The 72,089-nt window shown below is 39.8% G+C and overlaps 4 protein-coding genes and 2 non-coding genes across 6 annotated transcripts; all 6 read right to left on the reverse strand.

The window, feature by feature from the left end:
- Nucleotides 1-2,999: 2,999 nt before the first annotated feature.
- LOC120107953 (salutaridine reductase-like) lies at nt 3,000-6,811 on the reverse strand. The gene is made up of 5 exons (XM_039121482.1): nt 6,725-6,811; nt 6,372-6,615; nt 4,300-4,374; nt 3,775-3,966; nt 3,000-3,557 (listed from the first exon to the last, which is right to left on the reverse strand). The coding sequence occupies exons 1-5, from the start codon at nt 6,757-6,759 to the stop codon at nt 3,180-3,182; spliced, it is 924 nt and encodes a 307-aa protein (XP_038977410.1). The 5' UTR covers nt 6,760-6,811; the 3' UTR covers nt 3,000-3,179.
- Nucleotides 6,812-19,763: 12,952 nt separating this feature from the next.
- LOC120107955 ((+)-neomenthol dehydrogenase-like) lies at nt 19,764-38,472 on the reverse strand. Its single transcript, XM_039121485.1, has 4 exons — nt 38,200-38,472; nt 33,153-33,344; nt 32,836-32,906; nt 19,764-20,124 (listed from the first exon to the last, which is right to left on the reverse strand). The coding sequence occupies exons 1-4, from the start codon at nt 38,470-38,472 to the stop codon at nt 19,764-19,766; spliced, it is 897 nt and encodes a 298-aa protein (XP_038977413.1).
- Nucleotides 25,385-25,491, reverse strand: LOC120107958. Its single transcript, XR_005509536.1, has one exon. It is a non-coding gene; the product is annotated as a small nucleolar RNA R71 (small nucleolar RNA).
- Nucleotides 38,473-42,944: 4,472 nt separating the features above from the next.
- Nucleotides 42,945-43,580, reverse strand: LOC120107956. Its single transcript, XM_039121486.1, has one exon. It carries the CDS (start codon nt 43,578-43,580, stop codon nt 42,945-42,947), a length of 636 nt encoding a protein of 211 aa, XP_038977414.1.
- Nucleotides 43,581-58,154: 14,574 nt separating this feature from the next.
- Nucleotides 58,155-59,946, reverse strand: LOC103698030 ((+)-neomenthol dehydrogenase-like). The gene is made up of 5 exons (XM_039121484.1): nt 59,828-59,946; nt 59,477-59,720; nt 59,324-59,398; nt 58,825-59,016; nt 58,155-58,669 (listed from the first exon to the last, which is right to left on the reverse strand). Exons 1-5 carry the CDS (start codon nt 59,860-59,862, stop codon nt 58,292-58,294), a joined length of 924 nt encoding a protein of 307 aa, XP_038977412.1. The 5' UTR covers nt 59,863-59,946; the 3' UTR covers nt 58,155-58,291.
- A 9,367-nt stretch (nt 59,947-69,313) lies between these two features.
- LOC120107959 lies at nt 69,314-69,419 on the reverse strand. The gene has a single exon (XR_005509537.1). It is a non-coding gene; the product is annotated as a small nucleolar RNA R71 (small nucleolar RNA).
- Nucleotides 69,420-72,089: the final 2,670 nt, after the last annotated feature.

Below are 72,089 nucleotides of genomic sequence, written 5' to 3' on the forward strand. Positions count from 1 at the left end.
AATAGTAGGACTATTCAAGAAGGATTTCAAATTAAACATTCTCATTTCTCTTTGCTTTTGCATTTCTTTTGAACTTTATCTTAAGGCTTTACTGACCCTTTAGTGAAACTAATGAACCTTTACTATTTTCTTTCACATTTTGCTTTCTTATATTTCTTTCTCCCTCCCTTTTTTTGGCATATTCCCTCTTTTTCTTTCTTTCCTTTTTCTTTCTCCCTCTTTTTGTCATTATCATTATCTATCTTATCAATTCACATGATAAGTTTGATAATCATTGAGAAATATTTAAATATTCAAATTGAAATAATCATTAAATAGAACAGCATGTCAGATAGATAAGCATGTATCATTTGAATAAGCACATATCATTTCAACTTCAAATTGCAAACATTCATTAAACACAATTCCCTTAAACCTAAACTGAAAATTTCATTAAGCAAAAGTGTTCAAGTATAAGATAAGATAAAGATAATTACAAATAAGAAGGAGCATAATAGAAAAACTTAAACATTGATCAAGAAAAGATGTCTAGTCTTCATTAGAAGAAGTTGGGACATTCAGATGAGTTGGTGCGTTCGAGGAAGCACCAACTTAGCGACCTCTAGTCCTAACGAGTCGAAAAGGTCTGGATGAGGAGGAAGGTTGACTGGGTTGAGCAAGGAGTCTGGCAGACGTGGAGGCTCTAAGAATAGAGGAAGTATTTTCAAGTTGCCCAATTGGTCCTCTATGGCCTAAAGAAGAGACATCACCCAGAAGAAATTGCAACTGAAGTGCCTTGAATCTCTTCTCCTAGTTGCTAGATGCCAAATTCAATTTTTTTTCTGAGTCTTCCAGCTACCAATGCTAGTTTTGAAATCTACATAGCATCTTTATTTGGAGCTTGACTCATTCTGCCTTGTTCAACCTTTTCTTCTAATGAATCCACCTTTTCATTTACACTAGTGACAAAGTTTTGAATCAGAGGCAATTTGAACTTTTATCTATCATCATTTGAACCAAATCAGATATAGCTGCCACCTGAGGATTTCTTGAGCATCAATCTCGTGAATCTTTTTGTTATGAGGGTCATTTCCTCCTCACCCTCTGTATCGTCAGATTCTTCACTCTCTTTTTCTTGTTGAGCAGTCGATTTGAGAGCGATGATTCTTTTTTTCTTTGATTCATTTTCTTTCAGGTTCTGCCTCATAGATAGCTCATGAATCATTAGCAAACCGAGTACTTTCTCTAAAGGAAGTGCATTAAGGTCCTTTGCTTCCTGCATAGTTGTGACTTTGGCCTCCCACATTCTTGGAAATGGCTTGAGAATCTTTCTGATTAAGTCAGAGTTAGTATAGGATTTACCAAGACTTTTAAGACCATTAATAATATTCGTAAGGCAAGTGAACATATCAGATATGAACTCATTGGACACCATTTTAAATAACTCATAATTATGTACAAGCAAGTTGATTTTAGACTCCTTAGCCTCGTTAGTGCCTTTATGAGTTACTTCCAACCTATCCTAGATTTCTTTAGCAGAGGAGTATGTAGATATTGGATTAAAGTCATTTGCATCTCATGAACAATATAGAATATTCATAGCCTTAACATTCAGTTGGGCCATTTTCTTATCAAATTTATTCCATTCTCTTTCAGGTTTGGAAAGAGACATACTATCAATAATCTTTGTAGGTGTATGAGATCTATTAACTATGACACTCCACATGTCTTAGTCTAGTGCTTGAATAAAAATGCGTATGCAAGTTTTCCAAAAGATGTAATTGGTGCCATTAAACATAGGAGGCTTGCTCGTAGACTGACTCTCGAGAAGAGAGATACAAACAGAGACTGCCATAAATCTTTGACTCTTGATGATTAAATCAATGAGTGGCTTGAGTGCTAATGCTCTTATATCACTTATTGCCTAGCTATGCAGCCCAAGAGGAGGAAAGAATTGGATTTTTCAAAAACTTTAGCTAACAATGCAATAAAATTAAATGCTTAATAGATGAATATTGATTTTAATAAATAAATACTAAGTAAATATGCAAAAAATTAAAGAAAAAAACAAGCAAGAAAAATACAAGAGATTTATAGTGGTTCGGTGCTGACCCTACACCTATGTTTCACCGCTCTCTCTTTTTCCACTCTAGCAATTTTAGGGTCAACTCTAGTTTGACTGGAGTCGACTCGTGAATTCCATGGGTCGACTCGCCGATAATTTTTTTGGCTCTTGTCTTTTCTCAGTGGCTATTTAGGGATTGACTCGCTTTTGAGGGTTGACTCGCCCTAAGTTAGGGTCGGGTCGAGTACTTTATGGGTCGACACTTCAATGTGATAATTTTTTTGGCTTTTTATCTATCCTCTGAGGCTGTTTTGGGGTTAACTCGCGATCTACTAGAGTCAACTCGTAAGGGTGTATCAGTCAGTGACAGTATATCGAGATCGAGTCATTGCAAGCTTGGGGTCGACTCTTGAGGTAACTCAGAATGAAATTTTTGTCTTGTATATGAGCTTCCAAGAAATGTTTTCATCACCTTTATAAAGTTAGTTTCTTAGTGTGGAGCTTTAGATGGATGATATTCTTTTGAGAGTAGCTGAAGACTTTTTTATTTACTTTTTGAAATTCATTATTTAAACTCAAAGCAAAAAGATTAGTCAACTTTTGACTCAATTATTTTGCATCATCAAAATCTACACATTCATGGTCTTTAGCATCTATTATCTTCTCATGTGCAACCTTGGTTGGTGAACTTGTTGGTGTAGATAAATGGCAGAGGGGATTTGGTCACCCTACTTTTCATATTGCTTGTAAGATCATCTCCATCAATAATTTGTCTTCTCTCCATAATAAAACTTTACAAGATTGTGATGCATGTCAAAGAACAAAAAATAATCATTACTTTTTGTTCAGTCTGCTATTTCGAATAAGCATTAATGCAACCTGTCCTATTAGCTCAGTTAGTGAGTGCATTATGCTAATAACACAAAGGTCTCATGTTCAAGATATACACAAGAAGAAAAAGGAAAAACATCAACGAATACATGTTATTGGATCTCTTCATGTCAATATATTGAGCTTGGTGGGGAGAGCTCATGCAATGTTCATACATACAGGATGACGTTCACATACACGAGTGAAATTGTGAATGACACTACTTTTCCTCCACAAATTATTAGCTCAGTGAAATTAATCACATTCAAAAGTTTGACACTTCGGTTTGATCAAAGAAAAGGCCCGAAGGACCAGCACCAGTTTGCAGGGCTAACATGACAGGTCCTTTAGCACCTTCTTTAGTTGTTAGGATCCCGCTATTCCAGTTTAAGTCAGTTTTGACAAAGCCAGGATTCACACAATTTATGCATAAGTTGGAATACTTCTTTGCGAGAACCCTGGTGTAGGCATTGATAAACACTTTAGATACTTTATATGCTGAAGCAACGGTTGGCCAGCCATGGGCATCCAACAAGCCCTTCTTGAAATCTTTGATAAACAAGTTCAACAGCTCGACCAATCTCTCCTCTGTTAGGCCATCAACATTCGATAGATCTCGCTCAAGCTTTTCATTTGAGATAACCTGTAAACCAAGAAAGAGAGAAAATAGTGTACGTTCTTAGACAATCAAAGGAGAAAAGATTTCATCCCTCACTCAGGCCATGATGGAGCTTGCAGGGATTTGACAAAGTACGGAAAACTTTTTGCATAATCTCAGTTAGAAGCTTAATTTTGTAAGGAATAGGAAATACATTCATTTCTATTTAGTATGACAGTACGATAAAATGGGGGTAGCTTACCCTGAGTTGCCCAAGGGTAGAAGAAACATTTACTACTCTTCCTGAAATTGAGGACTGGAGAAGGGGAATCAATGCTTCTGTAACATCTCTGGTGCCATAATAATTGCTCTTCAAGCATTCTTCAGCTTTTTCTAAACTTTGGTGCACATGAGGTTTCAACCAATCTGGTATATCACCGGTATCTTTGGCTTCCTGTTGCGCATGAACAAAACTTCTCGTCCATATTATGTGAGTAATAATGTTATCTAAACTATAGACTATTTTAAGGTCCATAATTCAATTGATGACGATATCCGCAACACACAGTCTGTGTGGTGGACCATTAATACACACACACACAAAATCAAAGTTATATTTTATCTTGTATCATACTCTTTACATATTCAACTTTTCAGACAAAAAGCAGGTAAACAGCAATATACAATATATCATAAGAATTGAATTTCTACAACTTGATTATCAACAGAAACTACTTAATTCTAGTTCTATAAGAAATGGACAGAGAATTCTAAAAGAATTTATTACCACATTATTTGCTGGTTTTGAGGCCTTTAAAGTCTCAAAGTCTATTGTCATTCCTCCGATACCTGCATTATTCACCTGTAGAATATCAATTTATGAGAGATTATATTTTACAAAGCTATAATTTAGAAAATAATAGTTATCGTAACTATAATTTAGAAAATAATAGTTATCGAAACACAATGTAGTTTCCAGATTTATGTAAGGAATGCTCTATCTCAATTATTGCATAATATATGCCATCACCTATGTAACACTAAGAAAACAAAAGAAAATATGGATTGTAAATTGCTAGGGTATGAGGTGATGACCGAAAATATTAATGAGTGTGCCTTTCTTGTTTTGATAAACAAAGATTACCTACTTATCGTCAAAGAAAAAGGAAAAACAAAAACCCAAATTAAGTACATTTTTGCCAAACATCAACTGGACCCACAGAATACACCATGATTCATGATTTATATATCCTCCATGTAATGCTACAAGATTATAAAAATAAGCACGAACAAGTAAAAATACATGGTGCATTTGTCAACAACAGTCGAGCATGGCATCAAAATCTAATTAATATGCAAAGGAAAATTAACTATTGGCGTATTTGTTTTTACTTCCAATGCTTTTTATAGGAGTTTTTACCTCCAATGCGACCTTGTACCAGCATTTAAATGATTCCATGTAACACAAGAAGCTTAATTACTGATCCCAGTCCTTGTTGTTTTTATGCTTAATATAAAAGCCCACAGATGTCTGCAATTTAGATGTATTCAGGTTTTAAGGTAGAACCTCGAGAAGCCTATCTTAGGAAATGCATCAACATGGTTACAAAACATTTGTGTTTAGGCAGAGCATAAAATGACTATTTGGGACAATCATACTGTGTATTTTACCATGCAAAATACCTTTAAAAGGTAGCTCCAAAAGAATATTTGCACATCTTCAAAACTTATTCCATTACATCAATATCTTCAAGTATTTGCTTCTATAGCATCCAACTATTTACTTGGTTCAACATTATAATCAAATTCACCACTCATCATCTGCACATAAGTTATGTTACGGGGGGTTCCCCGAATTTAGTCCCACATCGGCTAATCAGCGGGAAGGTCTGTGCCATATAATGGGGGGCTCAATCACCCTTCCCTCAGGAGGCGCCTTTTGTGGGGCAAAACCGTGAGGCGCCGTGAGGAGGGCTCCGGGTACGCTCGACCTCCAAATCGGACCCAAAGCGGACAATACCTTCTGAGGGACACTCTCTCTTCCCCTGCTCGGCTGGTGTGTGGGCTCTGCTGGTGACGGGGTGCAAATCCCGCATCAGATGGCGCTAGAAGGAGGGCCTCGGCCCTCCGCCTATCCAGTAAGGAGCCGACCCGGGCACAGGACCTCCCCGCTGGGGGGCTGTGTTACGGGGGGTTCTCCGAATTTAGTCCCACATCGGCTAATCAGCGGGAAGGTCTGTGCCATATAATGGGGGGCTCAATCACCCTTCCCTCAGGAGGCGCCTTTTGTGGGGCAAAACCGTGAGGCGCCGTGAGGAGGGCTCCGGATACGCTCGACCCCCAAATCGGACCCAAAGCGGACAATACCTTCTGAGGGACACTCTCTCTTCCCCTGCTCGGCTGGTGTGTGGGCTCTGCTGGTGACGGGGTGCAAATCCCACATCAAGTTATGTTAGTCTTCTGTATATATAGTATGTAATATTTTATTTATAAAAATAACTAAAATCAACATTATATATTAATCATTTACTCATCCGTATCTCCAACTCAAGCAAGTCGAGCTTAACCTAGCGAAGCCAAGCGTAGTTCAGCTCATTTGCTAGTTGAGTGAGGACCTAATATCAAACCAAAAGCAAGCCATATATTTGCGGATGGCTAGCTTGTTTGATAGCTATGTTGACAATTGAGCCATGCGAGGTTTGCTATCTGCCTGCTAATCAGCATCACTGCTGCTCAACATAGAAGAACAAGATGTTAAGATTGATATTTCGTTGATTTTCCATTGTTATCCCTACGACAATGCAAAAAAAAGGAAAAAAGAACAATGAGAAAAAAAAGAAAACATGAGGGAGAGCTTACTAAGATGTCAAGCTTGCCAAATTCGGTTTCGACGAAATCCGCTAGGGAAGCGATGCTGGTAGAGTCCGTCATATCCAACTGATGAAAGAGAACATCATACAGTCCACACTCTTTAATCTTCTCCACTGCCTCCTGACCCCTCTTCTCATCCCTGGCTGTCAGTATGACCGTGACACCATTAAGAGCCAGCTGCCTGCATATCTCCAGCCCAATCCCTTTGTTCCCTCCCGTAACAACTGCAATCCTGAAGGCAGGGACAAGGTATGCATAATGCATCGAAGCTTAGAGATCTGTATTTTCCTAGCAGTGATGAGCTTTGCGAGAGAACTGAGAAACAGGAGATGGGAGGATACCTCTTCTCTGTGGGGCTGGAAATGGTTCCTTCCATGCCTGAAGCCGATCAGAATAGTGAGTTTCCTTCCTTTGCTCGTGGGTTATATATCCAGTATATATACCTAATTAATGATCAAACATTGAGTCATGTCTACCCAGCTGACAGTCAATGCCTAAGGTTCGGCAGTATGGAGATTCACGAGAAGTATGTGGGGTGTGTTAGGTTCAGAGTTTCCGATACTATCATCGTTCATCCACCCTCCCTACCTTCACGTGCCAACCATCCCATCTCCGTCCCTCAATTCCATGGTGGGGACTTTTGTGCTTCATCCCGCGCCAACCTTTCCCCAAGCCATAGACCAGCCCAATGAAAGTTAGCCACGTCAGCTAATTTAAGGTTTTGCTATTTCAAAGATTAACTATAGGTAACCATAGTTAAAATGAAGCGGTTGAAATTGCTTTTGTGAGGCCTAGCCTCACACTACAGAAAAATACATCTTTTCTGGTATTTTTTATGACCTTTACCGATGCTTATAAGCGTCGGTTAAAGTTCGGCCGACGCTAAACAAAGCGTCGCAGAAGCGTCGGCGATACCTGAGTCGAAAAAGTTTTTTCCGACGCTTTTGGAAAGCGTCGTAAAATATCAGTTTTTAGCGACGCTTACAAGCGTCGTTAAAAGCCTCAAAGCCGACGCTTATAAGCATCGGCTATAGTCTTTAATTTTTTTTAAAAAAAATATTTTCTTCAGCCTCCCCATTCCTTCTTACATCCGAGATCCACCTAGCCGTTTGGCTCAGCATCAACGAATTTTTTTTTCCAAAAATAGGGACAAACACCTAGGCATCAATAAACAAAACTAAGAAGGAAATCAAGAACTCCAAGAAAGGATAGAACCAAAATTTCGTAGATTAAGTAACGAAATCACCTTGCCACCATTCAGACCAGTTTGCACAGCAGGCTTTTCACATGCATTACTCCCAGGCACCGATTTCCTTCAAGAAAACATGTGATAATTAAAGCAAAGGGACAATAACCATGCACATAAAACTTTATTAAAGAAAGAAAAGAAAAGAAAAAATACCGAGAGGCGGCCATCGAGACCTTTCTTAAATCCTTCCTGCGAACAAAATGCAGAAGCCAGAGCTACTACTCTTATAAGACGGTCAATTAAAAAAGAAGAAAAGAGGGGTAGAGAAAAATGATATACCTCGATGATTCAAAACTTGATTCATGGGACTCAACCTTTGTCCTTTCTTTTTCAAAGTATATCTTGAAATATTTCGCCATTACCTGAGGAAAAAAAAGAAGAAAAAGTGAAAGCAAAAGAGGAAAAAATGATGTAATGATCAAAAAATTGCTGAGAGAAGGAGAAGCAGGATTTGTACTGTTCTTGGAGGGCTTGGGATCTTCAAAGATTCGAGCTCGAGTGGCCATGGCTGCTTTGCCCTAGATCACATGAGAAATAGTGAGAGTGGCGATGGTTTAAGAGTTTCAGGGGAGGGAAGATATTAGGAGGCGATGGATTGATGTCGGCGCTAGAGGGAGGAGGAGAGGAGAGGAGAAGTTTACAAGAATTAGGGCATCAATCGAGAGAGGGCTAATATTTAAATGGATTTGGCCTCCGACGACGCTTATAAGCATCGTTGTAGGTTGAATCTTTAAACGACGCTTTTAAGCGTCGTTGATTTCGAAGCTTTGCTGATGCTTTTTAGAAGCGTCGGCAAAGTTTGACGCTGAACCAAAATTTTCTGATACTTCTCCCTAGCGTCGGAAAAAAGGCGTCGAAAAATCTCCTTTTTCTTGTAGTGTCACTCGGCCTATTGGCCCAGCCCGGCGCCAAACAAAGGCCCAAAGGCCCATCTAGAATCGAAATAGGGTAGGTAAATCACGACAGAGGAGGATGAGTTCTCGGCCACCACGAACTCCATCTAGCCTCCACTCCTATTTAATTCCATTAGCCTCGAGTTCTTCCTCACCTTGCAGGCTTGTAGCTGCTGTTCTTCTCCTCTTTCTTCCTCTCTTGATAATCGACGGCTTGAGCTCCCTTTGCTCGCTAGAAAATGCAGCCAATCTCTCACTGAAAGCGTAGGTAAGAGTCTTAATTTAGTTACTTCTCCTTTATTTCCTCGTTCGCTAGAAGACCAGAAGTAGGTTCACTTGGCTATTCTTCATTACTAATAGGTTTGAGGTTGCATCTATTTTCTTAAACTTTCAAGCTTATGTTGAACGTTTATTTGATAGAAAAATTAAAGCTATTCAAATAGAACAAGTGGTGAATATCAACCATTACATCACCTTTTAGAGCCATAGGGATTTCTCACCGTGTTTCTTGTCCCCACCCATACCTGCAAAATGGTTTTCTTAAGAAAGAACATTGTCATGTTGTGGAAGCGAGTCTTTAGGTTTTGAGGTGAACCTTTTCAAACTGCATGCTTTTTAATTAATTTTCTATGATAAGTTCCAAACTAATCTCTACACCAATGTTCTTGGCATAAAAATTATCTCGCTATACTGGTTATCTTCTTTCAATAACAATGAATATCAAGGTATGGATGGATTGAGCTCTCCAACATTTAACAGTACTAAACCAACCAGATATCTGTTTTGGCATTATCAGGGTGTGTGAGTTAATGCATTGCCAAACTATTGCTCATTGGACTAGTTTAAAAGATCCTATGCTAGTTGAAGTGTACTTTAATATTAGGGCTTTTTTGAAAGCCTTCTATCTCAAGATTGCTTGTGCTTTCTCTAATGTTGATTGGATGGGGTGCCTAGGTGATTGGTAATCTATTAGTTGCTATGTCATATTATTATGGGAAGTATTATGAAAGGGAAATATAAATTCATGAAAGACAACATCCCTTGAAATGAAAACCTTTTTGGAACTAATGTCATGAAGTTTATAACCCTTTATGCCATGAGGATAACCAATGAAAACACATTATGTGGCTCTTGGATCAAACTTGTGAAAGGAACCCTTGCGGGCTGCATGCATTTATTTCCAAAAATTACAGCGGAAGCATTTAAAAATTAAACTATTTAATTTTTATGCATGCTAGAGATCAGATCTCTACAACAAAAATAAGAACAATGATTTAAATATTTATGTAAAGTATGAAATAATGATTGTCTGTCTAACATACAATTCTGAAATTTCAGCAATCCTGAAATTTCAGCAACCATGTTTAAGATCTAATCTTAACTTTAATGAGATCAATTCTCATACCTAATTCTTTGGAGGTCTTGGATGACTCTTTGATCATGCTTTGCAGCCGCACATATGTCCGACCTCTATAGATTGTCCACACGAAGCCCTGGTAGATCGTCTTCTATGGGAGTGCTGCTCGCGCAGGAATGCTGCAATGGCTGAAGCTTTCTCTTTCTAAATACTCAATCTTTGATTGTTCTTCAAGGAGATGGATGGACATGAGGAGGAAGGAGGAGAAGGGATGGCGGCCCTCAAGTAATTTTTTCAGATTTTTTTGAAACATCTAAATATTGTATTTATCGAACCCTAGGCATGGGGGTCTTTTATAGCCAAAAGACCCCCCTCGCCTCACACCTAATTTAACCAATTAATTTGGCTGATAAAATCCCCCAAAAATTTTGGTGATTCGGCAGCTAAGAGAAAATAAACATATCTTAATTTCGTGCATTTTGAATCCTTAAAAGATATGAATTCATGCGCCCAAAGTTCAGCCACAGGCCACCCTATTTCATACACCATGCAATCCCTACAACTTAGGAATTTCATATTAATCTTTTTAAGAAGATTTGAGGTGCCATTTTTATAGAAAATATAGCCCCACGCCTCCTCTCTTCTCACGCCAATTTTTGGCCAAAAATAAGGAGGATAGATATGGAAAATTTTGGGGACAAATCAAGGTGTCATTTTTCTCCGAAAAAGATAAGGTGGGTTTTTAAAATTTAGGGATGATTCTTTTCTTTATCCAATTCTGATTATTTGGACTCATAATCCTCGTCAAATAAAGTATTTTAATTGATTTGGGTCAAGACCAATCTAATTGGATCAAGTTCCATCAATTGGGTCAAGCTCAATCCACTTCGGTTGAACCTAATCCGATTAGGTCAAATCCTGATGTAGCTTAAATCGAATCCAATTCAATTTTGCTCAACCTAAGCCCAATTACTCAATCAAATTGAGTTCATTAGCAATCTAATTGCTAATTAATCCCCAATAATTCAATAATTATTTTAATACAACTTTTGTTTAGGGTATTCTGTCAATCGAATTGACCGATGTACCCCTGGATGATTCTTAATCATTGATCAGCCATTTGATCAACTTAAAAACTTCTATGCGTGTGACTCCATCGGTTCGAACCTAAGCCGGTAGCACCAGAACAACTTTCTGTACTAATCAAAATGATCATCTAGCAATGGTACCCGACGTCCGGATAGGTCGAATGATAGCAAAGCAACATTCAAGAACCCTTGAACTATAGTTACCGTATAATTCATCCCTATGACTCCAAATGCTCAGGACGACTTCAGAGTTCATTGTCAACTCTTTAATCAGTTCATCCATAATGGATTTCAACTTTACAAATCCTGTGACTCCTCACAAGGATTACCCTAGCCAAGATTTTGCTAAATTGAACGTAAGGGCATTATCTCTTATGATCAGGACGGGTCAATTCCATCTTGACTCACACACCAACTTCGTAAGTACTTGGCTGCACCCAGTAATCTTCGATCACTGAATTAGAAACTTAGATAGTTCGGTACCAAAGTGCAGTGAGTTGCTTTCTAGTCACCATGGTGATCTCAGGTCGGAGGAACACATATACCCATATCCACTCGGAACATCTCTTGACAGCAGAGCATTCCGAAACTGGTCACATTCAGTAAAATGTACTCCTACACTTCACATGTGTGGTATATCAGTGTCTCTACACTCCTTGGTTAAGAGGATAACCAACGATATGGCACACAACGACCTATTCTTGATAATGCTATTGTTCTAGTAATAGCATGTCGTTTGGTCGCGAACTGGTTTAAGGACTCATAGACAAATCCTCCTTTATCTCTTAAAAGAGTCCTAAAGACTTCATCACATCACAAGAGTTCAAAAAGATGTGCAGAATATATGCGATGAATAATGTCAAATAATCTTTTATTAATTCATTAATTTACATACAATTCAATCATCAACAAGCCGACAATTGACTTTTAGGACACAATTTCCAACAACTCCCACTTGGACTAAAGCCAATCGGTACAGTATCGTATACCCATCTTTGACTTATGATCATTGAACTTCTTGATACCGAGGACTTTAGTAAATGGGTCGGCTAGATTTTTCTTTCCGTCGATCTTTTGAAGATCTATGTCATCTCGTTCTACAATCTCACAAATCAGGTGATATCGACGCAGAATGTGCTTGGTCTGCTGATGTGCTCTTGGTTCCTTCGCTTGAGCTATGGCTACAGTGCTATCATAGAATAATCGAACTGGACCATCAATGGAGGGTGCCACTCCAAGCTCGGTGATGAACTTTCGCATCCATACAGCTTCCTTGGCGGCATCGAATGCAGCAATGTACTCTGCCTCGCACACTGAATTAGCCACAATATGTTGTTTAGAACTTTTTCAACAAATAGCACCACCTTTCAGGGTAAAGACATAACTCGACACACTTTTGCTGTCATCCTGATCTGACTGAAAACTGGAATCAGTATATCCAACTAATTTCAAGTCAGTATCTCCATAGACAAGTCACTGGTCCTTAGTATTTCTTAAGTATTAAGGATGATTTTTACAACCTTCCAGTAGTTGTTACTTGGATCAGACTGGTATCTACTTACTACTCCTAGTGAGTATGCCACATCTGGTCTGTTACATATCATGGCATACATAATAGATCCTACTGCAGAAGCATCCATTTAAAAAAACTCTTGCAGGCTGCATGCATTTATTTTCAAAAATTACAGCGGAAGCATTTAAAAATTAAACTATTTAATTTTCGTGCATGCTAGAGATCAGATCCCTACAATAAAAATAATAACCATGATTTAAATATCTATAGATTGTCCACAAGAAGCCTTAGGTAGATCATCTTCCACGGGAGTGCTAGCTCGCGCAGGAACGCTACAATGGCTGAAGCTTTCTCCTTCTAAATACTCAACCTTTGATTTTTCTTCAAGAAGATGGAGGATGGACATGAGAAAGAAGGAGGAGAAGGGATGGCGGCCCTCAGATAATTTTTTCAAAATTTTTTGAAACCTCTAAATATAGTATTTATCGAACCCTAGGCGTGGGGGTCTTTTATAGCCAAAAGATCCCCCGACGCCTCACACCTAATTTAGCCAATTAATTTGGCTGATAAAATCCCCAAAACATTTTGGTGATTCAGCAGCTAAGAGGAGATAAATATATCTTAATTTCGTACATTTTGAATCCCTAAAAGATAGGAATTTATGCGCCCAAAGTTCAGCAGACCACCCTATTTCATGCACCATGCAATCTCTACAACTTAGGAATTTCATCTTAATCCTTTTAGGAAGATTTGAGGTTCCATTTTTATAGAAAATATAGCCCCACGCCTCCTCTCTTCTCACGCTAATTTTTGGCCAAAAATAAAGAGGATAGATGTGAGAAATTTTGGGAATAAATCAAGGTGTCATTTTTCTCCAAGAAAGATAAGGTGGGTTCCTAAAATTTAGAAATTTTCTCCTTATCCAATTTTGATTATTTGGACTCATAATCCTCACCAAATAAGGTCTTCTAATTGATTTGGATCAAGCCCAATCTAATTGGATCAAGTCCCATCGATTGGGTCAAGCTCAATCCACTTGCGTTGAACCTAATACGATTAGATCAAATTCTGATGTAGCTCAAATCGAATCCAATTCAATTTTGCTCAACCTAAGCCTAATTACTGAATCAAATTGAGTTCATTAGCAATCTAATTGCTAATTAATCCTCCAATAACTTAATAATTATTTTAATGCGACCTTTGCTTAGGGTATTTTGTCAATCGAATTGACCGATGTACCTCTGGATGATTCTTAATTGTTGATCAGCCATTTGATCAGCCTAGAAACTTCTATACGTATGTCCCCATAGGTTCAAACCTAAGCTGGTAGCACAAAAATAACTTTCTGTACTAATTGAAATGACCATCTAGCAATCGTACCCGACGTCCGAATAGGCCGAATGATTACAAATCAATATTCAAGAACCCTTGGACTATGGTTACCGTATAATTCACCCCTATGACTCCAAATGCTCAGGATGACTTTAGAGTTCACTGTCAACTCTTTAATCAGTTCATCCATAATGTGTTTCAACTTTATAAATCCTGTGACTCCTCACAAGGATTACCCTAGCCAAGATTTTGCTAAATTGAACACAAGGGCATTATCTCCTGTCACCAGAAGGGGTCAATTTCATCTTGACTCACACACCGACTTTGCAAGTACTTGACTGTACCCAGTAACCTTCGGTCACTGAATTAGAAACTCAGATAGTCCGGTACAAAGTACAGTGAGTTGCTTGCTAGTCACCATGGTGATCTCAAGTCGTTGGGACACATATACCCATATCCACTTGGAACATCTCTTGATAGCAGAGCGTTCCGGAGCTAGTCACGTTCAATGAAATGTACTCCTACACTTCACCTGTGTGGCATATCAGTATCTCTACACTCCTTGGTTAAGAGGACAACCAACGATATGGCACACAACGACCTATTCTTGATAATGCTATTATCCTAGTAATAGCATGTCGTGTGGTTGCGAACTGGTTTAAGGACTCATAGACAAATCCTCCTTTATCTCTTAAAAGAGTCCTAAGAACTTCATCACATTACAAGAGTTCAAAAAGATGTATAGAATATATGCGATGAATAATGCCAAATAACCTTTAATCAATTCATTAATTCATATACAATTCCATCATCAACAGGCCGACGATTGACTTTTAGGGCACAATTTCCAACAACTTGGACCTAAATCTTTTTAGGGTTGAAGCATAACAAAGAAACCAAACACCCACAAGGGATCATAAGAAGGTTTTGAACCAAACAAGACTTCATAGGATGATAGCCCAGATAATTTTGGAGTCGGTAACCAATTGATAAGGTAGACTACAGTTAAGATGCATTCTCCCCAGAAATTTAAGGATAGGTTTGCTTGAAACTTTAATGCCCTTGCCACATTAAGAATGTGTTGGTGTTTTTTCTCTACCACCCCATTCTGTTGAGGAGTGTCCACACAACTAAGTTGATGGATGATTCCCTTTGAAGCATAGAATTCTTTCATGTTGAATTCCCTACTATTATCTGATCTAATTATCCTTATCTTAGCTGAAAATTGAGTCTTGATTAAAGCATAGAAGGACTAAATGATATCCTTAGTTTGTGACTTGAATTGCATGAGGTAGACCCAAGTGCTTCTACTATAGTCATCAACAATTATGAGGAAATATCTTGAACCATCGAGTGAAGCTGTAAGAAAGGGACCCCATATGTCACAGTGAACTAATTCAAAGGCTGAACTTGAGATGTGGGTACCGTGAGTAAAACTCAGCCTTTGTTGTTTGGCCAATGGGCAAATTTTACAATGGTTATTCAACAAATGTTCATCTTGATATAAACCATCTTCAAGTCTCCCCGATCCAATTGTCCTCCAATTCAACAGGTCCTATATGACACAACATTTTGGCAGAAATATCAGGCAACACTTATGTGAATTTATGAGTTTGCTGGCAGAGACAAGATTGAACGAAAACTTTGGAACACAAAGGATATTTGTTAAGGTGAGCAACTCTGAAATTTTCACAGTTCCCACATGTGTTGCAGAGGTCCATTCACCGGTAGGAAATCTGATAGTGGCATTTATACTTCCCGTAATTGTGGATAGATAAGAGATGGAGCACACCATATGGTCTATGGCTCCGGTCTCTATAATCTAAGGAACATGGCATTGATTTTAAGCAAGAGCAGTCATTGGATGGGTGATTTTACCTGAAAAACTTGGAATGGATGATGCTCATGTTCTATTGGTTGCCAGTTGTAAGTTTCCAACCTGATTCACCAAAGGTTCTAGAGCTTCTTTTGTGGCAAAAGTCATCCCATAAGATTGTAGTTGGGGCTGCAAGATCGAAAGGATCTTTTGGCACTGATCCGGAGTGATGTTCAGTTTAGAGTAGTCACACAAGGAGTTTGGGGTCGCAATACAATTGGAAGTTTGATTTGCTGCAGAAACTTTGCCCTTTGTGAAGTTAAACCCGGGTGGAAAATCATGGAGCTTGTAACATTTATCCCTTGTATGACTTGGTTTTCCGCAATGACTGCAGATGGGTCTATCTTTCTTGCGAAATTGAACCATAGTGTTTTGCTTTTGAACAGTTTTTTGATTGAATGAAAGGTTGACTGACATAATAGTTTAGAGTGATGTTTCCCCTACATTGAACTCTACATCCCAATCTTGTGACATAATATTTTCCCCATCTATCATTACTATGATCAGTGGCATCCAACTAAACCCAAAGACTACCTCTCTTCACCAAATGCTAAAACCGGCATGCCCACTGGCATGCTCAATGGCACGCCTAATAATCAAGTTCATTTCACTCCTCTCTCTTCACCCTATTCACATCAAAGCTATCAATTGTCTCCTTTCCAAATCATCCTCTTAGGAGGTCCTCTAGCTCAATCCTATGCTGATTTCAGAGACAACACCAATGCCTATTCCTGCACCTACTCAACACCTTAGGCGATCTCTTAGGATCAAGCAGCCCCTTGCATATTTGAAAGGGTACCATTGCAGCTTGGCATCTTCAGCTCATTCCTTTCAATTACTCCAAAATCAGCAAGAGTCCCATGCAGAATCGAGAAAGCCCTATGATATCTCAGCTTTTCTAAACTACAACAGACTCTCCTCATCACACCGTGCTTTCAGTTTATCTATTTCCTCTTCAACTGATCCAAAGAACCATATTGAAGCTTCTGCGTCCCCTGAATGGTGTAAAGCAATGGAAGCTGAGCTAAAGGCACTCAATGATAATCATACTTGGACTATAACTTCATTACCCAGAGGGAAGAAAGCAGTAGACTGCAAATGGGTTTACAAGACAAAATTTAAAGCAGATGGGACTGAGGAAAGGAAGAAAGCGAGGTTAGTTGCAAAGGGATACACTCAGCAGGCTGGCCTAGACTACCATGACACTTTCTCCTCGGTTGCTAAAATGGTCACAGTCAAAACACTACTAGCAATTGCTACAATTAAAAATTGGCATTTATACCAACTTGATGTCAACAATGCATTTCTACATGGGGATTTAAATGAAGAAGTGTACATGAACTTGCCTCCAAGATATGAATTTCAAGGGGAGAAAGATAAGAAGATGGTTTGTCATTTGCACAAATCTTTGTATGGGCTGAAGCAAGCTTCAAGACAGTGGTTCGCCAAGCTGTCTTCATTCATTATATCACAAGGTTTCATTCAGTCAAAAGTAGATTATTCCTTGTTTACGCGGAAAAATGAATGCTCCTACATTGCAGTTCTTGTATATGTCGATGACATAATCATTGCAGGAAATGACAGTCCATACGTAGACAATCTCAAGAAAACTCTTGATGCACAATTCAAACTCAAGGATCCGAGAGTTTTAAAATTCTTCCTTGGCCTTGAGATAGCAAGAAGCTCTAAAGGAATCTCTGTGTGCCAACAGAAGTATGCTTTAGAGATCTTGGAGGATGTTGGATACCTTGGTTCAAAATCGGTGAAATGTCCTATGATACAAAACTTAAAACTAAGCAGATTTGATGAGAGAAAGTTGATTGAAGATCCCACAGTTTATCGACGATTAGTAGGAAGACTACTATATCTTACTATAACAAGGCCTGATTTAAATTACTCTGTGCAGGCTTTAAGTCAGTTCCTCGAATCACCAAGACAACCGCACTTGAAAGCTGCATATCGAGTCTTAAAATACTTGAAGGCTACACCGGGACAAAGTTTATTTTTTCCGTCAGATTCCGAGCATCATTTAATTGCATTTTGCGATGCAGATTGGGCGTCTTGCTTAGATATGCGTCGATTGGTCACAGGGTTCTATATATTCCTTAGTAAATCTCTCATTTCATGGAAATCAAAGAAGTAGCACACCATTTTTCGATCTTCTGCAGAGGCAGAATACTGTTCCATGGCCTCCATATATTGTGAAATTCAGTGGTTAATCAACCTCTTCAAAGATTTTGATGTACAACATACCAAACCGGCATTGTTGTTTTGTGATAATTCAGCAGCGTTACATATTGCTGCTAATCCAGTGTTTCATGAGAGAATAAAACAAATCGAGATTGATTGCCACATTGTGAGAGAGAAACTTAAACTGGAAATAATTCGAACCCTTCATGTATCATGAAATCTACAGCTTGTTGATTTGTTAACGAAGGCGCTTGGAGCAAATCGGTTTCATGTTTTGATGTGCAAGACGTGTGCACAGTCTATATACTCTATCTTGAGGGGAAATATTGAGAAACACTAGAACTTTGACTTACTTCTAGAACTTCGAGTTACTTCCGGAACTCCAAGAACTTCAAGAACTCTGCTACTAACTACCTTAACCATTTTAACTGATTTTAGTTAGTTCGTTATCTTCTCTGTTAGTCGGTTATTCAGTCAATGTAATGTTATAAATAAGGCGTATCATGTAAGAAGAACTTAATGAGAATGAAGAGAGTTTTTCTTCAAGCTTCCTCTGTTCTCTCTACAGTTCTCTTGCCTGTTTCTTTTACAAATATCTCTCGAGTCCAGCATAATTTCTTGGAGCTCTAGAAAAAAAAATATATACTTGCTTGGTCGAGCATTGAGGTCAAGTATCATGCTCTTGCTAACACATCGGTATTGATAATGATCGTGGTGTAGGAATATTGGTGCAATATATCTGACAACCAACCTTGTTGGTCATGCTCGAATGAAGCATATGGTGATTGATTTATATTTTGTTAGAGACAAAGTTGTCCGTGATGATCAATTATGATTTGCTTACGCTATGATCAACTGATAGATACATAGCCTCTTGGTATTCCTGGTTTCATATCTTTTTGATCTAATCTCAATGTTTAAGATGGACTGTTGAGATTGAGGAAGGCTAATAAAGCAAATCAAACAATTTGAAGTTTCGGCTCCAAGTATTCCAATTAGCAGTCCTGCTAATCATGTGATTTTGTTGATGTTAAATTTGTAGCCCTACTAATCATGTGATTTTGTTGATGTTATTACACTGCAAGAAAATCAGGCATTACCAACGCTTATAAGCGTCGTTAGTTTTATTTTCGATGCTTTACAAAGCGTCGTAAAAGCGTCGGCAATGTGAGCATTGAAAATCAAATTGCCGATGCTTTTCAAAAGGATCGCTAACTGTCGATGTTTGACACTTATAAGCATCGGCATTTAGTGACGCAAATAAGCGGCCCCATATAGTGTCGCTAATAAGCTTCTTCTTAGCGTCAGCAGATCACAGTCGGTAAACCCTCTTTTCCCTGTAGTGTTAAGAGGCCCATGTAGTTTTCGTTCTTACCGTGTAGTTGTAACAAGTTGTAACAGCATGTCAAACACAACAAAGATCCTTCACACAAGAGGAGCGAGAGTGATGAGGTTGGTCCAGATGATGTTAATGTTAAGATTGGTTCTGTTGCAATATGATGCAACCATATTCTGGTTTAGTGATAGCCTGGCACATATTGCAGCATATTTGATCTGATTCAAGTATGATTAGAGGAGATGGGAAACCTTTCCTTGTAGGTCCGCTTGCCTTCAGACTAAACAATGTAGTGATCAGCATTAACGCAACCTGGCCCAGTTAGTGATAGCGTTGAGATAATAACACAAACATCTCATGTTCTAGAGATACACAAGAGTAAAAGGAAAAAACATTATCTAGTACATGTTATTGGATCTCTTCATGTCAACTTATGGAGCTTGGTGGGGAGAGCTCATGCAATGTCAAGCAGGATGATGTTCTTATACACGAGAATGAAATTGTGAACGGTCCTACTTTTCCTCCACAAAGTATTATTAATCTCATTCAAAAAGTTGACACTTCGGTTTGATCAAAGAAAAGGCCCGAAGGACCGGCACCAGTTTGCAAGGCTAACATGGCAGGTCCTTCAGCACCTTCTTTGGTACTTAGGATCCCGGTATTCCAGTTCAAGTCAGTTTTGACAAAACCAGGATTCACACAATTTATGCACAAGGCGGGATACTTCTTTGCAAGAATCCTGGTGTAGGCATTGATAAGTACTTTGGATGGTTTATATGCTGAAGAAACGGTTGGCCAACCATGGGCATCCACCAATCCCTCCTTGAAATCTTTGATAAACAAATTCAACAGCTCGACCAATCTCTCTTCTGTTAGGCCATCAACATTTGATAGTGTTGGGGGGAAAAATGGACCACCCCACAAATACAATTAAAGCACCCAAATCCGACAGCAAGGTCGAGCTTATGCAGACCGAGCTCATGCAGGCTGCCGAGCTCCGAAGGCTGCCGAGCTCATCCAGGCCGAGCTCATGCAGGCTGCCGAGCTCAGAAGGCCGAGCACAAAAGGCCAAGCTCAGAAGGCCGAGCACAGAAGGCTGCAAGCTCATGCAGGCTGCCGAGCTCAGAGGCTGCCGAGCTCATCCAGGCCGAGCTCATGCAGGCTGCCGAGCTCAGAAGGCCGAGCACATGCAGGCTGCCGAGCTCAGAAGGCCGAGCACAGAAGGCCAAGCTCAGAAGGCCGAGCACAGAAGGCTGCCAAGCTCATGCAGGCTGCCGAGCTCAGAGGCTGCCGAGCTCATCCAGGCCGAGCTCATGCAGGCTGCCGAGCTCAGAAGGCTGCCGAGCTCATGCAGGCTGCCGAGCTCAGAGGCTGTCGATCTCATCTAGGCCGAGCTCATGCATGCTGTCGAGCTCAGAAGGCTGCCGAACTCATCCAGGCCGAGCTCATGCAGGCTGCCGAACTCAGAAGGCTGCCGAGCTCAAAAGGCTGCCAAGCTCAGAAGGTCGAGCTCAGAAGGCCGAGACCAGAAGGCCGAGCTCAAAAGGCTGCCGAGCTCAGAAGGCCGAGACCAGAAGGTCGAGCACAGAAGGCTGCCGAGCTCAGAAGACCGAGCTCATGCAGGCCGAGCCGAGCTCAGAAGACCGAGCTTATGCAGGCCGAGTCGAGCTCATGCAGGCCGAGCTCAGAATGCTGCCGAGCATAGAAGGCCAAGCATAGAAGGCCGAGCTGACCTCAGAAGGCCGACCTCGTCGTCCACGTGCTGCAGCCATGCCCTGCAGCAGCCTCACCGCACCATGCTTTACTTGCCGGCCATGCCACGACATATCAACCAGGGATCATATCCTGCTACGACTGTCAACGCCTCACCATTCCCAAGAATGTACCGCAATGCGTGCCACAAGCAAGCTTTGGCTACGCGCCATCTCCTCCCATGATGGGAACGGGCCATCCACGGCAACTCATTACTTCACACGCCCACGTCCAATCATGACGGTAACCCATTAATTCGCCCAGTCAAATCATAGGTAACCCTGCCACTCCCCCTATAAAAAGAAAAACTCTTTCCTCTCAAGGGAGGCGGGGGAACTTCAAAATACAGTCCATCTCCTTCTCCAAAATTAAGCCCCCCTCTGACTTAGGCATTGGAGGGCCGGCACCGGAAATCCCGGCCACCGGCTTTTTGCAGGTCCCCCGAAGGACGCCGCCCGCCGACGGATCGCCGCCCGCCAGTTCTCGCCGGAGCTCCTCCTTCTCAGCGGACCGGTCGCCCCCGGGTCCAAATTCCAGCAACAGTTGGCGCTAGAGGAAGGGCCCGAGTTGTGACCATGAAGTTAAGGAGTAAAGGAGCCTCTAATGCCTCCCGGCATCGCGTACCAAGTCTTGGACACTCAGTCTAGAACTCACCACCAAGGTCTCCGGCGGATCCAGTCCCCCAAGTCCAACCAGAGCAGTTCAACTGATGAGAGCACAAAAGTGAAATTTTCATACTATCTTAATTAGTATTATAGCTAATCTTTATAAATAAAATTAATTAATTAATGTTTTATTTATGTTTGAGTGCAAGTATTTCAAGAGACCCAATAACGCTGGGTTTCAGCCCAATGCCCAGCAGCTCAAGCTCAACAAATTCCCCGGTGTCCGTGATGAGGCGACTCAACAGTTCCGAACCTAAAATTTCCATCAGGGGCGGCCCAATACATTTGGGGGCCTAAGGCGAATCCAATAAATGAGGCCTTTTTTTTTAATAATAATTTTTTTAATAAATATAAAATACTTAAAAAATGATATAAAAATAGATAGCTATTAAGTACCCTATTTCAACGAAGATGCATGAATCTAACAAAAATAGACAAGAAATCTTTTTAATTTAATATAATTCTTCAATGGGAGCACAGAAAAATAATTACCCTAAAAGAAGGGCCATGAAACTGATTAAATAACTGAGATAATGCTTGACAATACTGTTTCCCCGTCAAGCAAGAGCAGAATAGGAAAAGGTCATCCCATGGCACTTCATGGCCAAGGTAAAAAAAAGAATTTGTCCAGAAAGGGGCCTTTCTATAAAAGAAAGTAGGGGCATTATGGGAAAAGGTCATCCCATGCATTCACGTCAACGGGCTGAAGCAAGTGATTTCCCAACGTTTTCAAGCATTTCCGAGCAGGCATCTCAACTCCCCAAGCTCTTTGACTCAAAGCAAAACTTTCCAAAAGCCATCCACAAATCCAACCGTCCGTGAGGAGCTTCCCAACGTTCGTCATCCCCAAGCTGCGTCTCATCCTGAGTAAATTCCAGCCACGGAGTCTTCTCAACACCCCGACGGTCATCTACGTTTCCTTCATTCCATCGTCCGTGGCTTCCAACGAACAGACAACGCTCCAATCTCATCTTCCCATCCGACTGTGGATCTCCCAAGCATCGTGGCATCTCATCAGCGTCCTTCCGTCTCCCCTGTTTCTTCCCAGCTCATCCACGCGTTCCAGCAGAAGAGTCCCAAGCGATTCGACTTCATTCATCCCGTGTTTCAAGCAACCGGATCATCTCCAAGCCACGTCTCATCCGTGGGTCTTGCATTCAAATCCAACATCAATGTCTGCAGCTTCTAAAAATTCTGCAACGTTCCCAGCCGAAGAGTCTTAATTCGTGTCTCATCCACACCCAACAGCTACCAAATCGTCCGCATTCGAAGCTCCCCATCCGTTCGGTTTATCCTAGCAGCGTTCCAGCTTCTTCAACATGCTATAAGAAGGAACCAAGCGAGCAAGGTTGGAGGGGGATCCAGGTAGAGGCGGGAAGAGGATTCCATTCATTTAACCACAGCCGACGGAAGAGGAGGAAGCCATCTGGTGAGGAGGAGAGGCCTTTCATTCCTTTTTGGGAACTGACTACATCCTGGGGAGGAAGGAGGGGAGACGGAACAAGGGGGAGAGGCGACGAAGGAAGGAGCCAAGATTTATCATCCATTCGGTAGAGGATTTCCATTCAAAACCATTCGGGAAGAGAGAGAAGTTCCCTGTGAAGGAGCCATTCGGGAAAAGAAAACAGAGTACTCTGTTTTCTTGAATAGGAAGAAAAAAAAAAGGATTTATGTTTTATTTTTGTTATTCTTTGCTAATCCTTTTTATAAAAATGCTTCCATCTCATATGAGTAGCTAAACCTCTTTTAGCTAAGGCTAAGGAAAAGCCTAGCATTTTCTTCATGTATTTCCTTTAATCGTCAATAGGATTTTAATATATTTGATTTGATTTATGGTGCAGTAGATTGATAGAAATTATTTCAAACTTATATATTTTCTTTGATTTGTTATTTCCCCCGGGTATAACAGATGCTTAGAAATCCCTGTAGTTTAAAATAGAATTACTGTAATGTTGCCCATAAAACTAAATCTATTTTATTATGATTAATAGGTGATTTTAAGAAAAGTATGATGAAGTGCTAGGCTGAATCCTGATGCCTCAGTTATATTTTTATCAATCCGAATATTATTCAGCCTTTAGTTTTTGTTCACTGCCAAATCCCTGTGGATTCGACCTCGGACTCACCGAGAATATTACTTTGCTACACCCTATACTTGGGGTATTCTACATTTAATTTCTCTTTTTAGAAAAAACAAGATTAAAACCATAGCAAGTTTTTGGCACCGTTGCCGGGAATTTGCAATGTGCGAACGAGAACAAGGCTGCAAATTTCAATTTTTAATTTCTAGTTCTTCAATTTTTCTTTATCTTTAACATGGCTGAAATTTCAAATCTTTTCAGATTCAAGGGCGACACAAAGCAGGACCAGTAACGAGAAAGATCAAGATCACATTTTTGGATTCCCGGGGTGAACGAACTCCGGCCGTGAGTATTTAAATTAATTTTTCTGTTTTGTTCATATTGGTTCTATTTTTCCTAGATTAGAATTTTACTCTTGTTTAAAAAAATTAAAAAAAAATTATTAATTAAAATAATAAAAAATAAAAAAAAATTAGCTAGTTTGTTTGATCAACTATTCAAATGCAATTTAATGTTATGACGTAAAATGTTAAAAATCTTCTTGATTGTTGCATATAGTATAAATCATTTGCATAAAATAATCTAAGGGTTGAACCCATTAAAAAGATAAGGTCAGGATTTCATCACTCGTCCTTAGCCAAAAAATCATCCCAGTGCATAAATATCCTAAGCCTAATTAAAATCAACTAGACGTTGGCCCCTAAGGATATTCGAGCTCAATAGGACGAAGACCACTGAAAGTTGCACCAATTTCGCTCTATGGCCCGGGTCGATGTCTAGGCAAGCTTTGTCCCTCTAAGTGATTGAAGGGAGATAGTTTCTGTTCGAGTAAAGTGGGTTTTAAGTGGGACCTTTGCTACACGCATCGTGACCCCTCCACTTACCTGGGAGCTTACCTGGTCGACTAAGGTTACTAGACCGGATTGGAGGCTTAGGTGTCCTCTTCAAACCAGTTAGGAGCTGTCTAGAATTTTTAGAAAACCTTAGAAATTGTTGGGTGATGTTTTAATGCATGTTTAATTTTAATTAAATTTTTGTTTTACTGTATTAGGGTGTTTGTTTTTTTTAAAAAATTCAATATATATATATATAAAATTAAATTTTTGTTTTACTGTATTAGGGTGTTTGTTTTTTTTAAAAAAATTCAATATATATATATATATAGTTTATGCTGTTGTGGGAGAGAGATAAAACGAATAGATTATTTCGAGTTGAATCAAGAGATAAAAATTTAATTATTCAAAATTCAAATAATCAAATGGAAGATAATGGTAGTAATCAGGAAGATAATGAATTTCAAGATGACTTACCTATTAGAACGCTTCGTGATTATCTACAACCCACTAGGACCAGTACCCCATCCTGTATGATTATTCCTACTGCTGCGGGAGCTTTTGACATGAAACCAGGAATAATCCAATTACTCCTAAAGTTTCACGAACTTGATTCTGAAAGTCCCTATTTGCATCTGAAAGAATTTGATGAAGTGTGTTCAACACTTCATTTCAATGATGTCACTGAAGAGGTAGTTAAACTTAAGTTATTTCCTTTTTCTTTAAAGGAAAAAGCTAAGTCATGGTTACACTCCTTAAGGCCTAGGACCATAGCTACCTGGCAAGAAATGACAAGAGAATTTTTAAAGAAATTCTTCCCAACACATAAAACAAACACACTTAGAAGAAATATCATGAACTTCGCACAAAAAGATGGAGAAACATTTTTTCAGTATTGGGAAAGATTTAAGGACCTTCTACTTGCTTGCCCACATCATGGATATGAAATTTGGAGGGTCATTAGTTTCTTTTATGATAGTTTGTCCTCCAATATGAGACAATTTGTAGAAATGATGTGTAACGGTGAATTCATGAGTAAGGAACCAAATGAACCCTGAGATTATTTTGATCTTTTAGCAGAAAATGCACAAGCTTGGGATACAACAGATAAAAATGAAAAATCTAAAATAGCACCTAATGCAAAAGGAGGCATATATTTTATTAAAGATGATAATGATGTTAATGTAAAAATTGCTAATCTGACTAGGAAGATTGAAGCCATGGAATTAAGCAAGGCCAATATAGGAAAAGCACAAACTATTGTTGAAAGTATATGTGGAATTTGCGAGAGTAATGCACATATGACCAAGGATTGTCCTACAATCCCTGCTTTTCAAGAAGTGTTGCATGATCAAGCAAATTTCACCAATACTTATAAAAGACCATTTCCAGAAATATATAATCCTAATTGGCAAAACCATTGTAACTTTAGTTGGAGACATGGACCCACTGCCAATGAATCTCAAGGAAATTCTGTTCCTACTCCTTATGTGCCACCACATAGGAAATCCTTTGAAGATACTTTGCAAACTTTCATGCAAGGGCAGACTCAAATAAATCAGAATACAATGCAATCACTCCAAGAACTTAAAAATTCTGTAGGTAGAATTGAGGCTCAACTCAATGTTAGGAAAAAAGGGACATTTCCAGCCCAACCTCAATCTAACCCAAAGGGTCAACATGGGGTCAATGAAGCAAGTTCATCCCAACCAAAATTTGAACAAGTTAAGTTTGTCACAACCCTTCGTAGCGGAAAAATAATTAACAAAGAAATTCCGACAAAAGATGACAAACATGAAAATCTATTGAAAAGAAAGATGAAGATGATAATGAACAAGATGATCCAATACCCCATCACAAGATAGTTGCTCCATTCCCTCAGCTCTTGCTTGCAGCTAAAAAGGGAATACCTGACCAAGAAATTCTGGATATCTTTAAACAAGTAAAGATTAACATTCCTTTATTAGATGCCATTAAGCAGATCCCATCTTATGCCAAATTTTTAAAAGATCTTTGTACCATAAAGCGAAAGCTTTACGTACAAAAGAAAGCTTTTCTAACTGAACAGGTGAGTGCTATTCTCAAACACAACACCCCACCTAAGTATAAAGATCCTGGTTGTCCTACCATATCTTGTATCATAGGAAACTTCAGGATACAACGAGCCCTTCTTGATTTAGGTGCAAGTGTTAACTTACTGCCCTATTCAGTTTATGAACAATTAGGACTTGGTGAACTAAAACCCACCAAGGTTACTCTCCAACTTGCCGATCGATCTATAAAGATACCAAGAGGAGTAGTCGAGGATGTACTTGTCCAAATTGATAAATTCTATTTTTCAGTCGACTTCATAGTATTAGATACCCAGCCTGTCATGAACTGTACCACTCCAATACCTGTCATCTTAGGCCGCCCATTCTAGCTACTTCCAATGCATCAACTGTCGAAATGGAATAATGAAAATGTCATTCGGAAGTATGACTATAGATTTTAATATATTTAACATTTGCAAACAACCCGATAATGACAACGAAAATGATGAAATTCATGGAGTTAATCTGATCAACACCATTGTAGAAGATGCTCTTGTCCCATCTCTTTCTTCTGATCCGTTAGAAACATGCCTAACTCACTTTGGAAATACAGAGATAAACCAAAACTTTAGAGAAATCAGTGCTATATTAGATTCAGCTCCTTTGTTGGATACAGATAGGTGGAAATCTCGTTTTAAAGAATTGCCCCCACGCAATAATAGTCCTCTACCATCTAGTATCCCCCGTTACGCCGCGCTTTAACTCCTAGCCCTAAGACGGAGTATCCACTCTTATTGAATCCCCTGCTTGAGAAGAAGCTGTTCGCATTGCTCTAGCGCAAGAGCATGGTAGCCAAGACAGAAGGGAGAGGCAGTCCTTCGGTATTTTGATGTTGGGGACCGCCTTCCAGGTTGGTTCCCACGAAATAGCACCTAAACTTGAGCTAAAACCTTTGCCATCTGAGCTCAAGTACGCATACCTTGGTCAAGAAGAGACTTTTCCTGTGATCATATCATCCCAACTCGAACAAAGTCATGAATTAAAATTGTTAGAAATTCTCAAAGAGCATAAGGGAGCAATAGGGTGGACAATTGCTGATATCAAGGGAATTAGTCCCTCAATTTGCACTCATAGAATCCACCTAGAAGCTGATGCCAAACCTTCTTGTCAACCTCAAAATCGATTGAACCCAAACATGAAGGATGTGGTTAGGGCAGAAGTTCTGAAACTTCTGGATGCGGGAATGATTTACCCAATTTCAGATAGTAAATGGGTAAGTCCAACCCAAGTGGTCCCGAAAAAATCTGGTGTTACTGTAGTCAAAAATGCCAACAATGAATTAGTTCCAACTAGGGTCCCCACTAGTTGGCGTGTATGCATTGACTATAGGAAACTTAATTCTGTCACTAGGAAGGATCACTTTCCTCTACCTTTTATTGATCAAATCTTAGAAAGGTTGGCAAGTCATAAATATTATTGCTTCCTAGATGGCTATTCCAATTATAACCAAATTGCAATTGATCTTGAAGATCAGGAAAAGACCACTTTTACATGTCCTTTTGGCATATTTGCTTATAAGAGAATGCCATTTGGGTTATGTAATGCTCCTGCAACCTTCCAAAGATGCATGCTCAGTATTTTCTCTGACATGGTTGAGCGCTTTTTGGAAATCTTCATGGATGATTTTTCGATTTTCGGCTCCTCTTTTGAAAACTGTGTGGACCATTTAAGGCTAGTTTTAATTCGGTGTGAGGAGAAGAATCTAATCTTAAACTGGGAAAAGTGCCATTTCATGGTAACTAGGGAAATTGTTCTCGGGCACGTCATTTCATCTGAAGGAATTGAAGTAGACAAGGCTAAAATTGACTTAATTGCTAACTTACCCAACCCAAAAACTATCAAAGATATACGCTCATTTTTGGGTCATGCAGGATTTTATAGGAGATTCATTAAAGATTTTAGCTCAATATCTAAACCCTTATGTAATCTCCTTCAAAAGGAAACCCAATTTGCGTGGTCTGAAGAATGTCAAAAAGCTTTTGATAAACTTAAAAGCTTGCTGACCTCTGCTCCCATCATGCAACCACCTGACTGGTCGCTTCCTTTTGAAATCATGTGTGATGCTAGTGAATATGCAGTTGGGGTAGTTCTAGGGCAAAGAAAAGAAAGGAAGCCTTATGTTATCTACTATGCAAGTAAGACTTTAAATAGTGCACAAAAGAATTACACCACTACAGAAAAGGAATTACTCGCCGTAGTATTTGCACTAGACAAATTTAGGTCTTACTTGATTGGATCCAAAATCATTATTTACACTGACCACGCTGCCCTTAAGTACCTTCTTTCAAAAAAGGATGCTAAGGCGCGTTTGCTTAGGTGGATCTTTCTGCTCCAAGAATTTTTTCTAGAAATAAGAGATAAAAAGGGGGTAGAGAATGTAGTAGCTGATCACTTGTCCCGTCTCACTCTTCCAGATTCCATAGACAATTGACCCATAAGAGACACTTTCCCTGATGAGCAACTCTTTGAGATCACGTCGTCACCCTGGTTTGCAGACATTGCAAATTTTCTTGTCACGGGTGAACTCCCGATTCATTGGAATAAACAGGACAAAAGAAAATTTCTGACCGAAATAAAAAATTTCTTCTGGGATGATCCTTATCTTTTCAAATACTGCCCAGACCAAATTATTAGGAGATGTGTACCTAATGACGAATTTATTAGTGTCATTTCCTTTTGCCATTTTGAAGCTTGCGGTGGTCATTTCTCTACTAAGAAAACGGCTGCAAAAATTTTACAGTGCGGTTTCTATTGGCCCACTTTGTTCAAAGATTCTCATAACTTTTGCAAAGCTTGCGAGCGTTGTCAAAAATTAGGTGGGATAACTCGTAGGAATATGATGCCCCTCAACTCAATTTTAATTATCGAAATATTTGAACAGCTCGTCTTTGGTTCTCCGGACTAAAGCCCAGCTCGATTCTCTCCTTTGAACAGCTGGGCAGGCAACTCGCCACCCATTTTGCCGCTAGCCGGCATCAACGCCGGACCTCGGACTTCCTCTTCGCCATCAAGCAAAAGGAGGGAGAATCTTTAAAAGACTACATCAGTCGCTTTACCTCAGCCACATGGGAGGTCCGCGATCTTGACCAGTCAATCGCTATGTCGGCATTGAAGACTGAAGCTCGGTCCTACGAATTTCTCTTCTCCATCGAGAAGAGCTTCCCCACCGACTATCTTGAAATGTTGGCCCGAGCTTGCAAGTACGCCAAGGCTGAGGAAGCCATGGCCTCTCGGCAGGAGGCAGCCGAACAACCTGCCAAGATGCAGAAGATGCACCAAGAGGAGCACTCCCAATCAAGTAGCAGATTCCCCTGGCATGAGAAAGAGCCCCCTTGGCCCAAGAGCCTAGCTCGCTCGGGGTCTCCCCTCCAAAAATTTCAGACATACACTCCCCTCACATCCACCCGAGCAGAGATCCTCATGGAGATTGAGGGTCAGGGCTACCTCCGACCTCCATTGAGAATGCGACCGACAGAATCGCGGAAGCACTCGAAAAAGTACTGCCGCTTTCACCGAGATTGCGGCCATGATACGGAGGATTGCTATGAGCTCCGTGATGAGATCGAGGCACTTGTCCGCCGAGGTCGGTTGAGTTATTTTGTCCGTGATCATGCCTACAGGAGAGAGCCCGAGGAACAAAACCCAGTGCCGCATGAGGAGCGGAATGACAACTGACCTCTCGCGGGCATCAACAATATCATCAGAGGGCGGGCGAGTAGAGGTGCCTGAAGCATCGAGCTCGGAAGAAGGAGCTTCCTCAAAGCATTCGTGCACTACGAAAGTCATCTCCTTTTCCGATGAAGACCAAAAGAGTGTTGAGCCCTCTTTATGACGACACTGTAGCTATTTCCTTCATCATTGCAAGGCTTTAAAAAGGATTTTAGTATATAATGAAAGCTCGGCTGATACCTTATTTTGTATGCCTTCCAAAGGATGAGCGCTTCTCTGCCTAGATTCACAAGAGATTCCACCCCAAGAAAGTACTATGAAGTTAAATCCTCTCATGGTCCAGAAGACCGAGCTCATGCAAGCCTGAGCTCATGCAGGCCGAGCTCATGCAGTTCGAGCTCATGCAGGTCGAGCTGAGCTAAGAAGGTTGCCGAGAACAGAAGGCCGCCGAGCTCAGAAGGTTGCCGAGAACAGAAGGCCGTCGAGCACAGAAGGCCGAGCTCAGAAGGCTGCCGAGCTCAGAAGCCCGAGCTTAGAAGCCCGAGCGTAGAACACCTCCCACAGAAAATCGAGCTAAAGAAAGCTGGTGCTAAGCCAAGTCTTGAGGGACTTCAAAGTTCGGGAGCTATCAAAATGTCTCTAAAAGGTAAAGGACGCCACTTTGGTTTTAAATAATTTTAATATTTTACCTATCTCCAGGTCGGAGAATGCAAAAGACGACCTACGGGTATCTCTATCTCCAACGTCACCCCGCTCCGAATAAAGGCGCACGATCGCCAACGGACGAAGTCCGTCTCCTGTATGTGTCTCCAATGATGCCCCGACTAAGCTCGGGACGCCAATTCGACGACATTCGACGTCTTTCGACGACATTCTACGCCATTCGACGATATTCGACGATATTCAACGTCCTTCGACGATATTTGACGATATTCGATGCCATTCGACGATATTCGACGACATTCGATGCCACTCGACGACGTTCGACGCTGTTCGACGATATTCGACGATATTCAACGTCCTTCGACGATATTTGACGATATTCAACGTCCTTCGACGATATTTGACGATATTCGACGCCATTCGACGATATTCGACGATATTCGATGCCATGTCAACGCTGTTCGACGCCCTTCAACGCCATTCGACGCCTCCTACGACAACACGCCCCGATCTGAGTGGGGGGCACCCTGCTGAGGACCACAAGCCAAAGAATGCTGCTGAGTCGACCTGAAGCACTTAACTCCAACTGCATGAGAGGTACATCCTACTTGGCACGCACATCTCCATATATATTTGGCTATATTACAGGATGATCGACGACTGGACTACTTCCTTCGCCCGAGCCAAAAAGCAGCTCGAACTCGGAAGTCGGGGGGTAGTGTTGGGGAAAAAAATGGACCACCCCATAAATACAATTAAAGCACCCAAATCCGACAGCAAGGCCGAGCTCATGCAAGCCGAGCTCATGCAGGCTGCCGAGCTCAGAAGGCTGCCGAGCTTAGAAGGCCGAGCTCATGTAGGCTGCCGAGCTCAGAAGGCCGAGCACAGAAGGCCAAGCTCAAAAGGCCAAGCATAGAAGGCTGCCGAGCTCATGCAGGCTGCCGAGCTCAGAGGCTGTTGATCTCATCCAGGCCGAGCTTATGCAGGCTGCCGAGCTCAGAAGGCTGCCGAGCTCATCCAGGCCGAGCTCATGCAGGCTGCCGAGCTCAAAAGGCCGAGCTCAAAAGGCTGCCGAGCTCAGAAGGTCGAACTCAGAAGGCCGAGCACAGAAGGCCGAGACCAGAGGCCGAGCTCAAAAGGCTGCTGAGCTCAGAAGGTCGAGCTCAGAAGGCCGAGCACAGAAGGCCAAGACCAGAAGGCCGAGACCAGAAGGCCGAGCACAGAAGGCTGCCGAGCTCGTGCAGGCCGAGCCGAGCTCGGAAGACCGAGCTCATACAGAAGGCCGAGCTCATGCAGGCCGAGCCGAGCTCAGAAGACCGAGCTCATACAGAAGGCCGAGCTGACCTCAGAAGGCCGACCTCGTCATCCACGTACTGCAGCCATGCCCTGCAGCAGCCTCACCGCACCATGCTTTACTTGCCGGCCACGCCACGACATATCAACCAGGGATCATACCCTGCTACGACTGTCAACGCCTCACCATTCCTAAGAATGTACCGCACTGCACGCCACAAGCAAGCTCTGGCTACGCGCCATCTCCTCCCATGATGGGAACGGGCCATCCATGGCAACTCATTACTTCACACGTCCAATCGTCACGGTAACCCATTAATTCGCCCAGTCACATCACAGGTAACCCTGCCACTCCCTCTATAAAAAGGGGAACTCCTTCCTCTCAAGGAAGGCGAGGGGATTTCTAAATACAGTCCATCTCCTTCTCCAAAATTAAGCCCCCCTCTGACTTAGGCATCGGAGGGCCGGCGTCGGAAACCCGGCCACCGGATTTTTGCAGGTCCCCCGGAGGACGCTGCCCGCCGACGGATCGCCGTCCGCCAGTTCTCGCCGGAGCTTCTCCTTCTCACCAGAGCGGTCGCCCCCGGATCCAAATTCCAGCAACAGATAGATCTTGCTTAAGCTTTTCAATTGAGATAACCTGGAAACCAAGAATGAGAGAGAAAATATATAGCGTACATTTTTAGGCAATCAAAAGAGTAAAGATTTCATCCCTCGCTCAGGCCACGATGGAGCTTGCTTTTTGTATAATCTCAGGTTTGTCAAACAAGGAAAAAAATTAAACCAAAAAAAAGGAAAAAAATAGAAGCTTAATTTTTTAAGGAATAGGTAATATGTCCCTTTCTATTCAGTAAGATATTACGAGAAAATGGGCTAGGTTACTTACTCTAAGTTGCCCAAGGTTAGAAGAAACATTTACTATTCTTCCTAAAATTGATGACCGGAGAAGGCGAATTAATGCTTCTGTAACATCTCTGGTGCCATAATAATTTGTCTTGAAGCATTCTTCTGCTCTTTCTAAAGTTTCTCGCATATGAGGTTTCCACCAATCTGGTATACCTTTAACATCTTTGGCTTCCTGTTGCACATGAACAAAACTTCTCAATCATATTATGTGAGTAATAATGTTATTTAAACTATACACTATTTTAAGGTCCATAATTCAATTGATGATGATATCCGCAACATATAATCAGTGTGGTGATATGCTCTACGTCGCCACCACCTGATTCGAGAGATCGTCGAACGAGATGATATTGATCTTCAGAAGATTGATATAAAAGAAAATCTAGCTGACCCATTTACTAAAGTCCTCGGCATTAAAGAGTTCAACGACTACAAGTCGAAGATGGGTATACGATATTATACCGATTGGCTTTAGTCTAAGCGGGAGTTGATAGAAATTGTATCCTAAAAGTCAATCGTCAGCCAGTTGATAATTGACTTTGTATATAAATTGATTAATTAATAAAATATTATTTGGCATTATTCATCATTTTATATACATCTTCAAATGAACTCTTGTTATGAGATGAAGTCCTTAGGACTCCTTTATGATAAAAGAGGATTTATCTACGAGTCCTTGAAATAGTTCGTAACCAAATGATGTGTTGTTACTAGGACAACAATATTATCAAGATTAGGTCGTTGTGTGCCATATATGTTGGTTGTCCTCTTAATCAAGGAGTGTGGAGACACTGATATATCACACAGGTGAAGTATAGGAGTACATTTCACTGAACATGACCAATTTCGAAATGTTCTACTGTCAAGAGATGTTCTAAGTGGATATGGATATATGTGTCTATCACGACCCCCGCCCCTTTCCGGCGGGCTGCCGCGACGGTCCTAGGTTGCGGGTAGGCATAAGGCCACCAGCCACCACGTAGAACCATACTACCTATCAATCATCAATAAATTCTGAAAATTTTGGCATGATGCATGCACAAAATGATCACCTTTCTTATATTGATCTATCAGGATTATCTCAATACATACAACAACATTACCTGTCAGAGCAGCATTCACATAATCTGTCACATACTAAACCTGGACAATATATAGCAATACATTATCACAGGCACACACTGATCTGCATATATATATATATATATATATACCAGCTTCCCAATCCATCCATAGTCAACCCATATCCACAACAGGATCTATAACTGTAACTATACACTATATACAACAGAAGGTTTATAATACACCAAAAGGTATAAACCTCTATCTACATTATACTATAGAGCGGCACAGCTATTAGGCAATCTCTAACCCTGCTCCTCTCTATACAACACCTGCCCTGCAATCAAAAACACCAAACTGGGGAGTGAGTATATGAATACTCAGTGAGTGGAGTAGAGAGTACTATGCACATGAGACAAGATATAATCATGGCTTGAGGTGAAATCTCAAGAGCATATGAATGGTGATCAATAACAAGATGAACATGAACTCAACATAAAGAATATGGAGTGAATCATCAATATCACCATAATCAATATCAACTCATCTGAAGTACATATGGAATAATCAAGTAAATATATATGCTACTCATGAATATGCTCAACAGATCATAATACTGGAGCATACAAATCGAGTGTCAATATGCTGAAACATCGATAAACAGCTGTCAAAAGGTGGGTCTTACGCCCCAAGCGAACCACAACAACTCCCTACTGTCATATGTATGCATAGAATATGACACCACATCAATAATATAAATGCTGGCCAGTATCTAGAAGAGAAATCCATAGAAACATCTCACATCTGTATACTAAACGGCACCTCGCGGAAATTCTACTTCCGCGGAAAGCCATACTGCACCTCGCGGAGTTTTACTATGCCCGGCGGCAAGCAGAATATAAGTGTAGAACTGGCCGATCCTATGCCTAGGGCCGTGTCCCCCCTAGAAAGGGACTGGGCTCCGCCCACCTAGAAGACTACTATGCGCACACAGGCCGATGTCTAACTCCATCGACTATAGGTGTCCTGTAGATACTGCCAAGCCATGCATAAATGCCATAATGCACCCTCCCAATACTCTACTAAAAAGGAGTATAATCAAGACTACCACTCACTCGACCATGACCCAATCATAAACTAACATCAGGGTTAGGAGTGAGGGGTCAAGGGAGTGCAATGCAACTCAATATACCACTGAAAAGGCTCAACAAGTCTTTGAAATAGAGGAAATAAAATCAATTTACAAAAGAAGTCATTTCACAATTTGGAACCAATTTAACTACTCATCTACCTCTTGTAATTCCTCTCAATGTTTCCTCAAATGCATGTACAAAATAATCAAGCATGGAGAAACAAGATTATAGAGGAATCTACTACAATATCAATCAATATGCACAAGTGGAATCAATTCATACTTGGCGACATTCATGAAAATGAACTAAGAATGCTCATGGTACAAAGTACATGACTCCCACTCACCTGTCAATCTGGCATAGCTCTGATACGCCTCCAAAAATCTACAGTAGGCAGTAGGAAACTTCTTCCTCTTGTTCCCTAGCTTCTTGCCCAACTGATACATGCATTTACAATACATTTAGTCTTGTATCAAGGGCCATAATGTACGTGCCAATCATAAATATAGAAAACTTTAATTGATTCAACTCCCTCCTTTTCTAAATCCTTTTCTTTTTCCTTTTTTCCTTTTTTCCTATCAATTAACCTTTTTCCTATATGTATTATGATGCAAAAGCATCACACACACACCTTAGGCCACTGCTATAGGGTCAAGGTGCGAGAAAGAGTCAAAATCCTCCTTCACTAAAAATTTCACTGAAGCGTGAGTCGACCCCAACTTCATAAGTCGACTCCGACCACGGAGCCGCAAAACTTCATTTTCTGAATTCTCAGAGAGAGTCGACCCCCAACCTCGTGAGTCGACCTCTCTGAGGCATGAGTCGACCCCAATCTGCCCCGAGTCGACTCCAGTTGACCTCGAGTCGACTCCAGCGCATTTTGATGCGACTCCCACCATTTTCTCATTTTTTTCATCTCGGATGAATAGTAATCCGGACTGACAGTGGGTTACTTCATCCCAGTTTTGATCCATTTTTCAAACTCCAAATTTTATGAAATTTTTACCTAACATTTTACACTCATAGGGGTTTCCAGAATAGTAGCATTCATCACCATCGGAGGCTGATTGACCCCCGAAATAATTTACCAAAGTTGGGACTTCGACACAGTTTTTCCGCAGTGCCGAAAAAACTTGTCGAAATCCGATTCTTCCTCTTTTAATCACCTCTACAACCCTTATCCAACCATTCTAGACCACATCCACCCTTTGTATAGCCTAATTTCATTAGAAGACTAGATAGGGATGGATATTTATCTTTTTCTCTTCGAAAAATCGAGGTCTTTGCGTAGAGGGGAAGGAGACCTATGCTTTTCTCTTCAGCTAGCTGCGCAACCGGGACTCCCTTCCACCTCGAATTCCCTTCTTCTTTCTTCTTCTTCTCCTTCTCTTCTTCTCTCTTTTTCCTCTCTTCTTCTCTCTTTTTCCTTCTCTTCTTCTCTCTTTTCCTTCTCTTCTTCTCCCTTTTTTTTTCTTCTCTTCTTTTCTCTTTTTCCTTCTCTTCTTCTATCTTTTTTTCTGTTTTCTTTCTTCCGCCTGAGACCACTCTTCTTCTCTATTTCATTCCACCGCCACAGCCGCACAAACCCCCTAATTAAGTCACATCAAACTCCAAAATTCCTATTTTGCCCTTACCACTTCAACGCATCTACAATTATGCCATTAACTTTTGATTCCTTCTAATTTTATCCCTTATATCAATTTTAAAGGACTATTCTATCCTTTTTTATATAAAAAAAATTTTGGGGGTTATTACATCCTCCCCCCTTATATAAAATTCGTCATCGAATTTAAAAGAGTAAATTACCTGATTACTCAAAGAGGTGAGGGTATCTGCTCTTCATATTCTGCTCGATGTATCTACCTCAATATTAGCTTTTTTCAGAGGTGAGTAGAGCAGCAATACTACCAGAAGCTTTTCTGCTCGGTGTAGCAGTTAATATGAGTGTGGTACTGAGACATCCAGCCTATTTCCGAAATGATGTCAAAGTCTTGCATGTCAAGTTATATAAGATTTGTCGCTAACTCTCCTACCCCTATTTGAATTATGCAATTCTTGCACCAATGTCAACAATTACTATTTTCTATAGGGGTGTAAGAACATACAATGGTTCTTCTAGTTTCTCAAGTATGCATTGTAATTATCTAGAAAAACTAACTGAAATAAAGGAATGCATAGAGCCAGAATCGAACAAAATAAAGGCATCAACCAAGCTGACTGGTAATATGCCTGTCACCACCCGGTCATTGGCACTGGCATCTTGGTGGGTCAGTGCAAAACTCGAGCATTGCTTCTTGGCCTCTGGTCACCAGGTACAGGAGGTCTGAGCTCATTCCTCCTCTTGTATGGGCAATCACGTGCCAGGTGTTCAGTCCGTCCACAACTATAACATGCCCCCGCTCTCCTCATATAGGGCCCACTATAGGATCTGCTAGAGTAAGTGCGGTACCTGGGCTTCTTTTGAATTGGAATGCCCCTGAAATCCCATGGCCTGCCACTCTAACTTCTAGCTAATCTAGATCTCATCAGGTCAGCCCTTTCTCTATTAGATCTTTTCAATTCAGCTTCCACTTTCAAAGCTCTGTCCAAAATATCCATATAGCTGGTAATTAACTGTAAAGATGTCTGGGACCTGATCCCATATCTAAGCCCTTGTTCGAACCGGTTGGCTCTACTTATATCGTCCTCCATGAACTGGGGGCAAAATCGACCCAGCTCATCGAACCTAATGGCGTAATCCAAGACAGTCATATGCTCGGACTGAGTCAACGATAAAAACTCATTCTGCTTTCTTTGCCTGACTTAGTCCGAAAAGTACTTAGCATAAAATACCCTCTTAAAATCTCTCCAGGCCATTCCGTTGACCTCATATGCTGTCTCCATAGCAGTCCACCAAGACTCAGCACTCCCCCTTAGCATAAAGATAGCTAGTCTGACTTTTACCTCCTCGGAAAATTGGAGTAACTTATACATCTTCTCCATTTTCCGGATCCAGATCTCAGCTATCATGGGATCGGATCCACCATCAAATGTCGGTGGATTTAGCCTACGGAATCTCCTATAATAGGAATCCATCAGCTGTACAGGTTGGGCAGCCAACTGCATCTGCTGCTATTGCTGAAGCAGTTGTGCCATTAACTGGTACACTCTTGCCAGGTCTGCCTGGGTTGCTACGGAGTGTGGAGTGGTTTATGAAATTAATTGGCTGTCAGGGTCCGGAAAAGGTACCCTTATTTTTCTTTCATCCTCCATGTTGCTTACGGCTACCTAGCAGTCAAGAATTTATGATGAGTTTACATAAATTATTTTCTTAGCATAGCAAAAATAGCAAAAACCATCAGGGAGATAACATAGTTATATCATGATTAATCTGAGAATCAACAATATTCACCTTCTCTTATTAACAAAAGTCTTCATTATTGAAAAATCTAGTCTCCATCACAATCAATATTTTTGACCAATTTAAATTGACTCGATCCACTATACTTTCGCTGCACAACTCTGATCAATATTCTCTAAATTTATTAATTGACTTTCTATCAAAATACAAATCTTGATTCTAAACTGAATGATATAAAATTTTATGTCTCAAGTAAAGCCAGAAAAGAACTCTTAAGTCTCATCCCCAAATATATTTTACAGAATTGTAAATGACTCATAAAATAATATACAGAAAAACCCTATGCTCCATAGTATAATCCTATACTTAATCCTGACTCATCCTATTGCTCTGACAGGACTCTTCTTAACCTTTGCTCTGATACCAAGCTTTGTCACGACCCCCGCCCCGTTCCGGCGGGCTGCCGCGACGGTCCTATGGTGCGGGTAGGCATAAGACCACCAGCCACCACGTAGAACCCTACTACCTATCAATCATCAATAAATCCTGAAAATTTTGGCATGATGCATGCACAAAATGATCACCTTTCTTATATTGATCTGTCAGGATTATCTCAATACATACAACAACACTACCTACCAGAGTGGCAATCATATAATCTGTCACATAATAAACCTGGACAATATATAGCAATACATTATCGCAGGCACACAACTGATCTGCACATATATATATACCTGCTTTCCAATCCATCCATGGTCAACCCATATCCACAACAGGATCTATAACTGTAACTATACACTATATACAACAGAAGGTTTATAATACACCAAAAGGTATAAACCTCTATCTACATTATACTATGGAGCGGCACAGCTAGCAAGCAATCTCTAACCCTGCTCCTCTCTATACAACACCTGCCCTGCAATCAAAAACACCAAACTGGAGAGTGAGTATATGAATACTCAGTGAGTGGAGTAGAGAGTACTATGCACATGAGACAAGATATAATCATGGCTCGAGGTGAAATCTCAAGAGCATATGAATGGTGATCAATTACAAGATGAACATGAACTCAACATAAAGAATATGGAGTGAATCATCAATATCACCATAATCAATATCAACTCATCTGAAGTACATATGGAATAATCAAGTAAATATATATGCTACTCATGAATATGCTCAACAGATCATAATACTGGAGCATACAAATCGAATGTCAATATGCTGAAACATCGATAAACAGCTGTCAAAAGGTGGGTCTTACGCCCCAAGCGAACCACAACAACTCCTTACTGTCATATGCATGCATAGAATATGACACCACATCAATAATATAAATGCTGGCCAGTATCTAAAAGAGAAATCCATAGAAACATCTCACATCTGTATACTAAACGGCACCTCGCGGGAATTCTACATCCATGGAAAGCCATACTGCACCTCGCGGAGTTTTACTATGCCCGGCGGCAAGCAGAATATAAGTGTAGAACTGGCCGATCCTATGCCTAGGGCCATGTTCCCCCTAGAAAGGGACTGGGCTCCGCCCACCTAGAAGACTACTATGCGCACACAGGCCGATGTCTAACTCCATCGACTATAGGTGTCCTGTAGATACTGCCAAGCCATGCATAAATGCCATAATGCACCCTCCCAATACTCTACTAAAAAGGAGTATAATCAAGACTACCACTCACTCGACCATGACCCAATCATAAACTAACATCAGGGTTAGGAGTGAGGGGTCAAGGGAGTGCAATGCAACTCAATATACCACTGAAAAGGCTCAAAAAGTCTTTGAAATAGAGGAAATATAATCAATTTACAAAAGAAGTCATTTCACAATTTGGAACCAATTTAACTACTTATCTACCCCTTGTAATTCCTCTCAATGTTCCCTCAAATGCATGTACAAAATAATCAAGCATGGAGAAACAAGATTATAGAGGAATCTACTACAATATCAATCAATATGCACAAGTGGAATCAATTCATACTAGGCGACATTCATGAAAATGAACTAAGAATGTTCATGGTACAAAGTACATGACTCCCACTCACCTGTCAATCTGGCATAGCTCTGATACGCCTCCAAAAATCTATAGTAGGCAGTAGGAAACTTCTTCCTCTTGTTTCCTAGCTTCTTGCCCAACTGATACATGCATTTACAGTACATTTAGTCTTGTATCAAGGGCCATAATGTACGTGCCAATCATAAATATAGAAAACTTTAATTGATTCAACTCCCCCCTTTTCTAAATCCTTTTCTTTTTCCTTTTTTCCTTTTTTCCTATCAATTAACCTTTTTCCTATATGTATTATGATGCAAAAGCATCACACACACACCTTAGGCCACTGCTATAGGGTCAAGGTACGAGAAAGAGTCAAAATCCTCCTTCACTAAAAATTTCACTGAAGCGTGAGTCGACCCCAACTTCATAAGTCGACTCCGACCATAGAGCCGCAAAACTTCATTTTCTGAATTCTCAGAGAGAGTCGACCCCCAACCTCGTGAGTCGAGCTCTCTGAGGCATGAGTCGACCCCAATCTGCCCCGAGTCGACTCCAGTTGACCTCGAGTCGACTCCAGCGCGTTTTGATGCGACTCCCACCATTTTCTCATTTTTTTCATCTCGGATGAATAGTAATCCGGACTGACAGTGGGTTACTTCATTCCAGTTTTGATCCATTTTTCAAACTCCAAATTTTATGAAATTTTTACCTAACATTTTACACTCATAGAGGTTTCCAGAATAGTAGCATTCATCACCATCGGAGGCTGATTGACCCCCGAAATAATTTACCAAAGTTGGAACTTCGACACAGTTTTTCCGCAGTGCCGGAAAAACTTGTCGAAATCTGATTCTTCCTCTTTTAATCACCTCTACAACCCTTATCCAACCATTCTAGACCACATCCACCCTTTGTATAGCCTAATTTCATTAGAAGACTAGATAGGAATGGATATTTATCTTTTTCTCTTCGAAAAATCGAGGTCTTTGCGTAGAGGGGAAGGAGACCTATGCTTTTCTCTTCAGCTAGCAGCGCAACCGGGACTCCCTTCCACCTCGAATTCCCTTCTTCTTTCTTCTTCTTCTCCTTCTCTTCTTCTCTCTTTTTCCTCTCTTCTTCTCTCTTTTTCCTTCTCTTCTTCTCTCTTTTCCTTCTCTTCTTCTCTCTTTTCCTTCTCTTCTTTTTTTTTTTTTTGCTTCTCTTCTTTTCTCTTTTTCCTTCTCTTCTTCTCTCTTTTTTTCTGTTTTCTTTCTTCCGCCTGAGACCACTCTTCTTCTCTATTTCATTCCACCGCCACAGCCGCACAAACCCCCTAATTAAGTCACATCAAACTCCAAAATTCCTATTTTGCCCTTACCACTTCAACGCATCTACAATTATGCCATTAACTTTTGATTCCTTCCAATTTTACCCCTTATATCAATTTTAAAGGACTATTCTATCCTTTTTTATATAAAAAAATTTTTGGGGGTTATTACATCCTCCCCCCTTATATAAAATTCGTCATCGAATTTAAAAGAGTAAATTACCTGATTACTCAAAGAGGTGAGGATATCAGCTCTTCATATTCTGCTCGATGTATCTACCTCAATATTAGCTTTTTTCAGAGGTGAGTAGAGCAGCAATACTACCAGAAGCTTTTCTGCTCGGTGTAGCAGTTAATATGAGTATGGTACTGAGACATCCAGCCTATTTCCGAAATGATGTCAAAGTCTTGCATGTCAAGTTATATAAGATTTGTCGCTAACTCTCCTACCCCTATTTGAATTATGCAATTCTTGCACCAATGTCAACAATTACTATTTTCTATAGGGGTGTAAGAACATACAATGGTTCTTCTAGTTTCTCAAGTATGCATTGTAATTATCTAGAAAAACTAACTGAAATAAAGGAATGCATAGAGCCAGAAACGAACAAAATAAAGGCATCAACCAAGCTGACTGGTAATATACCTGTCACCACCCGGTCATTGGCACTGGCATCTTGGTGGGTCAGTGCAAAACTCGAGCATTGCTTCTTGGCCTCTGGTCACCAGGTACAGGAGGTCTGAGCTCATTCCTCCTCTTGTATGGGCAATCACGTGCCAGGTGTTCAGTCCGCCCACAACTATAACATGCCCCCGCTCTCCTCATATAGGGCCCACTATAGGATCTGCTAGAGTAAGTGCGGTACCTGGGCTTCTTTTGAATTGGAATGCCCCTGAAATCCCATGGCCTGCCACTCTAACTTCTAGCTAATCTAGATCTCATCAGGTCAGCCCTTTCTCTATTAGATCTTTTCAATTCAGCTTCTACTTTCAAAGCTCTGTCCAAAATATCCATATAGCTGGTAATTAACTGTAAAGATGTCCGGAACCTGATCCCATATCTAAGCCCTTGTTTGAACCGGTTGGCTCTACTTATATCGTCCTCCATGAACTGGGGGCAAAATCGACCCAGCTCATCGAACCTATTGGCGTTATCCAAGACAGTCATATGCTCGGACTGAGTCAACGATAAAAACTCATTCTGCTTTCTTTGCCTGACTGAGTCCGAAAAGTACTTAGCATAAAATACCCTCTTAAAATCTCTCCAGGCCATTCCGTTGACCTCATATGCTGTCTCCATAGCAGTCCACCAAGACTCAGCACTCCCCCTTAGCATAAAGATAGCTAGTCTGACTTTTACCTCCTCGGAAAATTGGAGTAACTTATACATCTTCTCCATTTTCCGGATCCAGATCTCAGCTATCATGGGATCGGATCCACCATCAAATGTCGGTGGATTTAGCCTATGGAATCTCTTATAATAGGAATCCATCAGCTGTACAGGTTGGGCAGCCAACTGCATCTGCTGCTGTTGCTGAAGCAGTTGTGCCATTAACTGGTACACTCTTGCCAGGTCTGCCTGGGTTGCTACGGAGTGTGGAGTGGTTTATGAAATTGATTGGCTGTCAGGGTCCGGGAAAGGTACCCTTATTTCTCTTTCATCCTCCATGTTGCTTACGGCTACCTAGCAGTCAAGAATTTATGATGAGTTTACATAAATTATTTTCTTAGCATAGCAAAAATAGCAAAAACCATCAGGGAGATAACATAGTTATATCATGATTAATCTAAGAATCAACAATATTCACCTTCTCTTATTAACAAAAGTCTTCATTATTGAAAAATCTAGTCTCCATCACAATCAATATTTTTGACCAATTTAAATTGACCAATATTTTTGGTTTATGAAATTGATTGGCTGCACAACTCTGATCAATATTCTCTAAATTTATTAATTGACTTTCTATCAAAATACAAATCTTGATTCTAAACTGAATGATATAAAATTTTATATCTCAAGTAAAGCCAGAAAAGAACTCTTAAGTCTCATCCCCAAATATATTTTACAGAATTGTAAATGACTCATAAAATAATATACAGAAAAACCCTATGCTCCATAGTATAATCCTATACTTAATCCTGACTCATCCTATTGCTCTGACAGGACTCTTCTTAACCTTTGCTCTGATACCAAGCTTTGTCACGACCCCCGCCCCGTTCCGGCGGGCTGCCGCGACGGTCCTATGGTGCGGGGAGGCATAAAACCACCAGTCACCACGTAGAACCCTACTACCTATCAATCATCAATAAATCCTGAAAATTTTGGCATGATGCATGCACAAAATGATCACCTTTCTTATATTGATCTGTCAGGATTATCTCAATACATACAACAACACTACCTATCAGAGCAGCAATCATATAATCTGTCACATAATAAACCTGGACAATATATAGCAATACATTATCGCAGGCACACAACTGATCTGCACATATATATATACCTGCTTTCCAATCCATCCATGGTCAACCCATATCCACAACAGGATCTATAACTGTAACTATACACTATATACAACAGAAGGTTTATAATACACCAAAAGGTATAAACCTCTATCTACATTATACTATGGAGCGGCACAGCTAGCAGGCAATCTCTAACCCTGCTCCTCTCTATACAACACCTGCCCTGCAATCAAAAACACCAAACTGGGGAGTGAGTATATGAATACTCAGTGAGTGGAGTAGAGAGTACTATGCACATGAGACAAGATATAATCATGGCTCGAGGTGAAATCTCAAGAGCATATGAATAGTGATCAATAACAAGATGAACATGAACTCAACATAAAGAATATGGAGTGAATCATCAATATCACCATAATCAATATCAACTCATCTGAAGTACATATGGAATAATCAAGTAAATATATATGCTACTCATGAATATGCTCAACAGATCATAATACTGGAGCATACAAATCGAGTGTCAATATGCTGAAACATCGATAAACAGCTGTCATAAGGTGGGTCTTACGCCCCAAGCGAACCACAACAACTCCCTACTGTCATATGCATGCATAGAATATGACACCACATCAATAATATAAATGCTGGCCAGTATCTAGAAGAGAAATCCATAGAAACATCTCACATCTGTATACTAAACGGCACCTCGCGGAAATTCTACATCCGCGAAAAGCCATACTGCACCTCGCGGAGTTTTACTATGCCCGGCGGCAAGCAGAATATAAGTGTAGAACTGGCCGATCCTATGCCTAGGGCCGTGTCCCCCCTAGAAAGGGACTGGGCTCCGCCCACCTAGAAGACTACTATGCGCACACAGGCCGATGTCTAACTCCATCGACTATAGGTGTCCTGTAGATACTGCCAAGCCATGCATAAATGTCATAATGCATCCTCCCAATACTCTACTAAAAAGGAGTATAATCAAGACTACCACTCACTCGACCATGACCCAATCATAAACTAACATCAGGGTTAGGAGTGAGGGGTCAAGGGAGTGCAATGCAACTCAATATACCACTGAAAAGGCTCAACAAGTCTTTGAAATAGAGGAAATAAAATCAATTTACAAAAAAAGTCATTTCACAATTTGGAACCAATTTAACTACTCATCTACCCCTTGTAATTCCTCTCAATGTTCCCTCAAATGCATGTACAAAATAGTCAAACATGGAGAAACAAGATTATAGAGGAATCTACTACAATATCAATCAATATGCACAAGTGGAATCAATTCACACTTGGCGACATTCATGAAAATGAACTAAGAATGCTCATGGTGCAAAGTACATGACTCCCACTCACCTGTCAATCTGGCACAGCCCTGATACGCCTCCAAAAATCTACAGTAGGCAGTAGAGGACTTACTCCTCTTGTTCCCTAGCTTCTTGCCCAACTGATTAATGCATTTACAATACATTTAGTCTTGTATCAAGGGCCATAATCTATATGCCAATCATAAATATAGAAAATTTTAATTGATTCAACTCCCCCCTTTTCTAAATCCTTTCGTTTTTCCCTTTTTTCTATCAATTAATCTTTTTCTTACATGTATTATGATGCAAAAGCATCACACACACACCTTAGGCCACTGCTATAGGGTCAAGGTGCGAGAAAAAGTCAAAATCCTCCTTCACTAAAAATTTCACTGAAGCGTGAGTCGACCCAACCTCATGAGTCGACTGCGATCATAGAGCCGCAAAACTTCATTTTCTGGACTCTCAGAGAGAGTCAACCCCCAACCTCGTGAGTCGGCCCCTCTGAGGCATGAGTCGACCCCAATCTGCCCCGAGTCAACTCCAGTTGACCTCGAGTCGACTCCGGCGCGTTTTGAGGCGACTCCCACCATTTTCTCACTTTTTTTTATCTCGGATGAACAGTAATCCGAACTGACAGTGGGTTACTTCATCTCGATTTTGATCCACTTTCCAAACTCCAAATTTTATAAAATTTTTACCTAACATTTTACACTTATAGGGGTTTCCAGAATGGTAACATGCATCACCATCGGAGGCCGATTGACCTCCGAAATAATTCACCGAATTTTGGACTTCGACACAGTTTTTTCGCAGTGCCGAAAAAACTTGTGGAAACCGATTCTTCCTCTTTTAATCACCTCTACAACCCTTATCCAACCTATCTAGACCACATCCACCCTTTGTATATCCTAATTTCATTAGAAGACTAGGTAGGGATGGGTATTTACCTTTTTATCTTCGGAAAATCGAGGTCTTTGCGTAGAGGGGAAGGAGACCTACGCTTTTCCCTTCTGCTAGCAGCGCAACCGGGACTCCCTTCCACCTCGAATTCCCTTCTTCTTTCTTCCTCTTCTCCTTCTCTTCTTCTCTCTTTTTCTTCTCTTCTTCTCTCTTTTTCCTTCTCTTCTTCTCTCTTTTCCTTCTCTTCTTCTCTCTCTTTTTTTTCTTCTCTTCTTCTCTCTTTTTCCTTCTCTTCTTCTCTCTTTTTTTCTGTTTTCTTTCTTCCGCCTGAGACCACTCTTCTTCTCTATTTCATTCCACCGCCACAACCACAGCACAAACCCCCTAACTAAGTCACATCAAACTCCAAAATTCTCATTTTGCTCTTGCCATTTCAACGCATCTACAATTATGCCATTATTTTTTGATTCCTTCCAATCCCTTATATCAATTTTAAAGGACTATTCTATCCTTGCATGATGACACATGGCAAGGATCCATGGTGTGGCGCCATGAAGAGAATTTATTCTGATTTGATTAGGATTTTAATTCCTTCATTTGATGGCGCCAAGTGACATGTGGCGAGATCCTAGCAGGGGACGCAAAATTAGGGGGCGTGCGGCTATTTTCTTTTGGAAGAAATGAATCCCTATTCCTTAAGGATTCAAATGCAGCATTCAATGGCCACAGCTCCTCTTTTATTCCACCGCACATGGTCCCTATTTGATGGGGATTTCAATTACCATTTGATGGCAATTAATTGGTGCGAAGAAGGAAGGAAGGTGTGGGTTTTTGGCAATAAGAGGCCCTCCATGCCATCTCCTCCATGGGTGTGTAAATTTCTAGATTGCCTAAGTTCTGAATAAAGGAGAGAACCCGTGAAGGTCACAAGTTCTCTTTGATCTCCTTCATCTCCTCCTCCGTCGCCTTCAAAGGAACGATCAAGGATTGATTGTTTCAAGATTTTAGCACATCCTCGCAGGCTAGCAATTCCGGGGACATCGATCATCCAAGAGCTTCGCGTGGATCATCCGTAGAGGCCAGACGGTTATGTGGCTACGAAGCTCGAGCATCATATTCATTTATCTCTGTGATTCATAAAGGTATAAATCTAGAGATATAATTTTGTGCTAAGTTTTTTTTTTTTGATCGGGTTCAATCCGTCGAGGGTTCAAACCTGTTTTGGGGCTCCTCACGGAGTGATCTTCAGATCTCATTCAATGAGCATTCGGAGATAGATTTGATCCAAAATTAGTCAAGTTTAGAACTTTACTAATGCTCTTATTTTCAGATCTAATGATAATCATGCATAGTTGGTTTTATGCATAATCATTTAAACGGTCTTGGTATTAATTTATAATCTATTCTGCAAGATAGAATTAAAATATTTAATTCTATCTTTCCACTGCGATTTAAACATTAAAAACTATATGTGGCTTGATCCCCCTTTCGAAGGGGTACGTAGGCAACCCGATTAGGTGCAACCATGGTTTTTTAAGAAAAAATTTTAATTTTCAGTATGCAGCCCGTTGTAAATAAACCATCAATGGTATCAGAGCTAGGTTGGATGTTTAAATTTTTATGTTATAAAACTTGTTTATTCTTTTGTAAAGTAATCTGATAAATCAATCACCAGGCCGTCCGGTCATAAGAGAAAGAAGGGATCATCTCCCTCATCTTCCATTCGATGGGATCTCCTATGGCGTGTAGGGGTGCTATTGTGTGCGATCTTTGAAGATGAACCTCAAAAGACTGATTAAAATTATTTTAATCAATGCAATTAAATCTGAAATCATGAATGTATTTAGATTAGATTCAAAATAAATTTATGATTAATTTAATTGCTGTTTATGCATGATTAAATAGATCTGAAATTTGGATGCATGTGATGCATGTTTTATGATTAATATATGTGATATATTGAACATGCAAAATTTGAAATCATAAACTTATTTAGATTAGATCTAAATGCAATTTATGATCCTTTTAATCTCTAATTTTGTAAGACATATCAGATCTAAAAATAAATACTTATGATGTATGTTATTTAAGTTAATTCATGTTAGTTTATATATGTGATATATGAACATAAATCGTTAATGATTTGAACATGAATTAAATCTGAAATCAGAATGTTTAATTCACAAATTTAGATCTGATTTTAAGAACTAAAGATTTGTAATTAACATCTGATTTAAGACTTATACAATGATCTAAAAAAATTTCATAAAACTACACTTAATTGAGAATTAAGTGACCTAGAATTGTGAATTGAATTTCAATGACAAATTGCATAAGTCTTGGGGGTTTGGATTAGCTCAAGTCAAGTTCTCTAATTGGGTTAGACCTAAGGTTAGAATCAAATCATGGAATGATTGAGTTAATTGATTAAATCTAACTAAGTAGTAATTAGATCAAATCAAGATAACTCAATTCAATTTACAATAGTTATAGATTGATTGGTTCCATGTCTTTGATCAGACCAAGATGGAACTTGATTTAAGCTCCGTGGTTGAGCCCGAGTCATTAGGATGGTCAAAATCAAAATTGATTAATCAGTCGGTGTCTAAGGTAAGTTTGGCAGACTCGACCGGTGGTTTTTAATTGGAAGCTACTCGCACTGATGCGTCTTTGTCGAGTTAATGGCATATCCCTTCCACCGATCTCACTTACCTGGCCGATTTGGTCAATCATTTTTTATTGGATCATTTAATGATTCGAGCTAACCCATGCCTGTAAGAAAAATCAGTTTGACTGATTTAGGTGCCTTCTTAATCGGTTTGAATCTAATTCTTTATAATCTGACTTAGTGAAGTCAGTGAGAAAATTTAGGTTAACCGGATCTTCTTATCTATCCTAATTAAATCCTTTAAAATTATTAGGTCCCTAAAATGAAATAGTTATAGGGATAACTAGGTCATAGCCTCCCATTAAGTTAGATGATAATGAGTCTAATGTTTCGATAATCATTGGAGGCGCCACACGCCTGGTGCTTATCGGGTATTGAAATTATCATTTGATATATGATGAGTTGAGTGTACCTTCAATAGGTGGTCAGGTGGGCCGAGCCACACTCGGGCTTGGTCATCTATTAGTTGATTACACAGAACCCTATCATTTAATGGTTGGACCTAATGAGGATCTTTGGTGGAGGCGCCACATGCCTGCCGAAATGACTGGGACAAAATTATCACTAGAAAATTATTTGGTGAAACAATTGGTTCAGAATCTACCAATAGATGCATATAGGTTGGCCGAGCCACACTCGGGCCCATATGCGACCAATTGGGTTCTAGTGCTCACTAAAGATTTAAGTGTAATTCTTCGAATTTGAGGTAGAGGCTACAAATTTGTATAAAATAGTTGGAGGACCTTTAGACTAAAGTCCAAGTCTTTAGGGTTTAGTCAATTCATACACTAATAAGCTGATTTTTCTTTATGCAGAAATGGCCACTAACCGATCGCTATTGGAAAGTGATAAGCTGATAGGATCCAATTTTAATAGCTGGCTTAGAAAGCTGAAAACTCAGCAAAGTCAGACCAAAAAGATTAAGGCTGACCAAAGTCAGACAGAATGCTTCTATTGTAGGAAGCAGGGGCATTGGAAGAGAAATTGTCCTCAATACATTGCTATACTTGACCCAAACAGGCCTAGGAGAAATATGCAATCTATTGCAAATCAAGGTACTTATATGATAACGCCTTGTAATTTTTTTATTTATGATAATTCGACTTGGGTATTGGATATCGGTAGTTCTTTCAACATTTGCAATTCGTTGCAGGGACTGCAAGTCGGTGAGAGGTTTGAAGAAGGAGAAAAATTTCCGAATGATGGAGATGGAAGACCTATTCCAGTTCTAGCTTTAGGAATTCTTAAACTTGTATTCAGCTCTCATGTAAATGTCCTTAGTGATTGTCACTATTGTCCAAGTTTTTTATTGAATGTCATTTCTGTAGGCCTTTTGGCCAAAAATTGTTATCAAATATCAATAAAAAGGGATTATTGCAATATCATTTGGAATGATGTTGCTGTAATGAATGAAATTCTGAGTAATAGCATTTATATTTTGTCACAGCCTGTTCATGTAATGTACAAGTCCAATAAGCACCCTAGAATAGACAATATCACGGATGTCTACCTTTGGCATCATAGACTAGGTCATATTAACAAAAACAGAATGAGCAGGTTAAATAAAGAGGGAATCCTCAATATTAATGATTGTGAATTATTAACAACCTGTGAATCATGCCTTCTTGGTAAGATGACTAAGTCACCTTTTACTGAAAAAGGTGAACGAGCCAATGACTTATTGACCCTAGTACATTTTGATATATGTGGGCCAATGAGCATAAATGCTAGAGGTGGATATGCATATTTCATTACTTTCACAGACGATCTTTCGAGGTACGGTTATGTCTATTTAATGAGACATAAATCTGAAGCATTTGAAATGTTCAAATTGTATCGTAATGAAGTAAAAAACAAACTGGAAAGAGTATTAAAACTCTTCGATCAGATCGAGGAGGCGAATACCTTTCCAATAAGTTTTTGACATATCTAGGAGAGAATGGGATTCTTTCCCAATAGACTCCTCCTGGTACACCACAGTATAACGGTATATCAGAAAGAAGAAATCGAACCCTATTAGATATGGTTCAATCCATGATGGGGTTTGCGAGTCTGCCCATATCCTTTTGGGGATATGCACTTGAGTCAGCTTGTTACATTCTTAATAAGGTTCCAAGTAAGTCTGTAAATAAAACACCACATGAGATGTGCACTGACGTAAGCCGATGCTCTTTCACCTTAGGGTTTGGGGGTGTCCGGCGTACGTCAAACGTTTGAAGACAGACAAACTTGAACCCAAGTCTGACAAATATTTCTTTGTTGGTTACCCTAAAGAAACTAAAGGATATTATTTCTACCTTGCTGAAGAACAAAAGTTGTTCGTAAGTAATAGAGCTATATTCTTAGAGAAAGAATTTCTTGGAGAAGGAAGTAGAAGCTCTAATATTGAGCTTAGGAAAGTTCAACATGTAGAAGACCCGACACCATCCACTGAACCAGTTGAGTCTGAATTTATTAGATCAAATATAGAACCTATTTTAGATTCACCATTAAAGCGATCAGGTAGAGTACCACATCAGCCGAACAGATACTACGGTTTCTTAGTCCGGGACGGGGATCCTCTCGAACTTGATGAAAACGATAGAGGATCCGATCACTTATATGGATGCAATGCAAAGGTATGACTCTGATAAATGGCTTGGAGCCATGCAATCCGAAATGGAATCCATGAAGGTCAATGATGTATGGACATTAGTTGACCCACCCGAAGGGATTAAACCCATAGGGTGTAAGTGAATTTTCAAAAGAAAATGGAGAGCAGACGGTCAGATTGAGACCTATAAAGCCCGTCTGGTTGCCAAAGAAGATCGTCAACGTTATGGTATTGACTATGACGAGACGTTTTCTTCCGTGGCAATGCTCAAGTCCATTCGGATTGTGCTTGCGATAGCAGCACATTTAGATTATGAAAGAGGAACTTTGCATTTATAAATGGGCAAATGGTTCAATTATTATATTTCTTGTTTTGTATGTGGATGACATTCTTCTAATCGAAAATGACATTCCTGCATTACAAGGAATAAAGGTTTGGCTATCATCTCAATTTGCCATGAAGGATTTGGGAGAAGCATCTTACATCCTAGGGATGAAGATCTATAGAGATAGATCTAGAAGATTGCTTGGATTATCCCAATCCACATACATTGATACTATACTGAAGAGGTTCAGTATGATTAATTCCAAGAAAGGCTATCTTCCGATGGGCCATGAAATTAACCTCTCTAAGATGGATTGTCCAACAACTCCTCAAGAAAGAGAGAGTATGGATAGAATTCCATATGTTTCGGTAGCGGGATCTATAATATATGCCATGACATGTACTAGACTAGACGTGGCATACTCACTAGGAGTAGTGAGCAGATACCAGTCTGATCCAGGTAGCAACCACTAGAAGGTTGTAAAAACCATCCTTAAGTATTTGAGAAATAATAAAAACCAGTGGCTTGTCTACGGTAATTCTGACTTAAAACTTGAGGGATATACCGATTCAAGTTTTCGGTCAGATCAAGATGATAGCAAGAGCGTGTCGGGATATATCTTTACTCTTAAGGGTGGGGCTATCTGCTGGAAGAGTTCCAAGCAGCATACAGTGGCAGATTCTACATGTGAAGCAGAATACATCGCAGCATTGATGGTCCAGTGACTGTATTTTGTGACAACGCTGGAGCCATAGCTCAAGCAAGAGAAGCCAAAGCACATCAGCGGACCAAGCATATTCTACATCGCTACCACCTGATTTGAGATATCGTCGAACGAGGTGATATTGATCTTCAGAAGATTGATACAAAAGAAAATCTGACTGATCCATTTACTAAAGTCCTCGGCATCAAAGAGTTCAACGACTACAAGTCGAAGATGGGTATACGATATTATACCGATTGGCTTTAGTCTAAGCGGGAGTTGTTGGAAATTGTATCCTAAAAGTCAATCGTCAGCCAGTTGATGATTGAATTTGTATATGAATTGATTAATTAATAAAATATTATTTGGCATTATTCATCATTTTATATACATCTTCAAATGAACTCTTGTTATGAGATGAAGTCCTTAGGACTCCTTTATGATAAAGGAGGATTTATCTACGAGTCCTTAAAATAGTTCGCAACCAAATGATATGCTGTTACTAGGACAATAGCATTATCAAGATTAGATCATTGTGTGCCATATACTTTGGTTGTCCTCTTAACCAGAAGTGTGGAGACACTGATATGTCACACAGGTGAAGTGTAGGAGTACATTTTACTGAACATGACCAATTTCGGAATGCTCTGCTATCAAGAGATGTTCCGAGTGGATATGGGTATATGTGTCCCTCAGACCTGAGATCACCACGGTGATTAGCAAGCAACTCACTGTACTTTGGTACCGGACTAACTGAATTTCTAATTCAGAGACGGAAGGTCACTGGGTGCAGTCAAGTACTTGTGAAGTCGGTGTGTGAGTCAAGATGAAATTGATCCCTCCTGGTGACAGGAGATAATGCTCTTGTGTTCAATTTAGCAAAACCTTGGCTAGGATAATCCTTGTTAGGAGTCACAAGATTTGTAAAAATTAAATCATAGAGTGGATGTACTATTACCAAGTTGACAGAACTCTGATGTCATCCTGGCATTAGGAGTCATAAGGATAAATTATACGGTAACCATAGTCCAGGGTTCCAGAATATTGCTTCGCAATTATTCGGCCTATCCGAACGTCGGGTACCATTACTAGATGGTCACATCGATTAGTACAAAAAATTGTTCCTGTGCTACCGGCTTAGGTTCGAACCTATGGGGTCACACGCATAGAAGTTTTCTAGATTGATCATAAAGGCTGATGGACGATTAAGAATCATCCAGGGATAATTTGGTCAATTCGATTGACAAATTATCCTAAGTAAAATATTGCTATAAAATAATTAATAAATTATTGGAGAATTAATAAGCAATTAGATTGTTAATTGACTCAATTTGATTGAGTAATAGAGCTTGGGTTGAGCCAAATTGAATTAGATTCAATTTGGGCTACATTAGGGTTTGACCTAATTAGATTGGGTTTAAACCAAGAAGATTGGGCTTGACCTAATTAGTAGGACTTGACCCAATTGGATTGGGCATGATCCAAGGTCCTCATCTGATGAAAATTCTGAATTCAAATATTTGAAATTTGAATTCGAGATCAATTCCTAAAAATTAGGAATCCAAGTTTGGAAATCAGATGACACATGTCACGTCCTCACATCAATGGTGCCATAGATGGGATTTTTTCCTTTTAGTTGATGGCGCATGATGACACATGGCAAGGATCCATGGTGTGGCGCCATGAAGAGAATTATCCTGATTTGATTAGGATTTTAATTCCTTCATTTGATGGCGCTAAGTGACATGTGGGGAGATCCTAGCAGGGGACGCAAAATTAGGGGGCGTGCGGCTGTTTTCTTTTGGAAGAAATTAATCCCTATTCCTTAGGAATTCAAATGCAGCATTCAATGGCCACACCTCCTCTTTTATTCCACCGCACATGGTCCCTATTTGATGGGGATTTCAATTGCCATTTGATGGCAATTAATTAGTGCAAAGAAGGAAGGAAGGTGTGGGTTTTTGGCAATAAGAGGCCCTCCATGCCATCTCCTCTATGGGTGTGTAAATTTCTGGATAGCCTAAGTTCTGAGAAAAGGAGAGAACACGTGAAGGTCACAAGTTCTCTTTGATCTCCTTCATCTCCTCCTCCGTCGTCTTCAAAGGAACGATCAAGGGTTGATTGTTTCAAGATTTCAGCACATCCTCGCGGGCTAGCAATTCCGGGGATGTTGATCATCCAAGAGCATCGCGTGGATCACCCGTGGAGGCCAGACGGTTGTGTGGCTACGAAGCTCAAGCATCATATTCATTTGTCTCTGTGATTCATAAAGGTATAAATCTAGAGATATAATTTTGTGCTAAGTTTTTTTTTTTTTTTTTGCTCGGGTTCAATCCGTTGAGGGTTCATACCTCTTTTGGGGCTCCTCACGGAGTGATCTCCAGATCTCATTCAATGAGCATTTGGAGATAGATTGGATCCAAAATTAGTCAAGTTTAGAACTTTACTAATGCTCTTATTTTCAGATCTAATGATAATCATGCATAGTTGATTTTTAAACGATCTTGGTTTTTATTTATGATCTATTCTGCATGCTAGAATTAAAATATTTAATTCTATCTTTCCGCTGCGATTTAAACATTAAGAACTACATGTGGCTTGATCCCCCTTTCAAAGGGGTATGTAGGCAACTCGATCTGGTGCAGCCACGATTTTTTAAGAAAATTTTTTAATTTTCAGCATGCAGCCCGTTGTAAATAAACCATCAATAAATGCATGGGAATGCCAAGAGAGAGAAAAGGAGAAGTGATTTAGGATCAAAGAAAAAAGAATTGAAAAAGGAAAAAAGGAGTTTACTAAAGAAAACAGATATTCAAGTGCATTCATTAAGAGCTGAAAAATCATATCCTCTACTATTGAAAGAGTTGGTGTAGAGCATCCAAGTTCATTCAAGGCCGATGAATTAATTCAAAGCTCTATTTATTCTTTGCATTCATCTTTCATGAGTAGTAATTTATTCTGTCATATATTTTATCTATACTCTATTGTGACAAGTTTTAGGGATTCAAACTTGGAAAAAGGTCCATCCAAATCTTGAATTAGATTGTATTAAGCCTAAAGAAAGGCTCGGTGGTGATTTTGGTTGATTTCCAATAAAAATCAACTGAGTTGATTGTGGGCCCGGTGAAAACAATTGGACTATAATCTTCAAGAGATTATAGTAAAAATTTTTAAGAAGAATATCTTGGGGAGTGGACGTAGGTACTAGGTTGTCACCAAACCACTATAAAATTTTGCTGTGTTTGTGGTGTTTGATCTCACGCACTCATTAAGTTTTATTCTGCTATATTTTGTTTAAAATTTTGAAAATCCCAATTCACCACTCTCTTGCGTTGCAAAGCTGAACAAAAGAAGTGTCAGAGCCTTGGTACTCTAGCCTCTAGTTGACCTAACAGTCAAGAATAAGGATCTATGGCAGCCTTAACTGGAACCTCTTTTGCTGAAGGATAGTCCACCAATAGACCTCCTTTTTTCAATGGCACAAATTATACATACTGGAAAGCACACATCCGCATCTTTGTACAAGCAATAGATTATAATGGTGTGTCTCTTCCCAAGCTCGAAGAAAAATAGGATGATTATGACAAAAAAATAGAATAGCTAAATACTAAAGCCATGAATGTTTTATATTGCTTTCTAGATGCTAATGAATTTAATTGTATTTCAACTTGTAATACTACTAAAAAAATTTGGGATAGGCTGGAAGTAACTCATGAGGCACTAACCAAGTCAAAGAATCTAAAATTAATATGCTTGCACATAAATATGAACTATTTAAAATAGAATCAAATGAATCCATTATTGAAATGTTTACTCGCTTTACTGGTGTTATTAATGGCCTTAATAGTCTTGGTAAGTCATAAACTAATGGTGATTTCGTAAGAAAAGTTTGGCTGTTATTTTGTTAATAAATATTCAAATCAAAAATTTTAAATTTTAGAATTTCATATTAAATATATATCTAAACATAAACCTAGTCAAATACAAAACATTATTTTAGACTTCCAAATAACTTCATTATCTCAAGATGATATTTAATTTTTTATTTTATTTCCCCCTCCTCTCTAAAGATTCGACAGAAATTCTTTGGACATATCTCTAATTTCTCATGGAGAATCTTAAAATGAAGCGTATAAATGTTTTCTCTTCTCATAAAACATCTCGAAGGGATCCTTTGCAAGTAAACTCTTCGAGAGACTTCCATAAGTGAAGAGTGTATTCAAAAGATGTATTTGATCTGATGGTGATCACAAGGGACACAATCCTTGATGAATGGATGGATTATGTGAAGGCATGCATTCAATGAAAGGATGTTTAAGCATCTAATCGTCGTTATCATTTCACATCTATAAATAGAAAAGGGTTCGTTTTTCACATCTATCATAACAACATCCTCTTTCATTAGAATAACACTAAGATTAGAGAAGAGAATTAAGAGCACTAAATGAGTGAACTCAAGTGCACCTATTAAGCATTTTAGAAAAAGTTTGTGTCCTTATATAAGAGGATTGAGAGAAATTGCTTCAATCAAATTTGTTGATTTTCAACACATCATGATTTGGCTGGCTTAGGTTCGGGTTTGATTCTCCTTTGTTAGAGTGCACTTCAAGGAAACAAAAAGCAGTTCGCTATATCTTGCGTATATCCCCTCAGATCAACTGATAGATACGTAGCCTCTTGGTATTCCCGGGTTCATATCTTTTTGATCTAATCTGAATGTTCAAGATGGACTGTTGAGATTGAGGAGGCATAGTAAAGGAAATCAAACAATTTAAGGTTTTGGCTCGAAGTCTTCCAATTTGCAGTCCTGCTAATCATATGATTTTGTTGATGTTATTAAGAGGCCCGGCCCATGTGGTTTCGTTCTTATCATGTAGTTGTAACAATTGTAACAGCATGCCATAATAACAACAAAGATCCGTCACACAAGAGGAGTGAGATTGATCCACTTGTTCTTGTTCCTTTCCTTGGAGCAGATTTGACCTGATTCAAGTATGATTAGAGGAGATGGGAAACCTTTCCTTGTAGGTCTGCTTGCCTTCGGACTAAACACTCATACTGATAAGCATTAACGCAACCTGGCCAATTTGCTCAGTTAGTGAGAGCACTGTGATAATAACACCAACGTCTCATGTTCAAGAGATACACAAGAGAAAAGGAAGAAACATCATCTAATACATGTCATTGGATCTCTTCATTTCAACATATTGAGCTTGGTGGGGAGAGCTCATGCAATGTTATACAGGCTTCTTTCGCTTCTTCCCATCCACAGAGTATTATTAATCTAATTCAAAAAGTTGACACTTCGGTTTGATCAAAGAAAAGGCCTGAAGGACCGGTACCAGTTTGCAAGGCTAACATGACAGGTCCTTCAGCACCTTCTTTGGTACTAAGGATCCCGGTATTCCAGTTTAAGTCAGTTTTGACAAAACCAGGACTCACACAATTTATGCACAAGGCGGGATACTTCTTTGCAAGAATCCTGGTGTAGGCATTGATAAGTACTTTGGATAGTTTATATGCTGAAGTAACGGTTGGCCAACCATGGGCATCCAGCAATCCCTCCTTGAAATCTTTGATAAACAAATTCAACAGCTCGACCAATCTCTCTTCTGTCAGGGCATCAACATTTGATAGATCTTGCTTAAGCTTTTCATTTGAGATAACCTGGAAACCAAGAATGAGAAAGAAAATGTATAGCGTACATTTTTAGGCAATCAAAAGAGTAAAGATTTCATCCCTCACGCAGGCCACGACGGAATAGGTAATATGTTCCTTCTTATTTAGTATGATATTAGGAGAAAATGGGCTAGGTTACTTACTCTGAGTTGCCCGACGATAGAAGAAACATTTACTACTCTTCCTGAAATTGATTGCCGGAGAAGGGGAATTAATGCTTCTGTAACATCTCTGGTGCCATAATAATTTGTCTTGAAGCATTCTTCTGCTCTTTCTAAAGTTTCTCGCATATGAGGTTTCCACCAATCTGGTATATCTCTAACATCTTTGGCTTCCTGTTGCACATGAACAAAACTTCTCAACCATTTTATGTTTGCAATAATGTTATCTAAACTATACACTATTTTAAGGTCCATAATTCAATTGATGATGATATCCGCAACATATAGTCAGTGTGGTGGACATATTCAATTTTATCTTGTATCGTACTATTTACATATTCAATTTGTTAGACAAAAAACAGGGTAACGGCAATATGCAATGTATCATAAGAACTGAATTTCTACTACTTGATTATCAACAGAAACTACTTAATTCTAGTTCTATAAGAAATTGACAGAGAATTCTAAAACAATTGATTACCACATTATTTGATTGTTTTGAGGCCTTTAAAGCCTCAACGTCCATTGTCAGTCCTCCAATGCCCGCATTATTCACCTGTAGATATCAATTTATGAGAGGTTATGCGAGAGAGAGAGAGAGAGAGAGAGAGAGAGAGAGAGAGAGAGAGCTTACTAGAATGTCAAGCTTGCCAAATTCGGTTCTGACGAAATCCGCAAAGGAAGCAATGCTGGAAGAGTCGGTCACATCCAACTGATGAAAGAGTACATCAAAGAGCCCACACTCTCGGAGCTTCTCCACTGCCTCCTGACCCCTCTTCTCATCTCTGGCTGTTAGTATGACCCTGACCCCATTAAGAGCCAGCTGCCTACATATCTCCAGCCCAATCCCTTTGTTCCCTCCCGTAACAACCGCAATCCTGATGGCAGCAACAAGGTATGCATCAAAGCTTAACGAGCTCTTAATTTGTTCTTAGGAGTGAGCTTAATTTGCCAAGGGATTGAGTAACAAGAGATGAGAGCATACCTCTTCTCTGTGGGGCTGCAAATGGTTCCTTCCATGCCTGAAGCCGATCAGAAGAGTAGGTTTCCTTCTCTTGCCCGTGGGTTGGATTAGTTATATGCTAGGGTTTTTACTGTCTTGCATGGTGGGTTATCCAGGATATATATAGTGACCAACACAGGTCATTGGTTACACTTAGAAATTATTAAATGGACTCGGTCCGGTCAAAGAGGCATATCTTGGATCCGATCAGGTCCAACGGCCACCTGTTGGCACTTTAGCCCCTTGTATTTAATGTAAGGGGGACGTCAGTGCTCACTAGCTTAGGACTTGGCAAGGCTAACTGCTAACATCTTCCTGACCTCCATCCCTCAATTTTATCGGGGACGTCAGTGCTGACTTCAAATATAGTTTGCTCAATATAAAAGTTGGCAATATTAACATTATTTGCCTGTTGTTTATTAATAAAATATTTAATTCAGAATATTAAATTTTAAAATTTAATATTAAATATTTATCTAAACATAAACCTACTCAAATATAAATATTTAATTTAGACTCCCAAATAAATTTTTTATCTCAAAAAATAAGACTTAATTTTTTATCTTTATTTCTCTCTCCTCTCTAAAATTCAACGGAAATTTTATGAACACGTCAATAATTGTTTCTCATGCGGTATCTTAAAAACAAACGGGGAGATGCTTTCTCTTTTTACAAAACATTCTAAAGGGATCCTTCATAAGCAAACTCTTTGGAAGACTTTCGTAAATGAAGAGATGCATCCAAAAGATGCATTTGATCTCGTGGTCATTGCGAGGAACACAATCTTTGATGAATGGATGGATTATGTGAAGGGATGCGTTCAACAAAAGAAAACTTAAGTATCTAATCATACTCATTTTTTTACATCTATAAATAGAAAAGAGAACGTATTTTCCATCCATCAGAACAACATCCTCTTCCATCTGAATAACACCAAAACTAGAGAAGAGAATTAAAAGCATTAAATGAATGAACTTAAGTGCACTCATTAAGCATTTGAGAAGAGAATTGTGACTACATATAAGAGGATTGAGAGAGATTGCTTCAATCAAATTTGTTGATTTTCAATACATCTGAATTTGGCTAGTTTAGGTTCGATCCTGATTCTCCTTTGTTAGAATGCACTTCAAGGAGCATGCAAAATGGCCCGTTGTATCTTGCGAATAGACCACCATCAATTGTTCGCATCTAGGCAGGACAAATTCTACTCTAAAAGAAAAGTCTTTCATAGTGTATCTCGAATCAGATAACTTTAAATTTTAATTTATTTATTTAGTGTATGCAGAAAGTTATTAATTAAGTATTAAAGATAAAACAATTAAGTTACATAAAAAAAAATATACAAAGTTTTAGCTGATAGATTTTTCAACACATCCATCCTCTCAATTTTCTGTCTCCATCCCTGACTTCAGGGACGTCAGTGCTTACTTCATATATGATTTGCTTAGTGTAGGAGTTGGCAATGCTAACATCGTTCACCCAGCCTCTCTATCTTCCTGTGCCACGTTCCCCATCCCTGGACGTCAGTGCTTACATCGTATATAAGGTTTGCAGCTGGCTAGGTTTGATAAGTGTATTTTGAATGTATATTTTTAATCTTATCTTCCCGACATAAAGACATCTACCGCTTAAATTAAGAGACCTGTCAATGGGTCATGTCACAACCTGGCCCCTAACCTGACCCTACCCAAAATTCTGACGAGCAAGAAAATCCAACCCTCGTGAAGGGAGGGTAGAGGCGGAGCAGCCCCTCACTGCATCAAAAGTCGTGCCAAGGGGGACCATTCGTCGAACACTTGGTGGGCTGCGCCGATGGCAGTCCAGGCTTCTTGCATGCCGGGGGCAAACAGGGGGGCACGAGGCTGCCGCCGTTCCTCCAGGGTGGCTGGGACCACTCCTCCGTGGTCAGAGGTGGCGCAAGAGGCTGCACGGCAGCCGGAGCAGCCCAACCTCCCGATTACAGAGGCTGACCTGGGCTGGGCCTCACAACTTCATGTATTTCTTATGTATATGTTTAATCATATCTTCCCGACATGCCACTTAAGCTAAGAGACCTATCAACTGGCCCATAACCTGACCCTATCCAAAATTCTGACTAACAACCAACCTAACCCTAGTATGAACCAACCTGATTAAAAGAGAGAGAGAGAGAGAGGGGTTTAAGTTTACGAAATATATTAGAAGCTATTAATTAATTTTTTTTTTATTTTTCTTCCTCTTTTCTTCTCCTCCTAGAAATGGGAGACATTAGTCACAAAACTTCAATGAATGGTGGAAAGATAATGGATAGGAAAGCAAGTAAAAGTAATCATTGTTCAACTGGATTCAAGAACCACCATGATCGAGGTCCTATTACAACAAGTTTAGTTGTAGTAAGTGTTTGTAATTATCAATATGGCATGGCTGCTTTTGACATGATTTGATGTTGACCCAAATGATTTGATTTTGATGATACAAAATAATTAAGTGAAAAATTCACTAATCAATTGCTTAGAGTGCACTAAAATGCTTGCAGGAAGCAAAGAAGAAATCTTTTAGTAACTTTCAATATAAAGAAATGAAACTTAATTATGTAAAGCTCTGTACAAAAAGATTCAACTTTAGGAACAACTTGAAGTGACCCTTTAACATTCACGTGCAATGACAACAAATTTTAATTTGAGTTATCTTAAAAGTCAACCCTAGCACATTGATATAAACTGATATGCCTTTACTAGTCGACCCTCGTATCAAATAAGTCTACCGCAAAACAATCTCAAAAGAAAGACAAAGAACAGTAAAATTCAGCTTATTGATGTGTCGACCCATGAAGTTCAAGAGCCGACTTCAGAAGAAAACGAGTCTACCACCGAATAGCCACAAACACATGACAAAAAGCAAGCAAAAGCAACATATTAATGAGCCAACCCATGAAGCTCACAAGCTGACCTCAATTAAACAAGAACCGACCCTAGAAGCAAACAAGTCGATCTCTAAATAGTTACAGACAAAAGACAGAGAGCAGTCAAAAACAGATTATTGGCGAGTCGACCTATGTAGATAACGAGTCGACCCCTATCGATGGACGAGTCCACCCCTAAACCAAAAGAGTCAACCCCATCATGGTCATAGAAGAAAGACAGAGCGCAACAAAAATAATAGCTATTTCGAGTTAATCCCTGAAGATTACGAGTTGACCACTGAGGATCTTGAGTCGACCCTTAAAAAAGTCGAGTTGACCCATCTATGCTTGATAACAGCAACGACTAGTTTTCTATAAATCAAAATGGTCATTTTTTGTTTCTCAATGACTCTTTCGTTCTATCTAATTGCTAAAATTATCTTTCAACTACTCCTTGGTGGTATAAATGCATAGGAATGCCAAGAGAGAGAAAAGAAGAAGTGATTTAGGATCAAAGAAAAAAAATTGAAAAAGAAAAAAAGGAGTTTACTAAAGAAAACGGATATTCAAGTGCATTCATTAAGAGCTGAAAGATCACATCCTCTACTATTAAAAGAGTTGGTGAAGAGCATCCAAGTTCATTCAAGGCCGATGAATTAATTCAAAGCTCTATTTATTCTTTGCATTCATCTTTAACGAGTTGTAATTTATTCTGTCATATATTTTATCTATACTCTATTGTGACAAGTTTTAGGGATTCAAACTTGGAAAAAGGTCCATCCAAATTTTGAATTAGATTTTATTAAGCCTAAAGAAAGGCTCGGTGGTGATTTTGGTTGATTTCCAATAAAAATCAACTGGGTTAATTGTGAGTCCGGTGAAAACAATTGGACTATAATCTTCAACAGATTATAGTGAAAATTTTTAAGAAGGATATCTTGGGGAGTGGACATAGGTACTAGGTTGTCACCAAACCACTATAAAATTTTGCTGTATTTGTAGTGTTTGATCTGTGGGCTTTGAACTCTTGCTATTTACTAACTATTCATTATCAATTGCAAATCACACACACTCATTAAGTTTTATTCTGCTATATTTTGTTTAAAATTTTTGAAAATCCCAATTCACCTCTCTCTTGAGTTGCGTAGCTGAACAAAAGTGGTATCAGAGCCTTGGTACTCTAGCCTCTTGTTGACCTAACATTCAAGAATAAGGATCTATGGTAGCCTTAACTGGAACCTCTTTTGCTAAAGGATAGTCCACCAATCGACCTCCTTTTTTCAATGGCACAAATTATACATACTGGAAAACACACATCTGCATCTTTGTACAAGCAATAGATTATGATGGTGTGTCTCTTCCCAAGCTCGAAGAAAAATAGGATGATTATGACAAAAAAATAGCATAGCTAAATACTAAGGCCATGAATTTCATGAGCTGACTCCAGAAGAAAACGAATCTACCCTAGAAGAAAACAAGTCGACCATCGAATAGCCACAAACACATGACAAAAAGCAAGCAAAAGCAACATATTAATGAGCCAACCCATGAAGTTCACAAGCTGACCTCAATTAAACAAGAACCGACCCTAGAAGCAAACAAGTCGATCTCTGAATAGTTATAGACAAAAGACAGAGAGCAGTCAAAAATAGGTTATTGGCGAGTCGACCTATGCAGATAATGAGTCGACCCCTATGGATAGACGAGTCCACCCCTAAACCAAAAGAGTTGACCCTATCATGGTCATAGGAGAAAGACAGAGCACAACAAAAACAACAGCTATTTTAAGTCAACCGCTGAAGATTATGAGTTGACCACTAAGGATCTTGAGTCGACCCTTAAAGAAGTCGAGTTGACCCGTCTATGCTTGATAACAGCTGATAAGTGCTAAATAATGTACAAATTTATCTATTTTACATAGCACTTATTATTATTGTTATGCACATATTTTAAATATTAACAGAAGAAAATGTGTTTCCCCTCTCATTTTATTTTAATAAATTACTAGAGGTAATTCAAGTTTGGTTTAATTTTCTATATTGATTTAGTCTAATGTGTGTGCAGGTCGAGTCACCCCATTCACAAACTAGTCCCAATCTGTTTCATGTGTGGACTACTTTCTCCCACATGTACATGAAGCTATTCATTCCTTTGTCCATGTCATATTTCCCCGTATGCATCAAGCTTCCCAACCTAGCAAAATAGAGGCCTCTCCCATTTTCTCCACGTGTCCAAACTTTCTTTATTTTAGATTCAAAGCCCTTCCAACCTACCCGAATGGACCCAACCACTTTTCTAAAAAAGGAAGAAGAAATATAAATAATAAAAAATTCACATATCCTACTCATTCCCGTATTCATCTTCCATGTCAATTTCTTTTATCTTCTCCTCCCCTGTTTCAGAACAAGCCGAATGACCACCGCATGCATGACCCGATCTCCCATTCCTTCCTTCCTAGATTTCCTCCAAGCATCCAAGCTATCCAAGATATCCTCCACATTCTCCCAACGTATCCCCTGCTCCACGGATTCCTCCCATCCGCGATGCAATCTCCCCCTCTTCCACCCAACTTCCAGCCATCCCGGGCTCACAGATCATCTCCCAAATCCTCTCTTTCCATTCTCCTTCCCAGCACTGAAACAGGGGAGATCTTCTTCCCAAAGCAGCCAGCCGGTGACTTCTTTCCTTCCCAGCACACCAAAGCAAATCGTCCCGGATTCCTCCCATTCAACCGCACCAGAGCATCCCGTGATCACCCTCGTCCTCCCAGATTTCTTTCTCCGGATTTGATCTCCTCCCGTGATGCAATCTTCCCAGCATCCACGGATCTCAACCGCATTCAACCCAGCTTCTTCCAATCCATTTGCAGCCACAGCCATTCCGGGATACGATCACAGCTCCTATTTTCAGGGATCCCAGCACCCAATGCGCCAGCCGTGTCCGAGATCTCCTCTGCGTGCCAGCCTCTGCAAGGCATACCTACCACGTCCAGCTCCTTCCCCTTTGATTCCGACGCCAAACAGGGGAAAGAGGGATTTGATACGGGGTGCTCTTGAAGATATAAAAGGAGCTCGGCGGGCTTCGACAGAAAAAGAGGGGAGACCCCCTGTTTCGGTGAAAAGAAGAAGAAAGCCGAGAGGGAGAGAAAAAGAAATAAAAAAAAAGAGAAAGGAGGGGGAAAGAGAATATTTTGTGATATTTTGGGAAGAATGAGAGGGGAAGACTTTCACTTGAAGATGGGAGGTCGTTCGGAAGCTATGCGCGGCTAAACGTCTAGTCTAGGGCTGGATGAAGCCCTTGCAATGTATCAGGGCATTGTAGTTCTTATTTTTTATTATTATTTTGGAGCTTGTTTAAATTCTTATTTTCAATGAAATATTCCTTTATGATATTTAAACTTTGAGCATGCTAGTTACTAATCATGTTTGCTAAAGTAGTCTAAGATGATTCATGCCTAGGAAGATGAAGTGTGCTGCATCCTAGATTAGTATACTTAGGTAGACACTTCATGCTACACCGAAGATGGATCTTCCTAAACCTCTTTATGTTTTTATTTTAAAAGGCTTGTAGCCAATTTACATGCCTCTCCAAAAGATAAAAATTAAGAACACAGTCCCTAATGCAATGCTACGCGGTGGATTCCAAACCCTAGATCCATCTACTTTGATAAATTTCAATTCGTACTCATAGATTAATTTAGTTAAATCAAGTTAGCAAATTCTTCTTGAGTTATTATTAAAGAAAAATAACTAGTCTCCAATCCCTGTGGATCGATACCCGTAATCACTGTCCTACAGGATACGTGCTATTGCGTGGTTTATTTTCGAAATTGAAAGGACCGATCAATTTTTGACGCCGTTGCCGGGGAAAGAGAATATTTTGTAATATTTTGGGAAGAATGAGAGGGGAAGACTTTCACTTGAAGATGGGAGGTCGTCCGGAAGCCATGTGCGGCTAAACGTCTAGTCTAGGGCTGGATGAAGCCCTAGCAATGTATCAGGGCATTGTAGTTCTTATTTTTTTTTATTATTTTGGAGCTTGTTTAAATTCTTATTTTCAATGAAATATTCCTTTATGATATTTAAACTTTGAGCATGCTAGTTACTAATCATGTTTGCTAAAGTAGTCTAAGATGATTCATGCCTAGGAAGATGAAGTGTGCTGCATCCTAGATTAGCATACTTAGGTAGACACTTCATGCTACACCGAAGATGGATCTTTCTAAACCTCTTTATGTTTTTATTTTAAAAGGCTTGTAGCCAATTTGCATGCCTCTCCAAAAGATAAAAATTAAGAACACAGTCCCTAATGCAATGCTACGCGGTGGATTCCAAACCCTAGATCCATCTACTTTGATAAATTTCAATTCGTACTCATAGATTAATTTAGTTAAATCAAGTTAGCAAATTCTTCTTGAGTTATTATTAAAGAAAAATAACTAGTCTCCAATCCCTGTGGATCGATACCCGTAATCACTGTCCTACAGGATACGTGCTATTGCGTGGTTTATTTTCGAAATTGAAAGGACCGATCAATTTTTGACGCCGTTGCCGGGGAAAGAGAATATTTTGTAATATTTTGGGAAGAATGAGAGGGGAAGACTTTCACTTGAAGATGGGAGGTCGTCCGGAAGCCATGTGCGGCTAAACGTCTAGTCTAGGGCTGGATGAAGCCCTAGCAATGTATCAGGGCATTGTAGTTCTTATTTTTTTTATTATTTTGGAGCTTGTTTAAATTCTTATTTTCAATGAAATATTCCTTTATGATATTTAAACTTTGAGCATGCTAGTTACTAATCATGTTTGCTAAAGTAGTCTAAGATGATTCATGCCTAGGAAGATGAAGTGTGCTGCATCCTAGATTAGCATACTTAGGTAGACACTTCATGCTACACCGAAGATGGATTTTTCTAAACCTCTTTATGTTTTTATTTTAAAAGGCTTGTAGCCAATTTGCATGCCTCTCCAAAAGATAAAAATTAAGAACACAGTCCCTAATGCAATGCTACGCGGTGGATTCCAAACCCTAGATCCATCTACTTTGATAAATTTCAATTCGTACTCATAGATTAATTTAGTTAAATCAAGTTAGCAAATTCTTCTTGAGTTATTATTAAAGAAAAATAACTAGTCTCCAATCCCTGTGGACCGACACCCGTAATCACTGTCCTACAGGATACGTGCTATTGCGTGGTTTATTTTCGAAATTGAAAGGACCGATCAATTTTTGGCGCCGTTGCCGGGGATTGCTAGCATAGTTATTTTTCCTACCATTAAAAAAAAATTAATTAATTAAAAAAAAACTTTCAAAAATATATATATATCTAAAATAAAATAAAAAATTATTTTCTATTATTGTTACTTTTTTATCTCCTTTTTCTCTTCTACTAATTTTTTTTTTTAATTTTTCTTTTGGTCTTATTTGATCAGGAATCGAAGAGGAGATCTGGGCTATCAAAAAGGAATGCTTTAGAGGTTTGCTTAAAAAAAATTTAAATTGCTGGAGAAATTTCCTTTGGTAACCTCTAAACCTTTCTTATTTAAATTAATTATTAGCTTAAAATTTTGTGGTGATTGTTTGATTTTAACTTTAGCAGAAGTGTGAATGTATGCCTGATACACATACACCAACTAATCTGCACTTAGTAAGGGCAATCACCCCAACAAGATAAGAGCCGGATTTCATCACCGGACTCTTGCCCAACTTAGGTGAACTCAATCTCACATAGTGTCACTTTAATTAAAATCAATTAGACATTGGCTCCTAGGGACATTCGAGCTCAATAGGACGAAGATTACCGAAAGTTGCACCAATTTCGCTCTGTGGCTTAGTTGATGTCTAGGCAAGCTTTGTCCCTATAAGGGAGACAGTTCATCTGTTCGAGGCAAGTGGGTTTTAAGTGGGACCTTTGCGAATGCATCGTGACCCCTCCACTTACCTGGGAGCTTACCTAGTCAACTCGGTTCATTAGACCGGATTGGAGGCTTAGGTGCCCTCTTCAAACTAGTTAGGAGCTGTCTAGTGATTTTAGGACAGATACAAGGATTGATGTGTTTATCTTTTATTGCATGCTTGACTGATCAAGTACTAGTGTATGCAAGGGAGTCGTTCTAGAGTACGTGACCTATTACCTTTTGACCCTGAAATAGAACGGACCCTTAGGAATATTCAAGCTGAGATCAGAACATTAGAATCATCCCCACCTCTTAAGATGGCTGAAGAACAACCCAAACTCCTGAGGAAGTACTTTACTCCCACTATTTACACTTCCCCATCTTGTATTCGATTACCTGAAGTAGCAGCTGTACAATACGAAATAAAGTCTAGTGTGATCCAAATGCTCCCATCTTTTTATGGGCTCACCAATGAAGACCCATATAAACACCTAGATGAATTCCTTGAGATTTGCACCACTGTCAAGATTCAGAACTTCACTGATGATGCTCTGAAACTTAGATTATTTCCCTTCTTCCTTAAAGATAGAGCCGAACAATGACTGAATTCTTTAGAAGCCAACTCGATTCGTTCTTGGGATCAAATGCAACAAGAATTCCTTAAAAAATACTTTTCCATAGGAAGAACGAACCAGTTTAGACGTGCCATTACAAGCTTCTCCCAAACTGAGGAAGAAGAATTTCATGAAACTTGGGAGAGATTTCGAGACCTAATCCGTAAATGCCCTCATCATCAAATACCTAAGTGGCAGCTAGTGCAATGTTTCTATGACGGATTGACTGAACGAAACCGTCAGATGATTGATGCTGCATGCGGGGGGACTTTCATGCTTTGAAATGAGCATGAAGCATGGCAACTATTTGAAAATCTTAATGAAAACTTCCTCCACCATGCTTCATGTTCTCGTCAAGCAACCCCGAATTTTCAAAGAAAAGGGGCCATTTGTGAAATAAGTCATTCTATGGACCTGTCTAGCAAGGTAGATGCATTGTCCCATAAGATTGACCAACTAATGATAGGAGGACATGTCGTTAGCTCTTCCCAAGCACAAGTATGTGCTATCTGTTCTAGCCCATCGCATCCTATTCATGAGTGCCCCTCAGCACCCCAATTCTTCGAACTCGTGCAAGAACACATCAATGCTGCCCAAACACAGCCCAGACCGGGTAATGACCCATTTTTCAATACATATAACCCGGATTGGCGGAATCATCCAAATTTTTCTTGGAGACAGCAAGCTTCTAATATCTCCCAACCCTTCTCCCAAAATTTTCAAAACCCTCAGAATTTTCATCTCTACCGTCCCTCAAATCAAATTCAACACCCTCCTCCTCCAACCCAAAGAAATACAGCTTTTGAGGAGAAAGTGTTGACTGCCCTTCAAGGTTTGGAGGCAAACACACAACTATTGCACTCTCACACGCAATCAATTGCTAAGCTAGAATCCCAAATGGGTCAACTAGCCAATGCATTAAACAAACGAGAGGAAGGTAAGCTTCCAAGTCAACCAATGAGTAATCCAAGGGGACAATACGTGGCTCAAGAAACTCAACTAAATCATGAGCAAGTCAATGCTTTGACTACCTTGAGGAGTGGCCGTATAATAGATAATAAGGTTGGGGAGGGTAACAATAAGAAAGGTGAAGAAGAGGAACAGACCATATCACATGAAAATCCAAAACCTTTTTCAACTAGTTCACCATCTGCTACAACCCACATTCCAAAGGCCCCATTTTCTGAAGCACTTAATGCACACTCTCCCTTTGGCAAGAAGGGAACTTCATTAGAAGAGATGATGGAGGTCTTCAAACAAGTTAAAATCAACCTCCCACTCCTTGATGCCATCAAACAAGTTCCCTCCTATGCCAAATTTTTCAAAGACCTTTGCACCCAAAAGCGAAAATCTAGGACACATGTGCCTAAAAAGGTCCTACTTACTGAACAGGTAAGTTCCATTCTCCAACACAACACCCCTTCAAAATTCAAAGATCCTGGCGCTCCCACTATTTCCTGTGTCATAGGAGATAACTCCATTGATCGAGCACTTTTAGATCTAGGGGCAAGTGTGAATCTTCTACCCTATTCAGTCTATAAAAAATTTGGGTTAGGTGAATTAAAACCTACCTCGGTGTCCTTACAATTGGCTGATCGATCTGTGAAGATACCACGGGGGATGATTGAAGATGTTCTTGTCAAGGTAGACAAATTCTATTTTCCAGTAGATTTTATCGTTCTTGATATGGAACATGTGCCCAACATAAAAAAACAAATCCCTGTGATTCTTGGTCGTCCCTTTTTAGCTACAGCCAATGCATGTATCAACTGTAGAACTGGGGCAATGGATATATCATTTGGGAACATGAAAATTAAGTTGAATGTGTTTCATGCCGCTGACCAACATGTGAGGGAAGACGAGTGTTGCCTAATTGATGAAATGGATGATCTTGTAGAAGAAGCCCTTCCCTATATCTTAGCAGATGACCCCTTAGAGGCATGTTTGGCCCATTTTGACATTGACAACTTTGATATAAACAAGGCCATAGAAGAAGTTAACATCTTACTCGATAATCAATCTTCTATGAGTTCCCTTCCTTGGAAGATCCGACCTGAACCTCTTCCTCCCATTGCTAGCACACCACTTTGTTCTTCCATTGATTCTCCACCTAAACTTGAGTTGAAGCCACTTCCAATAAATCTTAAGTATGCCTTTCTAGGACCGGAAAATAGCCTCCCTGTAATCATCGCAGCCAACTTATCTACTGAATAGGAGGATAAACTTTTAAGGGTGCTAGAAGAAAATAAACATGCCATAGGATGGACTGTAGCCGATTTGAAAGGGGTTGACCCCTCTGTTTGTATGCATCGAATTCATCTCGAAGATGATGCAAAGCCCACCCGAGAAATGCAAAGAAGACTCAATCCTAACATAAAGGAGGTAGTCAAGAAAGAAGTGGTGAAATTATTAGATGCCGGAATCATTTATCCAATTTCTGATAGTAAGTGGGTAAGTTCGACACAAATGGTACCCAAGAAATCAGGTATCACTGTGGTTGAATATACGGAAGGAGAATTGATACAAACACGCACAACCACGGGTTGGCGCGTGTGTATTGATTACAGAAAACTTAATTCAATGACTAGGAAGGACCATTTCCCTCTACCTTTCATAGATCAAATTTTGGAACGGTTGGCTGGTCAAGGTTTCTACTGCTTCTTAGATGGTTATTCTGGATATAATCAAGTACCTGTTTACCCGGACGATCAAGAGAAAACCACTTTTACTTGCCCATTTGGGACATTTGCATATAGGAGGATGCCTTTTGGACTATGCAATGCACCCGCAACTTTTCAACGATGCATGATGGCCATTTTTTCAGATATGGTGGAAAACTTTCTAGAAGTGTTCAT

The sequence above is a fragment of the Phoenix dactylifera genome, unplaced genomic scaffold (genome assembly GCF_009389715.1).
Source record: "Phoenix dactylifera cultivar Barhee BC4 unplaced genomic scaffold, palm_55x_up_171113_PBpolish2nd_filt_p 001092F, whole genome shotgun sequence".
NCBI lineage: Eukaryota > Viridiplantae > Streptophyta > Magnoliopsida > Arecales > Arecaceae > Phoenix > Phoenix dactylifera.

Coding starts and splice junctions, on each gene's coding strand:
- LOC120107953 (XM_039121482.1), bottom strand. CDS start 6,759: ATGGAAGGAACCATTTCCAGCCCCACAGAGAAGAG. Junction 3,967..4,299: donor CAAAACCAGCAAATAATGTG/GTAATAAATTCT, acceptor CATGCGCAACAG/GAAGCCAAAGATACCGGTGA. Junction 3,558..3,774: donor CTACCCTTGGGCAACTCAGG/GTAAGCTACCCC, acceptor CTTGGTTTACAG/GTTATCTCAAATGAAAAGCT.
- LOC120107955 (XM_039121485.1), bottom strand. CDS start 38,472: ATGCAGTTGGCTGCCCAACCTGTACAGCTGATGGATTCCTATTATAGG. Junction 32,907..33,152: donor CTAACCTTGGGCAACTTAGA/GTAAGTAACCTA, acceptor CTTGGTTTCCAG/GTTATCTCAATTGAAAAGCT. Junction 20,125..32,835: donor ATCCGGGGGCGACCGCTCTG/GTGAGAAGGAGA, acceptor GGGTGGTCCATT/TTTCCCCCCAACACTATCAA.
- LOC120107956 (XM_039121486.1), bottom strand. CDS start 43,580: ATGGCACAACTGCTTCAGCAACAGCAGCAGATGCAGTTGGCTGCCCAA.
- LOC103698030 (XM_039121484.1), bottom strand. CDS start 59,862: ATGGAAGGAACCATTTGCAGCCCCACAGAGAAGAG. Junction 59,399..59,476: donor TTGGCAAGCTTGACATTCTA/GTAAGCTCTCTC, acceptor TGATATCTACAG/GTGAATAATGCGGGCATTGG. Junction 59,017..59,323: donor CAAAACAATCAAATAATGTG/GTAATCAATTGT, acceptor CATGTGCAACAG/GAAGCCAAAGATGTTAGAGA.